This window comes from Homalodisca vitripennis, chromosome 2, assembly GCF_021130785.1.
Source record: "Homalodisca vitripennis isolate AUS2020 chromosome 2, UT_GWSS_2.1, whole genome shotgun sequence".
Classification (NCBI taxonomy): domain Eukaryota; kingdom Metazoa; phylum Arthropoda; class Insecta; order Hemiptera; family Cicadellidae; genus Homalodisca; species Homalodisca vitripennis.
Window position 1 is genome coordinate 200,113,515 of NC_060208.1, and position 72,089 is coordinate 200,185,603.

The 72,089-nt window shown below is 33.3% G+C and overlaps 2 protein-coding genes across 2 annotated transcripts; one reads left to right on the top strand and one right to left on the bottom strand.

The window, feature by feature from the left end:
* The first annotated feature begins 20,288 nt into the window (after positions 1-20,288).
* On the top strand, positions 20,289-25,988 carry LOC124355963. The gene is made up of 3 exons (XM_046807112.1): positions 20,289-20,366; positions 24,361-24,637; positions 25,549-25,988. The coding sequence occupies exons 1-3, from the start codon at positions 20,289-20,291 to the stop codon at positions 25,953-25,955; spliced, it is 762 nt and encodes a 253-aa protein (XP_046663068.1). The 3' UTR covers positions 25,956-25,988.
* A 7,271-nt stretch (positions 25,989-33,259) lies between these two features.
* LOC124353391 (protamine-like) lies at positions 33,260-33,733 on the bottom strand. The gene has a single exon (XM_046803234.1). It carries the CDS (start codon positions 33,659-33,661, stop codon positions 33,347-33,349), a length of 315 nt encoding a protein of 104 aa, XP_046659190.1. The 5' UTR covers positions 33,662-33,733; the 3' UTR covers positions 33,260-33,346.
* Positions 33,734-72,089: the final 38,356 nt, after the last annotated feature.

Here is a 72,089-nt window from a genome sequence, read left to right on the forward strand (position 1 = left end):
GCTGAGCTAGTGGCTCTTTCAACGGTTATTTGACCTATGGTCGTTTTGTCTCTTTATAGATGCCTGTAAAATAGGCAATATATAATTAAATTACCACTTTCCATAAACTTGAGTAACTTTAAATATCAAATTATCTTGTAAAAACCTAGTCATAGCCAAATTTTAAATGGTCTCAGACCATTCATCATAGCGTACCAATGATAGTTTGGCTCATGTAACAAGATGAACAAGGAAATAATCCTTTAGTACCAGATGATTTAATCCTGTCCTGCTGTGTACAGTACTGTGAGCAAATCCTGTTAATGTATCCGGATTTTGTATAAAACATTCCCTTCGTAGGGCAGAAGAAAAAGACTCCTGCCTGAAGATTTACCGCGTTGGCTAATTTTTCATTATATGAACTAATTCAGTACGCTTCGAACTGAGAATTAAATGTTGAACCTTTTAGCGTATTGGTGACCGACCACCTAATAGGAGTTTGACATTTTTGAATATATAAAATATAAAACATTTTATTTCACAGAGCACAGATTTACTTATAAAAAGATATCACTTTTCTTTAATATTTTTAGTACCTTGTATTAACCGTTATCCAGGTTCATTCATGACCGTACTTTGATACCGAAAGGATCGCAGAATATAGTAAAATTGATTATTATACCCAAAGAAGAATTTAAAACAAACGTAAATCCACAAAGAAAGCAAAAGAACAAGGAATGGTTAGACAGATAAAGATAGTCCAGATGAAGGTGGCCTTTTCCGGACATATTCCATTATTCTGTGATTCAAAAACAAAAAAATGTAATACTCATCTATACAAAACTGAGCTACTTTTTATATAATAACAGTAATATTTATCCTTCCATCAAAATGGAAGTGAAAGCCCCCAACAAATTTCCTTTTTGATGTGTACATTAGGAAATAGGTATTATTTAGTTCGAGCCAGTCAATAAGTTAACAATTAGTTTTATTACTTGCATGTTTTATAGTGAGCAGGACACCCAAAATATTTGTTATGATTCCCTATTTGGTTCAACTCTTTGGTATTATATGTTTTTATTGGCGGGTATGTAAAGTTGACTATCCTCCAGAGGAATAAATCAGATTGCGGATCTTGAAATGTATCGTTACTGATTTTTTTTTCCCGAACAATAAAATGTACGGAAAAATCTTGTCTCTTCACAAGCCATCTGTTGTCAAAAATAAGATTTGAACAAAGAATCAAGTTATTAATCCACAGGAATACAAATCAAGCAATATGCCAGATGAAATATAAAATTACATTACTCGTAAAGTAATAATAAAAAAGACAAAGTTAAGAAACATCACATCTCATATCCTTCAGAAGTGTAACAGCAGATTGCTAGCAACAATAATGACACAGTATGAGATATCGATGTTGCTGGTCAGTTATCATCAGGACTTAGACGATCCCGAGGGAGCGGGCGACCCTATAACAGTTATACAATGCAGTAATTCCTTAAGCCTGAGAAACCCTCAACTTACAATCTACAGCATGAGATAACGCTGTTGCCGTTCAGTTATCATCAGGACGGTGTAATTCCCGAGGGAACAACTCAATTACAGTTACACGATGCAGTAATTCCTTAAGCCTGAGAAACCCTCAACTTATAATCTACAGCATGAGATAACGCTGCTGCCATTCAGTTATTATCAGGGCTTAATCGATCCCAAGGGAGCGGGCGGCCCTATAAGAGTTATACAATGCAGTAATTCCTTAAGCCTGAGAAACCCTCAACTTACAATCTACAGCATGAGATAACGCTGTTGCCGTTCAGTTATCATCAGGACGGTGTAATTCCCGAGGGAACAACCCAATTACAGTTACACGCAGTAATTCCTTAAGCCTGAGAAACCCTCAACTTATAATCTACAGCATGAGATAACGCTGCTGCCATTCAGTTATTATCAGGGCTTAATCGATCCCGAGGGAGCGGGCGGCCCTATAACAGTTATACAATGCAGTAATTCCTTAAGCCTGAGAAACCCTCTACTTATAACCTACAGCATGAGATAACGCTGCTGCCGTTCAGTTATCATCAGGACGATGTCATTCCCGAGGGAACAACCCAATTAAAGTTACACGATACAGTAATTCCTTAAAGTCTGAAACCCCCTTATCCTTATACTCTACACTGTGTGTTAACATGTAAATACAAGTTTTATTATGTAATAGGCAAAAACAGCCTATGAGACAACAAAACATTTGATTAAATTTTTAACTATCGTGTATACTTGTAAAATGCCATATAAATTGTTTCATATCGAATAATGTCTAAAGTACCATTAGAAAGAAGTATTACCAAAAAACTACCACGTCCTAAACAACCATTCTTCAATAAACAAGAGGTGTCTTTGAGACATTTACTCCATGAAACTAGATTCGTTGACTCAGAAGTTCAACAGGTTTTTTGGCAAGGAAGCATTGGTCTCCTGATTCAGCAGCAACTGGTCTGGTTTCCATGTAAAATGATTTCCGGATGACATTTTTATTTTTTAATTTTTCATTAAGTGTTACTACCGAAAAACAAGAATTAAAAAGACTATCAAATTTAGGAAGGAATTGGCAAAACAAAGGAATTAGAACATTGAATGAATGTGGACCAGCTCCAGCCTGAGTTTTCGAATAATACAGCGTTGAAGAGACTATATACGTGAAACTCATCTAATAGAAACCGGAGACTTAAAATTAGAAGACATATTGGTCAACTAAAGAGTTGGGAAAGTGCTCTAAGATTTTGATGAAAGACATCGATAATGGAGAAGGGATTGTTATATCTCTTTGGTTTGGCAAATAATAGACTGCTTTGATTTAGAAACTACGATCAGCTGGCGAGGTTTGTCACTATTGGTTATTATTAGTTATTTGAGAATGTTTTATTTTTACTTATACTGTTTTGAAAATATATTGTTTGACTATTTGCCATTATCAGTTTTATAGGGCCACTTACTTCTTCTTTAACAGTAAGCTTATTTATTATTATCTTACCTTTGAAATAAACAACCAATAATGTTGTGGACCAAACAAACGTTTTTGCCAAATTCTTTTCTCTGACTCGAGAGAGTTTGATTGTTAGAAGGTATTGTAATGACGTTTTCTAAATATATATATATATATATATATATATATATATATATATATATATATATATATATATATATATATATAAAACCAAAATATCTCTATTTACAAAAGAAGAATACCAAGTTATTGTTTTCTGAAAGAAAATTACATAAATTATATTTTTAATAGATGATATTTCTCCAAAGCATATTTTAGACAGGTAAGGAGGCTTTTGCAACTTACACCTCACCGAAATTGTTACGTCCTATTCATTTCTAATAACTCGCAGATTTCATTAAAATTTCAAGATATTATCTATATGTACGTGTATACACGATGACTGGCTTTTTAAATTTATTACTATCTATCTATAGTTATTATTACCATATTTTAGCATTATAAGTTTATTATTTCTTGATTATTAGTATTATTTCTTATCCATCACGAGCATTTTTTTCTGAATAACCTAAAAAAAATAAAATTTCTCTGTTTTCCAGCACGTTTTATAGAATTATTGATTGCTTTAAATTAAATTTCAGAACAACATATACTTCAATCTTTATACAACCTCATATTCATTTAGATGACGATTAACTTAGTTGGCAATGTAGATGTCTCTAAAGAATTTGGGATGAGTTGTAAATATTTCTGGCCAATCAGTGGAAGCCACGGGCTCTGAGAGGAACAAAGAAGGCGTACAACATTAATGTTATCATTGTGCGGCTAAAGACCGCCATTATGCGACAATACTACCGCTACACGCCGCGCCCCCAGCCAAGTTGACATTACTAGCAAATGAGTGGAGGAGTACACAAGTCCAAGTTCCCTACAAGATCAATCTGTAGAATTTGCATTATTTAACTGACAACTCAGTTCCAGTAACAGAGGTAGCCATAACTTTTACTACAAAGTATTCCTAGTGTTTCGTTTGCATTGTTTGCAGAATTTATTTTAGCAATGAATTAAAAATATTAAAAACGTTTCATCTTGAGCGATTTCAACAGCATATACAAACACGTAAAGTTTAGGTTAGCATGCTTAATGAGACCAATATTGGCTTGACTACAATGTTAACTTTTGTTCTTTTTTCTAAAGAACTATATGAGCTATAACAATTTTTTTATCTTATAGTGTGTACTAGACGTAACTGGTAATAAAATGGTTGGCTTTTAGTATTTATAAATACTTTGTATATATTTTAAAATTGCACAAAATTGCACAAACTTTTACATATTTTTTCATATTTTCACATAATTTTAGTACCAGTTGTACAAACTAACTACCTTTTCATGCAAGAAAGTCGGGGTGATACCTCTTACAGTTATTAAGAAAAAGGGACTTATGTGTTATAAACGTCTGAAAAAATTGAAAAAAAAAACAAGAATTGTTTCGCACACCTTTATTAATAACTTCCTGAGCCATATGATGGTCCATTAACCTCTTCTTCAAACTAGTTCTGCGGTCTTCTTTTTCTTATGATGTTTTCTGATTTTTTCAGAAGTTTATTGATGGTTCTATCAGCTTCACGGATTCTACGGCAGTCAACTGACTTCCTGCCAGAGTTAACTCCGATTTCTTGTACGAGTTTGGACTTGCCAATATGGCCTTCATTGAGCTTTGTACACAGCGTTATACACCCAAAATGACTTTTAATTTTCGACATCTAGAAGCATTTATTTTACCAGACAAAGCATAAGCACGACTGGGATTACTCAAAAAGATGAACTACACAAATGTTTAACAAGAAACTGTCTGTTATTGTTGAACATAAATGTTACTGTATAAAACTCATAAATGTTACTGAGAAATTGCGTAATCAGTGGATGTATATAAATATTTAAATAATGTTCTTATTGTTGGATATTCACGATTTATGCACCATTTTGACCTCAACATTTTCATCTATCAAAATAAAAAACAAAATTTTTTTATGTTTCATATTTTTAACCAAGTTGTCTCCTTAGCTTGATTAAGCGGCTTTACATTTTCATAAAGTTTGTAGATACATGTGACACTCTTGGATAGTCTTGGATGGTGATAATAAATCCAAAACAGAATATATTAATTTCAACATTTTAATCTTTATTCTGTTTTAAAAATATTCAATCGATTATATTGAAATTTTACCAAATTAAAATATTTATTTTATTGCATAGATTGGTTGTACCACTTTAAATTTTTGGCACAATTTGTATATTTTTAATATCCTGCCTTAATATAATAGACCTTAATTTGCCAGCTTATTAAAAGTCCAAAGATGCAGTTTTGTACCAAAGTATAAACGTTTGGATACAGATAAAATATAAAGTTAGGAAGTCAAAAATGAGTAAATATTTGTAGCGCGATCCGACGGTCAGGGCTAGTACTATGACTGATGCAGCCATAGAGCATCATGTAAATTCTATACGTCTAGTTTAATTGTCTTTCATTACAAGCATCTCGTTGTCTAAACTAAGGAAGACGGTAACAGCCATGTTAGAGTTCAAGGGATTTGAGTTATTTTTCAACATAGCCTTGTCAGAAACCGATTCTCAGAGTAACGTCGCTAATTGTCCGCTATTAACATTTTTTAAGTTCTGTTCCGAACTGATGACAAAGTAGGAGAAACACTTCACGAGATAGTACATATTACATATGTAATAATGTACATATGTAATGTGTTAATCTTATTATCGGATTCTTATGCAGAATTAGCAAATGTACAGCGAGTAATGTCAACATTAAACGCTCTTAACGTCTATAACTGTAATATATTTTCAAAGCCAAATTAAAATTATGAAGTGTAAAAATTTTGTTTTGTTTTGGTCTCCCACTTTGAAGCAATAAAATATGTTTAAAATTAATTTAACAAAAATAATTTTTTTACCAGTGCTTTTACATGATCTAACAAGTATGTCAAAAATGGTAAAAGTAACAGGATTGATTTATATAATCCAGAGAGCTCCTATTAAAATGTTCTATTATTGTTACAGGACTTAATAAATTAAAACATCAAATTATATACAACTCTTCAAGTAACAGCCCTGTTCCTTTCGTAGTTATTTAGATTTGATTCAAAAACAAAAATATGTGCAGACGATGAGATACTTATGAAGCACTATCCTTCCTTGTACAAGATTAACATTAAACGAGCAGCAGGAACTATTACATACCCATTTACATGTTAACTGTGGATTCTCTGTTTAATGTTTTGTTATTGACGATGTATTATTTGAAATGATAATAGAATTTCGAACATTTACTAGGTTATTTTTCAAAATGTATAACATTACGTTTAGAGGATGAAAACTGCCCTCCTCCTCAGATGTAGAAACTTCATACATAAATCTACAACGTCCCGCAATGGACTGATACTAACAAATAGGAATAATAGTAGACAGTAGCTTGAAGTCCAGACAGGAGGAAATGATCCCAGGCGTTGTCACTACAGATCAGTCTAGAGCGCAAACACACATCACACCCTTAAAAGCTTAAGTGGAATACTAACACGAAAATCAATGTCGGCATTTCCTGTGGTATCGCGGCGTGTCATCTGAAACAATAAGAAAAAAGGCAATAGTTTCTAAGGAGGAGGATAAAGTAGTATTCTTTATGTTTAAAACGGCAATTAATTAAAGTATATAAGAAATTAATTTTCTTATATAGCTTGTTGAACATTTTGATGAATATAACTGAACCTACTATCAGTATTAATTCAAGACTCAGCGGTTTATTGTCAACATCTGACTAAAACTATCATGGAAGCGAATTACATAGTGTTAGACCCTACATACTGCTGACTAGGGGTATTAGCGCTGCAGGCTCTTCAAATTCAATTTATTTCGAACAAATTTTACTTTTATTTGAATTAAAGTAGATCAAAATGTCATAAATTGCATGTCGTGTGATTAAAATAACATTACAATTATGAAATACTACGTAATGTTTTAATCTGATCATTGACATAATGTAAATAAAGCAACACTGTTTTTAAAATATATTTTGAAAGCCAATGGGTAAATTATAGTCTTGGTGTTTTAATAAATGCTGTATTTACATAAAAGCCAAAATAAAAATAAAAGTAATGTTAGTGGGTAATCCTTGGCTATCGTGGAACTAATTAAGACACCGCGAAGAGAAATGTAGAAACTAGATGATTATTCAAATTCTAGCTAGTTGAATATAGAGTGGGTTCATTGCAGTATTGGGGAAGCCATTACAGTGGCTATATCCTGGAACTGAAGATATATATGTTCATCTGTGTGGTATATAGAATCATAATTCCTCTCTGTTGGTAAGAAAACTCAACAATACATTTTATGATAATACTGACTTTGAATTAATAAATGTAAAAGAATGCCATACTTTTTTGATTTTTACTATGTGATAATAACCCTGGATGTTCAGTAGAAATCGAAATGGTGTAGGGCACTTTGTATTAAAACTGATCCGTATGTTTTTTATAAATATTACGGAGCAGTGTTCTTGATTCACGACCTAAACAAGGTGGGAGTAAATCCCGCCATCTGTCACATAACATACAGCGGCAAGGCTGCTTGCAAAATTTAACACGTGTTGCTCATTTCATTCTCGAGATTTCGAACAGATAGACAGACAGACAATCTTAGAGAAACGAAATTTCTCCCCGGCCTACTAAGTGACAAGCTTCAATGAAGTTCGTCAAAATTTCATGATTGGTCATTCACAACCATAGAACTCATTCTTTTGTATGAAGCAATTATGTTTCATACAAATGCTACGGAGAGTACCACAACTAAAGCACTGGTGACGATTGCCATTGGCTAGCGCCCTCTGGTCAGTCGTAGGTGGTCAGTAGACAAATGAAGACGTATTGTGACTTGTATTCCGTAGTTCAGTTATGATGATTGGTGTTTTGTATAGTTTTTTATTAAGTGCATGGTTATAGAGTTAGTGAAGTTGACAAACAACATGGTGGTTGTCATTCCTGACCTAGGCGTGCCACAACGCTTTCGTAAGATTTGTTTATTTTAACGTAGTTTGTAATTATGTATTAGGTTAGTTCTTTACCTGAAGAAGAGATCGGATTGCAGATATCGAAACGTAGTGTTACTGATTTCTTGTTTCACTGAACGATGGCAAATGTCCGGAAAAATCCTGTTTCCTTCACAATCCTTCCATCGTCAAAAATAATCTTCAAACAAAGAACCACCTATTTAGTTTGACGTTTCGATATGGTAGGTCCCCTCAGTTAAATCTACCTTTTTTTGATTAAATCGGCAGGAATAGTTATTCCTAAACTGTATTTACGAGTATTTCAAGTAGATCATACTCGTAATGCAGATATGGCATATCCGTAGTGTGCCGCCATTTTTATGTAGTAAGGTTAAAGTCTAAATAATTACATACGTAAGATTGACGTTTTACTCTATTATTGCTCTACTCACAGTTGAGTAATAATGATGCAATGAATACATATGTTACATTTAAAATCTCATATGAGTTGTAGTGAGTGTGTATATAGTGAGTTTGTTTTCGAGATATCGTGACGACAGATATACAGAAATTAATTTTTTTTTGCCAAGTGATAGGCTTTGCTAATGCTAAGCAAATTATTTTCATTGATTGTATATTATTAACATATGTTGACTTGATAAAGTGGCTAGTAGGTAAATTATGCGAGAATTAGTCTTTATATTAACTATAAAGAGGCCTAATATAATTATAGCACTAAACCTATATAATATACAGGACACGGGTATATTAACTAGTAATTTAACAGCAAGTGAACCCATACTTAATGAGCTTGCTCAGCCTTCCGTTCTGCTAACAAATCCTCTTACATTAATCTGCTAATTAACTACTAATATCCTAACTTCGGTTTGGTTAGTGCAAAATGGGCTACGCTTATTAAAAACTCCAACTTTAATTCGAAGACAGTGATTTCTCAATTTTATAACCTGTGGGTCACGATGGCTAGACGAGTAGAATGAAGATGAATATGGATATGAGATTTTGAGATATTGTGCCGACAGACAGACAGATAGACATGCCGGCAGAATATAAATTTTTATTATAATATTGAATCGTATTTATGTATTGCCAACATAGTGAAAACAAGATTATTATATAGTACCAATAATGGCTAATAATAAATACATGTTTTGATTTTGGCAGAATGCAATTTAATTAAAATATTAAAGGATTTAAATTTGTTCATTTAAATAGATGAAATATTTTTAGCTACTAGTATATTTTGTATGAAATATGTAAAATATTTTCGAACTCCTTTGGACATAAAGGCTACTTTTTGACAACTTGTGTTTATTTTTGTCAAATTTACATAGTAATTCCTTTATTGTTGGTAATAAACACTAATTAGTATAAAACTGTTTTAGTATAAATTTACTTAAACATTTTACATTACAATACTTCGCATTCCAAAAGAATAAATAAAATTTTGAACTCAATTTTAAGCATTTTAATTTTTTTTGAAGTAACTTTTGCAATATAACAACACATATTGATTAAATTTAAAAAAAATGTCGCAAGTTTTTGTCCAATATAGCTGAGGGGCTATATTAATTAAATTTAGAAATGAGATGAATTAAATTAAATTTAATTTAATTTAAATGAGATGGGTTTATTGAAATGAGATTCGTGGTAATATAAGTTACATGTATTATTACTTGATTTAGGATTATTTATACAATGAAAAATATTTTGATTTAAATACATCTTTTGATTACCTGTTACATAATTACGGTTGTCCGAATAAACTTATAGTTTGTTACAGAACCCCTAATTATTTAACCCATTAATTAAAATTTCATTTTTCGTGATTTTGAATTGGAACCCTTTTTTATTTTCCATAGTCAATGAATGTTGAGAAATAATGTCTGATTGTTTATGACATGTAATACACTGGATGAAATAGAATGTAGCTAGTGTAGATTCTGCACTATTTATATAAGTAGTTTAGTAGTCTCCGTCTATTCTAAAGTACCTGATTCACAGAAAAATACCTTCATACTATTAAGGTTAGTAGATCTTTATCATTCCACTTTTAATTATATCCAAAAGAAATATCCAAATAAGAAAAAGCAAGAAAATCCAACAAGAAATCTATATTCGCAATATATATTTCTAGTTTTTAAATTTATGTTATATACTTCTTTAAATGTGTTTTCTTGAAATTTAATATTTTATACCAGAGCTCTGTTATGGTTTGTTCATTTTAACCTAGTTTGTAATTATGTGTTAGGTTAGTTATTTACCTGAAGAAGGGAACAGATTGAAGATCCCGAAACATAGTTTTACTGATTTTTTGTATCACTGAACAATGGCAAATGTCCGGAAAAATCATAGATTCTGACAGTGATTTAATTTAGAATCCATTTTTATAATTTAAATACAGGTTTTTCGATGTTTTTACTTTGAATTAGCTTTTCTTCAATTTCTTAGGATAAGTTCTGTGAGTAGTTTTTTCCAAAACAGACCGAACCTAGACCTATCTGAGAACAAAGCCCTCAGTATTTAGACAGTCTGAGCTGAGCACTTTGGTAATTGAACAATCCATCATGACGTCACAGATCCGTCCTCAGCTCGGGCTTGAGGCCCTAGTCTGGTGCTGTTATTATTATTGAAGACTTTCATCGTAATAACAGTTATTCTCATTTTAAGCAATATTGGATAAATAATCACTAGTGGAAATGTTAAATCGTCTATAACAAAACATTATGTTCGTCTGTATAGTAGAATAATAACAAGTAATGTTTACAAAAAAAATACCCATATATAGTTATAAAACACACACACACACACACACACACACACACACACACACACACACACACACACACACACACACACACACACATTTATACATATTTGGAATAGTTATTATATAGTATATATGCAATTAAAATAACTTGGTGCACAAAATATACACATTTCATACTCTTTAAGAAGGAAGTCGGGGAAATATCTCGATTACAATGATAATATGTAAAACAACAATGACCATTCATTTCATTTTCAACAAATAAAAGTACAAAATCAAGGTAAAAATTGTTCTTATGCACAAATATTTCTCCTTGACAAATATCTCACACTATATTTTTCAGTTTATTTATAGTTGTTGTATATATTTGTGTCCTTTTTCTACCTGCAAATACGATAAATTTATTCTAAAATTAATTGTGTGATCTTGTTGTCCTTTTCTTATTGTTTAAATATGAACAATAATAAGTATAACAATTCCAATAACAATATTTACACAATTTTTAATGGTATTTGTTAATTTTTTATATTAAGAGGACCTTATAATCTGATATACGTATGTTAAAAAATTACAAGCAAAAACAAATAAAATAATACATTGTTATGTGTTAAAAAGTATCTTTTAAATACCATGATTAAGCACATACTCCTAAACAGTGGAATTTTTATCATTTATTCAAAGCTCAAGAAGGGGCCAATGAAAGCAATATAATTATTTAAAATTTCTATGTTAACATTTTAAAATTAAGTTCAACTGTATTTAATTTTTGTCATCTAATTCAAACTATTTAGAAGTCTATGAAATAATAATTTAAAAAATCTTTATAAAAAACATTTAGAATAGTCACAAATCCTCATATAGTATTAAGTTACAATGATGTATCTGATATTTGAGATATACAAACGATCCTAAAAACGTGACGCCATGTTATTAAGACTCAGGCTGAGCTTTTTGCTGATTGATCTGCACATAATCAAAGTAGCCAAATATTGGAATAACCACAAAAACTAGTTCAGTCCTGATCGTATACTGATAGACAAATTATATCGTATTTTCGTAAGATCACTTGGTGCGGAATCTGGATATACGTATCAAGGCGCAGAGTTGGAGAGGGATCACTATTAGTATTATTGTATTCCGATATAGGCTTATGAAACTAATATTTGTAGCTGGAACTACAAAAGCTGGTCATTCAGTCCGCTCTCCTAATCCAAATGTAAGATTGGGGTGAATGTAAATGGATTACTATTGTGGGTCTCATAATTCCAGCACTCTCGGCTCATATGTACATGTCGGTAGTAAAACATCATCACCATCAAAAGATTTCGGATATTTGTCATTGTTCGCTGACAAAATCATTAACCCTACGGTAAGAGATCTAAAAACTGCTCTCATAAATAAATAAAATAAGTTAAAATCATACCAAAGCATTGTGACACATCTAATCCAGGAATTACAAAAACCATGATGCGTGTCAACCTCATGCTCACTATGTATAAGTCTCGCACTTACTAAAACAAACGCTAATTATTATCAACTAAAATAAAGGTTTCAGATCACAATAGTCCTGCACGCCTCAAACAACCTCTGAAAGTCGACCTGAAGCTAATAGCAGTCGTTACGGCAGAAACACAACAGTGGCGAATCTGGGAACGAGGATCATGGGATGTTTTACAATAGTTCATTGCTGATAAACTTTGTAAAATCATACAAATTTCTATTTTGATTCTCAAAACTTGGAATGATTAGATTATATTGACATAAATTGCATTTATGTTCTAGGTTAGTTGAGAGAAACATTACTTTGAATCCACATGGATTCATGTAATATATGTACTTTGTTTTATTCTTAAAATTTGGAATGGTTTGTTTATAGGTTATGTGCAAAATTATTTGTACACTTTAGGATGAGCTCGGATGACAGAAATGTCAATACTAGACAGTGTTACTGATTGTTTTTGTGTATCACACAACGATGCCAAATGCCCGAAAAAAAATACTCTGGCTTCACAACTCCTCCATTAAAAAAACTTTAAAGAATGCACTCTCGTGAATACATTTTGGAAACTAATATTATAACAGTCCAATGTTTGACATTCATTCCATGTTTGTACCAGCCACAAAGTCTTTGATATTCTGTTCACAAAGTCTTCCTTCGGGATTTCCCCTGAGGTGCTTCGCCGGGTGCAGACACAATTTTTGGCGATAAACTGTAAAACACGTCTAATCTTTAATATTATGTACTGATATTTAAGACTTAGAAAGCAAATCAAGTACAATAAATGTAACGGTTTTTTGTGTATCGGTCAAAGACAGAATTATGGCAATTGTTATAGTAATAATTTTAGTAGAAATTGTTATTTGTTTGTTTGCGAATTCCATAAATAAAAATCGTCTTCTTATATACGACCACCCTCGAACATTTTTACCCTGTTTAATATGATAGATTTGTACGCGTTTGTTTATGTGCACGCGTGTGTGTTTCAGTGTGTTTATAACAAAGCTTTTATTTACCATTATATTTAGTATCATTGTGTGTAAAAATATTATATTTTGTGGTCTTCAAAATGATTTAGGAGTCAATAAATAGGGTTAACCTTACAAGTCTTAATGATATAGTAGTATAATATATCGCCTTTAATACTATCTTATTTTTCTCAAAATAGTTAGAATCAAAATATAACAAGGAGAAAACTCTACAGAAATTAAACAGAAAAGAATTTTCTAAATGTCCCCGGCAAAACATAAATTGTGTCAGCCTACTGAGAGATAGGCATTGATGGCGCTCAACCATATTCCATTATTGAACAAGCACCTACATAGAACTCATTCTTGTCTATGTGGAAATTATGTTACATGTGAAATTTAAAGTCCAAAGATAAATATCTTTCTCAAGATGTCTTGTTAAATGATGTGTTCACATTTCATAGTAGAGTTTTAATATTAAAATTTTCAACACAACTACAACACAAAAAGGGCCCTGACTTAACCGACTTTAACATTGCCTTTCTACACTATTTTTGTCATTTTACTGTATGGATAAGCATACAGTTTTATATGTCACATATTAAAATCTAATTTGGTTGTACTTTAGCCTGTTTAAAAATTAATTTATTCTTCGATGTTTTTTCGACACCATGGTTACCCAAATATATCAGCTAACTTTCAGCCGAAGCCTATGGAGTAATAATATAGTCTTAGACTCGCCGGTGATTTTATAGAACTGAAGCTACATGAGTTTATAACTATAACTCAGTTCGCTTTCGTAATATTTCATCGTGTGGACGGACGGACAGATAGACAGACATAGAGGCATTAAATTTTTCCTGTCGAATGACAAGGTTTCACTAATGTTCAGCCAAAAGCCAATCGTTTATTAGAAATGAGCGGGTTCTAGATTTAAAAGACAACTGGGAAACTCTAAGGAGAGGGTGGTGTGATACACAATTTACGGATTTTTATTTTTATCCACTAACAGTTACGATGTTGTATTATTTTTATATACATCTTCGTTGTAAAAACCCCACAATATGTCATACGGCCACATACTGTCGTGGGTGTGTTGTGCCCCTTCACATGACTTAATGCAATGTGTCCCATGACCAACGTCTTCTTGAGAATTAGGAATGTCAAGACCTACTTTAATGGAATCTGTAGTGCTTCTAAATGCACTACAGGTAGCACAGCACAGCAAAGGTCCCCAAGGAAATCAAATTTGAGTAACAATAATGTTGGAAGAAATTTTTTGGAAGATATTAGACATCTTTATATTTTGCTCCTTAAAAAGTTTTGAAGACAGACATTTTTATTCTTCTGTTTTTTTAAACTATCTAACACAACCATTATATGAGGTGATTAGCAATAGTAGCACTCTTAGCAATTTCGTCTATGCAGTAATGAATAGACAGATATCACTTTAGAATATATGAATCTATAGAAAATTCTTTCTACTTTGTTCCAACAGTGCAAGATGTAGGGCCTACCTTGTTACATCTATTAATTAAAGAAGTAGAATTAATTCAGCATTGCTAACAGTCTATTAGTTCTGGAAGAGATAGTAGAATATAGTAGAATAGTCGTTGCCGTATTCAAATGTATAACAAGTACAGCACATTGAATGTCCCACAGGAAATCAGTTGAGAGCGATACTGTTGATAGATCGCCACAGCAGCAGCCGCAGTTGACCGCTACCGACTGAGGTACAGTCAGGCATAAAATTACGTTTCCTTTCCGATAAACATTTTATTATCCGCTTGAGCGACAGAAAGGCCGTGATTGGTCAATCCTGGGACAGAATGGTGTTATTGTGTGTTTGATGTGAATCGTACAGGTCAAACGTTCAAAGCGAAGGTTATTCTTAAATAAGGTTAACAAATGTTTATATAATCAATAACGAGTACACACATATTCAACATTACAACTGTTAGTATCACGATATTTCAAAGAGCAACTTTACAATTATGAACTTATTTTTTTTAACTAGCTGCCCACTCCAGGATGTCAGGCTATCCCAATATACGTTCAGTTCACTACATCATGGTTTCTGCTGATGGTCACCTACATTGTTTGCCAATGGACATTTTCATCTGTCTACCTGTAATTCGTCATCAATAACTAATAAAACAATATTCAATCATTTTATGTGTTCCATTCCATTTCACTGTTCCGTTTCGAGTCAACACCAACGTTACTCAACTGTATTATCACTAAAGAGGGGAAGTCCGGACCTGCGAGTTTTTGTTTTCCAATGTCATATGACCGTTTATCGTAACAGCTTACCTGCACTATAAGAAATACTAGGTGTGTGTTCGTGTAGATACAGATTATAGCTGTTCGTTCAACTTTGCCATGTATCGAGTAGCTTCAGATATGTCCTAATCAGTTGGTATTCTTTTTGGTATTCCAAAACTAATACAGGAGTCTCCCTAGAAAACATGATTTGTGTAAGAGCAGTGCTTCATTCCGAAGATGGTGCCCAATGCGAAGGTATAAGTCAGCGCTGATTTCACAGCAAAGGTTGAGACCTAGACTGAGTACCAATTATAAGCAGAAAATCCACTATTAATTAATGAGTTTGTACTGGAACCAGATTGCATTAATCCGAATAGCCAGCCCCTTAAGTTTTTATCTAATCCAATATTGTGGAAAGTACATTCTCAAAGAAATAACCAGCATTTGCCACGCTGTTTATATTTCAACGATTAGTTAAGTATTCACATGCCTTAAAGAATGTCCTAAAACGTAAGAAGTTTAACTCCGAAGAATCCATTTGAAGCAGTAGGTAAGAACTATGCTAGAAGAAAGTTTGCTGGAATGTGTTTTTGAACTAATGTACCATTTCCAGCTCTAAATATCCTAAACTATTAACAATATTTTTCAGTTATAAACAAACAAATGCGTAGTGTCATTGTTAACGTACTTTTAACTGTAAATTTACGGTTTTTAACTGTAGCGAGTACGGCGGTTATCGCAAGATAACCAGATCAAGCAACGTCGAGCGTGGCCGCTGCTTGGATGGGTGACCGCTGAGCGATCCTGTCCTTGCAAGCAGTCCGCCTGCACGACCATTAGTGGTGGTTCGGAAGTCACCTTTAAGCCGTTGGTCCCCAGGTTAAGTGTTAGAAAGGGCTTCTTAGCCCTAACTTCGCCTGGTAAAATAAGACATTCTTTCCTTTTTTTCACTTTTTTTAAATTTTGATCAAATATTAAGTATTAGATCTGAAAGACAATGTTTGATTTCTAACTTTTACAATAAACTTAAAGACTGAGCTAAAACTCATTTGAGTTCACTTTTGACAGAAGTAGGCTTCTCTGATCTGTGATATATATTTTCTTGATCGGGAAACAAGGCAAACACAAGTCTGGAAAAAACATACTAAAAACAAAGCAAATTAAATTGGCCATAAATATAAACTTTTTATTTATTTTCTCGATCCTGATAACAAGGCAAAGTCAATATTATTGGCGTCGGAAATATAATTCACTCGAACCAACAGTGGTCGCCTACTAAGTTGCGTTCAAAGGAGCGGATAACTGCTAGGAGTGCAGATATGAGACAATGTAGTCTAACTTTTTCTTTATATATATTATTGATCGGAAAAGAGGCAAAATAGCTATGGAACGTAAAAATACTAAGATCAAAGTAAATTACAGCGATCATAAATTTACACTTTTTAACATACTTCCTTGATTGTAGGAAGAATGCAAACTCATCATTTGGTGTCGGAAATATAATTCACTCGAACCAGAAGTGCTAATACACGTACAAAACCTATGAAATTGCGTGCGAAGTCACAGGTAACTGCTAGTTCAACAAATATAATTTAATAATACTTTCTAATAATAGTTGTTCTCTGAGTGTATTGGCACAGTGTTCTTTAAGAAGTCAAATTTACAGCTCCGAGCTTTATATTTTTTGTAAAAAATTATCTACTTCACATACAATGAAACAGATGGAAATCATAAAGCAGAATTTAATCACTAAACAAAACCGATGTCACTGCATGTAACAAAACATCTCTATATCTCCAGTAGGTTTCGGAACAGTTCAAAGCTTTGTTTTAATGTATTCCACTTTTCTACAGAATATCAAACCACCAACACGTGTGGTTTGACCGACATGTTCTTTTAATACTGCTTTACGACTAGGTAATGAATGTAAGTGAATGATACTTTTTGATATCATAGCGAATTCTGACCCCACAAAAATGAACCACTTTATTTATTTGGAAAATTGTAACTACATTATATATTTACAAAACCAAATACAATAACCTATTGTGTAGAGCTAAGAAAAATATGGCCTGAGAAAAAGTGTCATTTCATATTTTTAACCCTTTTGATACTCTTCAATTACGGTCTCCAGTAAAAATATCGCGGCTGACGATCGATTTCTATCTTATCGATAAATATCTATCGACTTAATAAAAAACTTTTTGATTTGTGCTTATAAAATGCTAATTGGCTTTCGGCTCTTGCACTATAATACACGTATTAAACTTTCGCAGCCGTTCGTGGTAGGTTAGTGGTTAGCGTTTCGGTTTATCATCGCAGGGACCCGCGTTCGATTCCCAATTCGGACTTATTATTTTTGCACACCATCAAATAATTATCTGAGTCCAGCCAAAAATAACGAAACAAACATTTGAAAACCCGTACCTTCACAGATTAGTTTACAACAAATATTTTATATTCATTATTAATTTTTGTGAATTTCCACAGTTGATAGTTTATTTATACAGAATCGTCTTCAGAATTAAAAACAAATCAGCTATCTTTAATATAGTACACAAAAGCTTGGATATAAAAATTAAGATAATTGTTTACGTTATGAAGATAATGGTATATTTGATTATCTTTCTGATGTCTCCAGTAAAGTGCACTAAAGCAACGATTAGATCAGACTACAAATATACCGGTCCACATATAAAACGGTTTTTAGTTCTACCAGGGACATACGACTATACTGTATATGCCATGAGCAGATACACATATATCTTGCGTCCTGGAATATGGCCGTTGTAATGGGTACTCCAATACTGTAATGATTCACTTTATATTCGACTAAACGTAATATAAAACAACAGCTGGTTCGTGCTTTTCGCCTATCTCCGATTAAAAAGGATGAATGTCTTAGGTTCTGGTTGTTTAAGTCATCTGCGGATAAACGTTTACACGTATATATAAACAGTGCTAATGTATTGTATACTATAATGTTTTTTCTTCATATTTTTATATTTGAAAGTTTACATGGTGTTGAAATATTTTGTAGAAGTAAGAAGCTAGTTTGAAAAATTGTATACTGCAATTTCCCGCAACACAGATATAAACAGTGAGAGGTAATGGAAAGGAAGTAGAACCACAAATAATCACCTCTTTTAAGGTGCCGCAATCGCTTTTTGGTTGGATAAAAAAAAACATTTTAAATACATGGCCATTGTGATAACTTTCCTAAATACAAAAAGACCTTTTTATCCATTCACGTAAGATTGAAGACATTTCGAGCAAGAAATTTAGAACATTTTGTTAGCAAACCAAAATAAACACTGCTAAAGATCAACACGAAGTACAGCAACACGACTCTTAAATTTTTAATTTTCTTCTTAATAAAATATAATTTAAGAATAAGATTTTTTTTAATAACATATTTCTTAAGGGAATTAAACGTTTTATAAATATAAGAATAGCATTCCTTTCAGTCATCTTTGATATAGACCACATATATTAAAAATAGCATATCCTATTCTTCAATCAGTTTTTTGGACTTAATTAGAGGAAGCCGTACATTTTGCATCAACTCCCTATGTAATGATAAAACCATTTATGCTTTCAGAATTGTAACCATAATTTTGTTTTAAAATTTCAAGATTGATTCCAACCGGAAGCCGCTTTCACCTACCTTGATGAACCAACTTCTACATGTTTGGAGTATGGAAGCGATCTTGCGCAGCCCCAGCAGCTCTGGTCGACCATATTTTTCAACAAAATTCACTCGGATTTCTGAGGACTGATCTCAGTATTACAGTGGGGCTATTCAAGCACTCGATATTTGCCCAACGTCGAGTCGTACAACCCACCATCATTCGCCGCATGAATATCAACTCATTGGATGTCACCTCCTTTGCATACGTATTTTATATATTTATTCAAAGTACATGTGAATCGTTAGAATACATCGCTCCCGATGGTTATCCTTGGATAATTACACCTACATGATGTTTATATTTGAATATGATAATAACCCACCAACGCTGAATCGGTCGATCTGTCCTTCGATTTTTTACACAAAAGTGGCTTTTTTGTCTGTAAAAACTGGCGCTTTTTAGTATCTAGTCCTGGAATTATCCTGAAAATTTATTCATATATATATATATATATATATATATATATATATATATATATATATATGTGATTGATTCTCTGAGAATATGTTTTAGGAAAATGTAGGACCTTCTTCTTAACACAAATTTCTAAGATTTTACATTTTCCAAAAATTATAGGTATGTGCTAAGAATTAAAAGCCCAAGTACGATGTAAACAAAATTTGTTCGATACATGCGGTATTTGAATCTGCGTTGTCTCTAATACAAACTAAAATTGACAATATAGACTTTATAGTATCCAGCTGTTAAAAATTGAATATATCTTAATATAATACATATTATATCCTAACTGGTTGTGAAATTTATATATTTTTTAAGTTAATTGTGTGAAAAAGGTATCAAATTTCCTAAATAAAAAGATTTATACTCTAGCCAAATATTATATCTACCTTACAAACACAGAAATATGAGACACTCAGATCAACATCGTAATTCCAAATCGGAAAGTTTTCTGAATAGCTACATTCTGCATAGAAGTGAATGAAACACTTCTTTATGAGATTTTAACTTGTGCAAAATAATGAAGTTGCTTAGCACTTGCAAGAATCATTGTTAAAGCCACAAAATTTTCAAGTTCAAGATGAACAAATTGTACACACTTTTATACCCAACACCGACACCCATAAGACATTTCTCCCTCATAACACACTACATAAAGGTAAGTTTAAATTGTATTGGTGTTCTTTATCTTTATCCCACGCTAAAATCACATGAGAGTATGCGTGACTGTTTCAATAAAAGTTAAAAGTATTGGGTACGATGACTATCATAGGCTTCCGTTTAGTTAATCTCTTTTAATGCTAAACCAATTTATCCGGTTATGAGAACTCACAATGAATTTAACAAATATTCAAATCTTATATTGTAATATAGTTTACATGGTTTTTGTTTGAGATCCATTTTAATTCCGCGAGCTTCTTTTATGCTCTGCTTTCTTATCAACTAGCAGTTATCCGCAGGTTCGCTCTTACACTTTTGAATTTGATAAAGTCTGTCAAAACAATACTTTTATAACAATTTTTATTTTTTTTTTATGTGGTTATTTTCTTACTCTATGCTCAACACTGATTGTTTTAAATAAGAAGTGTTATTACTATCTCGTTCTGTACTTTCAAGAATAAAAATGTAAACAAATTGAAAATAGTGGTTAAATGAACTAAACAAAATGTTTTGCAGGCATAAAAAATGTTTACACAGAATATTTAATTACATTTTATTTAGGAGCCTCCTTCAATATATATACTGTTATATAAAAACCTTTTTTCTTTTTACTACTTTTTCCCGTGAACTATTACGACATTTTAATAGTTACCTATCCGGGTGGAGACGGATCCAACAAATAAGAGACCATTATAATCGGTACAACTATTATTGAGTTTTAAACCGTATAAATAACCTGTTTGTTTATGTAAAAATAATTTGTTTATGTAATGAAATTTCCGAATCACTGTTCCGCCACCAAAAGCCTATCAATTGCGGATATCTCCATAATAGGGTAACTTTGGATTAATACTTTTCTTAGATTAGTTTTTAGCTATACCTAAGGATGCATTCATGATGGCATTGCTTGATTTATGTGTGATTAAGTGTTGGGAGTGATTATGAGTCCTTCTTTGTGTGGAACATATCTGTGAAATGGTTAGAGTTTTTACAATTTCTCAGTTAAAAGAAGGCATTGCATTGTAAAAACGTCTATAAGGTTGGCTGCCATTTCGTTGCTAATTAATAGAGGCCTGAAGATGCTAACGCTGTATGCTTAGTAGATAAATCGACTCTACCTAAAACCATCCTTAATCAAGCACCTTTCAGGATACAGGGATGGTTGCCAAAAAGTAGTGATGGACAGTGTACCGTTGGCAGAGTCATCATTCTGGCACTCATCAGTATGTCGTTTATGTCATGCCAACAGTCATTAATGTGCCATTGGAATCATCCCAGCAATAATCAATAAGCTAATGGTAATCTGGCGACAATATTTAATGTGCCATTGATGTCATTTCGGCAATAACCGATGAGTCTTTAGCGTCATACCCACGGTCATCACTGCGTATTTTGCATCATGCATCCACTCATCAGTATGTCGCTGATGTCATGCCAACACATTAATGTGCCATTAATTATCAATAAGCTAATGAGAATCTACCTAAAATATTCAATGTGCCATTGACGTCATTCCGGCAATAATCAATGAGTCTTTAGCGTAAGGCCATAATCATCAATGTGTATTTTGGATCATGCATCCACTCATCAGCATGCCGATGATGACAGGCTGACAGTCATGAATGTGCCATTGGCAGCATGCCAGTAATAATAAGCCAATGGCAACTAGGCGAAAATTTCTAATATGCCATTAACGTCATTCCGGCAACAATCAATATGACTTTGGCTATCCTCAATGGGCTGCTGGTGATTTTTTAGGAAAGCAATCATAATTTAAAAATGTTTCGTTCTTAAAGAGAGCACCTTCAACCCGAACAATGCACTCATATCAGTAAATTGAGTTAAGTCAAACCTGGAATCAAGTACTACTAATCGCATATGATTTTGTTCGTTATATCTAAAATTGCCCATGTGTAAGGGCGGCGTAGTGTCTCACACAATCTCTGGTGGCTGATGCAGTAAACCCTAGCGCTCGTGATACGGTTAATACCGTCGTTTGGACTGAAAAACGAGCTCAAGAACAAATCGAGATCTCGAATCCTAGATTAGTTCCTTTTAATTCAGTTCACTTTATTACTTGAGTTTCACAGAACGGTGGTGGAAATGTGGAATGTCGAGGATTACGGTAGTAATACAAGTCGAGGGTTGCAGCTTTCGAGTAGCTTTGAAAATGCCGAGAAATGAATGTAAACAGGAGAGGAATTATTAATCGTCTTTGGGGATTGTTTAGTTCATGAACAAAGACACTAATTTGTCGTATTTACAAAATATAAATAGAATATTATAAGTTTCAATAAATGTGCTTATTTGTTTTTATCCTTTACTGTTTTTTCACTTAATGAAGTACTTATGAATACAGTTATGTAATGCACATACACACATAGTTAAATGGTTGGAGAAGAAATTTAGTGAATATGTTGCTGTTCTGTATGTAACCGTGAAATAAAATTAGATGATTCAAAAAGTCTTGTTTATGTGCAGTGACATAACTTTAGTTCATTCTCAGAGTCTGGATTTTATATGCTGTTGTGCTATTTAGTTACATGTTTTATGTATTTTACATACAGCTATTCTGTTGTAAAATTTAGATTAGTATGTTTGAATTTTTGTGCACAATAATTGTTCGAAGAATTATTATCTTCGTGTATCAGGGGGTTTATACAGCTGAGGAATATGGTATATTTCAATCCTCGAAACGAAAAGTTCGAATTTCATAATAAAATCGATGTTAAATTCTAGAAAATGTATTATCCTTTCAATGATCCATCAACAACAACTTAAAAAACTAATTCTTAAATTCCTTCGAATCACCCAACAGTAATAATTTTAAACTAAACATTAATTCGTTAGTTCTGTATTAGTTCAATATCACTTAAAATCAACAATCAATAATAATTTAACCAAAAATGTAAAATGTTACCACATCATATCAGTGAATTCGTTTGTATTGTAACCTGATTGTATTGTGTTACAACTAGTTAGGAAGTGACCTCAACTCACTTGTCAAAAACTATTTTTAACCAAGACTCTAAAGAATCTCATCCAATAAAATTGGCGAAACACACGACGAATTTAAAATCAAGAACAAAAGATTGAAATGAAAAGTAGAGCCGAAGGCGCTCGTCGAATCTCCTCCCCTCCCAACCTTCGCCATTCTGTCTTTTGTTTACCATGCCTTTAACCGGGTCGTCATTACACAGGATTTACCAAAATAAAGATTTGCTGGTTAATCTCCATTTAACTGCTTTGGAATGTGCTTCTGTCTGCATTTCTGTACTTGTAAAGTCTATGTATGGTGTTTGTGCTTCTGCAAGCCTTGCTGAGTTTTTATGTTTTTTAATTCGAGCCTACAATTTTCTGAAGAGTGAAATGTCCGAATTTCCAACGACATCCATTGCACGTATCTGTATTTGACGTATCTGTATCCATATGTTTGTAACAGACCGCACCGAAGAACCTGAAGCTGATAGTGACAGAGGGTGATAGTGCAGATAAAGCTCGCCTGGTAGATTTCTGTAGTCAGACGTATCTGTATCCATATGTTTGTAACAGAGCGCACCGAAGAACCTGAAGCTGATAGTGACAGAGGGTGATAGTGCAGATAAAGCTCGCCTGGTAGATTTCTGTAGTCAGACGTATCTGTATCCATATGTTTGTAACAGAGCGCACCGAAGAACCTGAAGCTGATAGTGACAGAGGGTGATAGTGCAGATAAAGCTCGCCTGGTAGATTTCTGTAGTCAGACGTATCTGTATCCATATGTTTGTAACAGACCGCACCGAAGAACCTGAAGCTGATAGTGACAGAGGGTGATAGTGCAGATAAAGCTCTTCTGGTAGATTTCTACAGTCAGACGTATCTGTATCTATATGTTTGTAACAGAGCGCACCGAAGAACCTGAAGCTGATAGTGACAGAGGGTGATAGTGCAGATAAAGCTCGCCTGGTAGATTTCTGTAGTCAGACGTATCTGTATCCATATGTTTGTAACAGACCGCACCGAAGAACCTGAAGCTGATAGTGACAGAGGGTGATAGTGCAGATAAAGCTCGCCTGGTAGATTTCTACAGTCAGACGTATCTGCGAGATGACCCAGTGGTACGGGCGGCGGGCATAGAAGACCTCGCTGAGCTAAAACAGTTCCTCGACACGAGCCTGAAGTCACTACACAGCGTACTGCTGACGGACCGGGAAGGCACGACTGTGATGGCGGCGGCTAGTGGAGGCCCTGTCACCTACACCACTGCGGCCCAGATGAGGCTGTACGCAGGTCAGTTGTAAACGATTTCTTGAAGGGAGATGAACCATTGCAAACCCCCCATCAAATTAAAGTTTAAACTCGGATTGTGGATTGATCCACATGTGTTATTTTAACGGGATTTTAAATACTCTTCTTTCAAATTTGATGTGTACCCCCTGTTTCTAAAAATTTTTGAAACACTTTTTATCATGACAGGTGGTTTGGGGATATGCGTTAACGAATACTTCAGACTTAGAAAACTGTTTGCATTATTCGGAATATTTTATGCTCACATTAAGAGAGACGGAAAAAATTGTAACTCTTTAAAACTTGGCTTTACTCAAGCGATCTTAAGTATTACTCCGTAAGAATAATTTTAAACCACAAATAATTGTACGTCCATGTAATGTTTTTTTACCTTTACTTTTCAATACTATACTTTTGAATATTTAAGCAACAAAATACAACAGTTGAGCTTTTACAGATTTTAATTCTGAGCAAGCAATAAAATATCATAACAAGTGTAAAAGCTTTCGTTGCATATTAATAATATCTTAAAAATCAGACATATCCCGTACTTAAACGATTCAAAATAAGAGTTCTTTTGGGGTTTAAATCAATATGGCCACCAGGCCCATCAGATGTTAAGCACCTTTATGAAAATAAAAACAGAATTTTAAATGTTTAAAAATTTATTGTAGGTTATATTTTAAAGGAATTGTGGGTATGCCACTGATTTAAAATAAACGACAAATGTTTTAGGAGTAAAAAGAACAGTATTGCAAATAATTGCTTATTTTCCCAGTTCAACCACAAAATGCCCACTTCTTTATTCTGTTCAATAATCAGTATCTTGCCTCAACAAAGTTTTGCTAGTTTGAGCTTATACTATATATCTGTTTAGTTTGTATAAAGTTGTTTGGGAAATGAACATGTTACAGATAGAGACATGAAGGACGACCGGTCCAGGCGGTTGGTGCACCTCTGGGCAAGCATCACCTCCGAGAGTGACATGTTAAACCGACTGCACGTCCCGGCCCTCTGGGACATCTCGTACATCTCCACGGCACCCCAGATGCGGCGGTACGGCCTAGCTCGCTTCCTGCTGGTGCAGCACCGCCGCCTCGCCTCCAAGCTGGGGTACCCCGTACTCTGCCTGGAGTGTACCAACCAGTGTCTGGTCAGGGCCGCCCAGAAGATGGGCTTCCAGGGGATGGAAGGCCGCTCCCTGGACAGCTACCTCAACCCCTCCGGGGAGTCCTGGATCTCCGCACCTCCACACCTCCAGGTTCAGGTCTTCTACCGAATGCTGGGAGGAAAGGTAGAGCCTGATTTCCGTTTGCAGTGATTTTTTGGTGCTTATTAAACACATTTATCTCAATTTTGACTTTCACTTTCCAATAATTCACATAATTTTTCCAACTTTATCAATACATTAACTAACTACTAGGGTATGCTATTAGCGTTTAAACAAATAAGTTAAGTAGTCTCATTGTTAATTGGTCAATTAGTCTCACTGATAAAATATTTATAAGAATATTTATCATATTAAAGTATAGAATCAAAAGAAACCGTAGGCTACATGCAAAGGCCCCTGAGCCCCAACACAATGAGTATAACCATTATAAGAAATACGTATCCCCTAGGCTTCTGTTTCACTGTAGCATCAGCTTCAAACAAAAAATTTGTCACAGGAAAAATGCATTGATTTGTGAGATATAACGTACCTTGAGTGCTCATGCTCAAACTTACAACTTTCTGTTGCATTTACAAGTGTATCTTTGGGAATATATATTTCATATGGTGAGGTATTTCGTAAAATTTAAGTGGTCAATGATGGAAGAACTATTTTCTTTATACTTAAAATTATCTCATAGCGCAAGTCCAGAAGCTCAGTCTCTAATAGAAAAGTTCTGACTAGAATGCGATAAGTTCTCTAGAATAATAATTATCGATAAACATATAATTTGAAGGTCTGTATGGGTTACGAAGGTTACAACCTCATAAATAATGTACCGAGGTTATATATTAGCTTTCCAGTGCATGGGGAACAGGAAGTGCAATTAGTTAATGAGAGCTTTGTCAATGATCCAAACCAGGGAGGAAATCTTCCCTGTTTCTGGGAAAATGGAATGATATTTAAGATCTTATTGGCAAATAAACTAACTTCATCCCAGGAGGATTCACACCTGCCAGTAGACCATTTTTGGATACATAAAAAAATTAGGTGTCACATACATGAAAGACAAGAAACGGCACATCACTAACCGAAAATATTGAGATACTGGGGTAAAATAATAGCTGTTGGTAGGTCTCCCTTTTATTATAGGTTTTATCAATCCTAAATATGAGGGAGTATTGTTCCCGCAGTCTTCCCTACCCACTTTAACTGAAAGGGGCTGGAATAGAGCTGACTGACTTCACCTTCTTCCTAGGCGACATGACTGTAGTCCCTCCTCATGGGATTTTAACAAGAAGAGGTCCCTATCCTCAACCTCACTCATCCTGACTATCCTGTTAGTCCAGAAGCAGTGCAAAGGCCCTTATGGAACTAAGTGTAATGAGGGTTTTCCGCATCTTTTTGTCCTGAGTGAGCAAAACTCTAACCCTAGTATCAAGACTTTAGCTCTGTGTGGGTTTAAAGTAAATAGCTTGTCATTTTATTTAAACGTTTATTAGTTTAAGTGGTTCAAACATGCTTTCAACAATTGTGTCTACATGGACTCTCTCAAACATATGAAAACGCCCACAAGAATTTACTGTAACAACTACATAACTCTAATAATGAGTGAGTCATCATCAAAAATCATCATATTGCATAGGAGGTAGAGACTGTTCACTAGCTTACACATTAGTAACTTAGGGGTTTAAGTGAAAATTAATATTTCAATCCATATTTCCCTTTATTTGGTCTTTTTTATAATATTTCAAAAGTTAAACTTTGTCATTTAAGAATTCCATAAGTTACACGACAAACTATGCATAAAATATGATTTATTTCTAAGAAGTCCGTACTACGATTACTTGAAATTAACTTATACTGTGATGTATGTAAAAAAGAGTTGAGACATGCAAGGGAACAATTCTATTATATACGGGATGATAGAAAGTTATTACACTTCCATAAATGTTTTTTCATTATTTGAGATATTATAATTTTGTAATTTTATGGCATAGCTCAAAATTAAACGGGGCAGCGAAGTGATTTCAAATTTTGCAAGTTCCATGCTTTATTTTTAAGAATGTAAGACAATCAGAACTGTAAAAGAGTGTTTAAATACACTAAAAAAATGTGTTAATGGTTATAAAAGAATTGCTGTATTTGGACCCATTCATAAGACTTTGTATTTTGAGTCTGCCAGTTAGTCACCCAGAAAATTAATCATTCCAGTAATTTAGATGCTAACTAACTAGTTTGCTTCATAGCAATCAATTAAAAGAAATAGATGAACATATTGACAAGATAAAATATTCATAGTATTATTTGGTGTTGGAACACCGTGCTCAATTACTCTGTCAATATGACCAATAGTTGCAGTTTCCCTACAGGAAATCACGCTATTTCCATGTAAACAGTGTTCGTATACATCGCAACACAAATAATACAGTTGGTGTTGGTTTAATTTGGTTTACATCCATACAAATTGTATTTTCGAGTCTGCATGAAAATAAAATTGTAATATACATGAGAAAGACAAAATTATGGGATGAAACATGTTTTGAATGTTGAAATTGGTTTCAGTTCAACTTTGCCCAATTATCATTGCAGCGTCTGGTATCTGACGCTTTCTCAGACATGACTCCTGGAATCTGGAGTCATTTTAGTCTGAAGAGATCCAAAGTAAGTCGACGACGAAGAAGCTTAAAGCGAACCTTTACATTGTTTTGACATCAGAGACACCTAATAATAAATAGGTGAAGTGGTAGTCTCATTGTATCATCATGTGCACTATTCAAATGGAACCAACCGTACATTATGAGGGTACGTTCTGCTACGTTATGTGCAGAAATCTCGGTCCCTCCACCGTGGTTAGAGATCGTGTTAGAAACATCGCAGTGTACTCAACTGTACCAACTAGTTATTCCAGCGATTTTCAGTGAAGAAATCCACTAAGTGAAACGGATTCTCCACCAGATGGTGCTTCAGTCGAATTCTTTTATGATGGACGGATTGTGAAGGGAACAGGATTACCCATCTTTCAGCGATACAGAAAAACTGCAATACTACGTCTCGAGATCTGCGATCTGATCTCTTCCTAGGGTGGATTTTCTAAATGATCAGCGTGCATAGCAGAAATAAATATTAACTATTTAACATTAATAATTAACTATTAAATTGTATTTCCATAATTAAAGTATATATTGTAAATTCTTCCTTTAAAAGAGGTAAAGCATTATTGTTGTATTACTGCCATGTTATCTAAATGGTGCAACCAATGTACACTAGTTTGTATGACAATTATACTTCTTTGTTACACAGGTTCTCAATACTGACTTATTTTTATTAAAATTTTGTGACTTATATACCAAAACACCGGGATTGCAGTTTTTAGATCCCGGGATTTCTAGATTTAACGAACGATCCATGATACCGGTACCCCATTTTGCTATCAGCACTGTCTCTTGCAGTTGTTCCATATATTTCCCTCCTGGTATTTAGCCTCGTATGCTATTCCCACACAAGACGATTCTCAGCGAGAAAACAAACCACCAATAGCTGAGTCCTCAAGAGTTCAAAAAATTATTACTTCATTTGAATGAGAAATCTGTGTGCTGTTCTCGAATAACCTGAATTATGGATAGAAGATACAATATAGCACATTTAAGAACCTGTAGAAATCAATCCACTGTGGTGAAGTTGCTGAAGAACGCGTGCAGAAATCGTCTATAAATCGCGAACTGCCGAATAAACAAATCCTCTGCCCCCAGGACCTATCACTTGATATGAAAATATTGATAATACTGTGTGTGTAATATTACTTGGCTAGTGAATAAAACACCGTTGGTTATTTTTATTTGTATATTAACATATCGTTATGTGACTCAAATAAGTTTTATAAGTGTTTGTACAGAATAGTATAAAAAATGAAAGGGAATAGTGGGACTGACCGACAGAAGTGAATACTTCATATAACAGGCTGTGAATATATTATATCTTGAAAAAAATACGGATTATAATTATTAAAAGATTATTTTTTATATTTTAAAGTAATATGAGAAACTAAATTCTTCAACATAAAACTTTATAATAATTCTATACATATTATTGCAAATCTTTTACATTTCATATATTACAATGATCATTAACTTCTAAATATTAAAGAAATAAATATTTATACATTTTCATTATTATTGTTTACATTAGTTTCTATAATTTTGTAAGTATCATTTTCACTACAAATTTGTATTTCCGAAATAATTTATTGATTTACATTTTCCTTAAATGCTAAAAATGAAATTATGGGTGGGTGTATGTCAACTGAAATAAGAAATAAAAATTCTGGAATAAAAGTTTGCTAAATATCTTGTAAACACAGCATCTAAGGTTGTTTCATATCTCACTGTACTTATGTTTTTACCGCTTGACAATTTTAAATTTAATTCATCTTTTAAAAGGCCAATTAATGGTTTGACGTTTCTTCGGAAAAATTTATATTAAAATTTGTTTTTACGTAATTTATTTTTTAATTGAATGTAAGGTAAGGATCAATGTAATTGATTAAGAGATTAAATTACACTACAGCTTTAATAGCTAGAAAGGTCTAATAAATCTATTTTAATCCTTTTTAAAATCCCGTCAGGACGAAATTAATTGTGAACTGGAATAGGACATGACCAATAACAACCACCAAATATTTGAACCAATCTCAGCTGTATTAACCGTGCTGAAATTCAATTTAACATCCTTTTAAATAAGGCTGTATGAGCCTTAAATACTTCTATTAAATGATGTAGAAGTTAATTAGTTTAACCTTGGGTTCCTTACTAAATAAATTAGTAGTTCGTAGATTTATTCAAACCAGTATTTTACGATATATTTTAGCCTCTTTGCAATGAACTTTTGAAACTTGATAGTGTGTTAAAGTCAACATAGCTACTAATAGCAGAGTATGAATTGATTTTGTAAACGTTGACAGCATTGAAATTGGGGTTTAAGTAACATAACCTGAAAACTTCCATACCCAAAGAAAGTCTGCAGAAGCAGGTATGGATTCAGACGATGCGATATTCGGACAACGTCAAGAATATTATGAGTACACTAATCGAACAGTTAGAAAACAACTCATTGTAAAACACTACTAGTTTATAGAAGTGTTTAATTATTTTCCTCAAAATATATAATGCTGTATGTTATTGTGTTTTCTTTTACGTCAACAGATTTTTTATTAACTTTTGTTAGTTCAGATAAAACGTTTATGTAACGGTTTGTTTACGATTCGTTAAAGCTGTCGTTCTACTAAGAAAGCGTGTGGACATACGTGAATCGAAACGAACGTGTAAAACATACATCCATAGCGCTCCGAAAGAAGTAGCCACTTCAACAAGGACCGACATTAACCTCTTAATAGCACGCTTGGATTGCCACTGAACGGAGAAACGCCCTCCCTGACATCAAAATGGGCGCGATAGTCCCGCCCCTAGCGGATACAGAGCGCACAAGAGTGGCGTTCCGTGGCGTTTAACGAAAGTTTTTCCCATTTAAAACCTACATCAATAGCCCGCCAAAATAATATTCATTTCAAAAATGTATATATTAAATGTTATGTTATGTTTAAAGGTTGTAATTAAGAAAGTAACATTAATCTAAAATTTAAATTAATAGTAAAGAATATTAGTGAACCAATATTTAATAGAAGTTAAGTAGCATTTTACATACATGTATAGACCCCTACAGAGAGAGATAGAGGATATTCAATATTGCCCTGGCTCTCCGAACCTTCTCTCCCTCATCAGCGGAGATTACACTGACATTGACAAAACAGTTGGTCCTGGTTACTGCTATTGTAGATTTTACAGCGTTAATTTACATGAAATCGTATTTTGTGTTTATATTTGCCGTATATTAGCTAACAAAAATAATTGGTTTTCTAATTATTCTCTGATTTTTTAGACTTTATTTTATTATCATATATTTATATTAAAATGTAACCTATACCAGTCATTGAATAGTTGTCACTTTATTTAACCGATGGCAGTGATTATAAAGAGTAACCTTGGTTTCTTTCATTATAAAGATGTGCAATAGAACTGTGTTATTAAGTGATTAACAAAATTTAACACTTAGAGCGATAGCTTTTTGATCTTTAACTTTAAGATCTCATTTTCAAGGAAATTTCATAATCCTGAGTCCATGTGAATACATTGATTTATTATGGGTTACATAGTTGATACACTAGCCAGTTCAAAGGTATTTTCCCCTGTTATATAAGCGTAAATATTTAGGAAGGTTCTGCGCAAACTAAATAGGGCTATTGGGGTTAAAATAGATACACTAGGTAATTTAAAGAGGTTTCCCTCTGTTATATGCACGTAAATATTTATGATGGTTTTGTGTAACCACAATACAATTTTGGAAACAAACAACAAAGTGGTAGTGGCTAAAAATCTCGGTTTGTTTATTAATTGGCCAATACTATATTTATCAAAATACAGAATCAATTAAAAAAAGAAAAAATATTCATTGACATTAAGCTATACGGATTCTGAGTTACAGGCATCTTAACACCACTTTCGATATTATATTAGGTTACGCCTAGAACTATTAAACAAATTTTAGTTAGTCATTAGAGACACCTTTGACGACAACACTAAAAATAGAAAAATTTTTGTCTGTATAAATCCACGATGAACTGAAGGCATTAAAAATAGTAATTGGAGATACATTGAAATCAGATTCACAAAAATTGCTGATGATGTCAATAGGCTACACAAATTTGACAGTACGTATAATATGAAAGGGTGACTCTTACGTTCAAATGTTTCAAATAATTCCATTAGAGATTTTACTTTAAGAATGTATAATTTTCTTAAATTAAATGAAATTTAAAAACTATTAATTAAGAAGTTAAAATCATTAGAAACCTGTCATTCCCTGAAGTCATGACCTTTCCATACTACAGAGAATCACCTTTTTTAAACCTAGCTTGCAGTTATGTGTTAGGTTAGCTGTACATCTGAGGAAGAGATCAGATTGCAGATGTAGATATGCAGGGTTAATGATTTTTTGTGTCATTTCATCATCCTTCGTTTTAGTCGAGTTCGAAATCGTGATGGGATTTACTCTAAAACATTTAGGACCGAATAGTAAATTCAGTTTATATTTTTTTAGTATTCTTTGTTTATTGTCACTTAGCATTTAAATCTACTTGAAAAAGATTCTCACAGTAGTTATGTGAAACAATAAAATTTTTCAAACTCCAATAAAATGATTATTTTCGATTTCTTGTCGGATTAATTAATGCGATTACGATGTTTCAAATTTTATACATGCAAAGATCTAAGAATTGCTTAAAATTGTTCATTGTAAACATTGTTTTTCACTGAGCTTATATTATTATGTTCCATATGAATTGCGAATTAAATCTGTGATAATTAATAAAAGTTCTTCTGAAATGTTAGTATGTGTTGGGTCTAATATTAAGGCAACATAAATACACAACAAATATTTATTTAAAGCGACCAAAACATTTCTTATTGTGAACAACGAATCAGGATAAAGTTAGGGATAATGGCCAACCTTCAGGTGCGGTATCCCCTCTTCTTGGCGCGGCAAGCCTCCATGATGTATTTCCTTTTCTCACTCTTCGACATTTTGCACCATTGCTCCCGGGCTCTCCTGACCAACTTGGTAATGGGCCAGCCGTACTTGCCCTTGCGGTACTGGCGCAGGAAGTTCACGAAGGGCTTCACGGAGATTCGCCTCCAGTTCCGGTTGCAGATCGTGACTTTAGAGCGAATCCCACCTCGGCAGCACCTGCGAGTCGTGGCTTTACGCTTCCTCGCACAGAGATACTTCCTCAAGCGGCCGCCGCACTTCCACTTTCTTCTCGCCATTTCGGGAAAGGAGTACCGGCACTGATAATTTTGAGTCAATCCAGACAATTTTTAGATTTCAGTTACTGAACTATTGCTATGCAACAATGTTGATTGTTGGAAATCTTTTGAGAGAGATGCTACTCGTAGTTGGCCTCCCGCCGCGCATCTGAGGCTCCGCCTCCAACACGGAGTTATAGTTTAAAACTGGATTATAAAAGAACTGGGTCCAACTCAAATCCATAAATATTTCTCTTCATAAGTTTATATTTTATTGCTCAATGGATGACTAATTAATTGTTGTAATTTAATTATCTATTAATAATAATGAGTTTTTTAAATAAAATTTCTATGTGAAACCCTATACAGATAACTGCATTTGAACGATACGTTTTGACTTTTGAAATTTAGTGAAGTTATTGATTTCCAAATTTATTCTAGCGATAATATTCATCGTCAATTCATATATTTATATGTTAAAATTATAACCTTTGTAATATAAAACTTAATTTATTTGTAAAATGTTTATTCTTCATACAACTCTAATTAAAGTAATTCATAAAAATATCAATAGTAAATAAATAACGAAAAAAATAAGAAACACCAAAATTCACGAAATAAAGAAAATGTTTTTGAGTATTTTACATATAATCCACATAATTGCTCAGAGTTTTGCGTACTACTCTTGAAGTCAAATGTACGTTTTCTTTGATGAATAAGAAAAGCTTTTGAACGTGGTATTATTGAAGTTTGAGTGCCATCATTCTTGAAAGTACAAACATTTTCGGAAACTCAGAGTTGAAGATAATTGCAAAGGGGATTTTAAGGAAATTTCTCTAGAAAAACACGAAGACAGCCGAATATGAAATAAGCATGTTCTTACTGTGGCGGAAGGGACATTCTTTATACTATCAAAAGCAAGGAAGACGTTCCCACATATTTCAGAGATTACAGAAAAAGAGAATAAGCTCGGATACAGAGGAGAGAGAACAGTAAAGACTGGCACAGTTTACTCCCGGACTCGAGGCCACAGCTCAGCCTTATCTCGCTGTAAATAACTGCTGTCTTACAGGGAGCAAGTTTTATCATCAAGTTGATGTGTTTTGTAATGTTATCTCTAGGTTAGTAAACCCTAGTAAACTCCAGTGTTATATTCCCAAAAAGACGTTCCCACATATTTCAGAGATTACAGAAAAAGAGAATAAGCTCGGATACAGAGGAGAGAGAACAGTAAAGACTGGCACAGTTTACTCCCGGACTCGAGGCCACAGCTCAGCCTTATCTCGCTGTAAATAACTGCTGTCTTACAGGGAGCAAGTTTTATCATCAAGTTGATGTGTTTTGTAATGTTTTCTCTAGGTTAGTAAACCCTAGTAAACTCCAGTGTTATATTCCCAAAAAGACGTTCCCACATATTTCAGAGATTACAGAGAAAGAGCATAAGCTCGGATACAGAGGAGAGAGAACAGTAAAGACTGGCACAGTTTAGTCCCGGACTCGAGGCCACAGCTCAGTCTTATCTCGCTGTAAATAACTGCTGTCTTACAGGGAGTAAGTTTAATCATCAAGTTGATGTGTTTTGTAATGTTATCTCTAGGTTAGTAAACCCTAGTAAACTCCGGTGTTATATTGTTCCCACATATTTCAGAGATTACAGAGAAAGAGCATAAGCTCGGATACAGAGGAGAGAGAACAGTAAAGACTGGCACAGTTTAGTCCGGACTCGAGGCCACAGCTCAGTCTTATCTCGCTGTAAATAACTGCTGTCTTACAGGGAGTAAGTTTAATCATCAAGTTGATGTGTTTTGTAATGTTATCTCTAGGTTAGTAAACCCTAGTAAACTCCGGTGTTATATTCCCAGAAAGACGTTCCCACATATTTCAGAGATTACAGAAAAAGAGAATAAGCTCGGATACAGAGGAGAGAGAACAGTAAAGACTGGCACAGTTTAGTCCCGGACTCGAGGCCACAGCTCAGCCTTATCTCGCTGTAAATAACTGCTGTCTTACAGGGAGCAAGTTTTATCATCAAGTTGATGTGTTTTGTAATGTTATCTCTAGGTTAGTAAACCCTAGTAAACTCCAGTGTTATATTCCCATGGAGGCGTACTAACTTTCACACGCGTATGACTCAAATTAAAACTTTTATCTTGTTAATGTAAACTATTAACTTGTTATAAGTTAATCTAATTAAATTAAAATTACATTTGGAGCAGATTGTAATATCTAAAATTAAATTTTGGGACGTCAATTATTAACTTTTACACACAAAACCCAAAGTCTTGAGTGATAACATTTATAACCAATTATTATTTGATAGCATAATGGTATGCATGGCAGTTGCCATCTTTATTTGTCTACCTTTGAAATCTACCCTCTTTCACAGGTGAAAACATAACCGGGCACTTAAACCCTAAAAAATGGAATACTACTCAAAGATGTAGACAAAGACCTCTTATATATTTTAAATGAAGATTTTCGATAAAATACCTAAAATTGAGCTTCACTCAGAGATAATTAATTATTGACATACTAAACAAAAATTAGGTGCCGGTTTTCATTAGAAGAGTTAATCTTTGGACTACAATCGCTGAAATTGCTCTGTAATTCTAAACTGTTTGTACGAAATGAATGTTCATTATGAAGATATTTTGAAGTCATTTCATATTATTACAGTCATCTGAGTCCGTCTGAATTCGATTTTTATAGTATAAGAATTTAATTTGCTGAACTTTGTGATTAGACATTGCATTTAGTGTTTCTAACCATTCTTCATTAAAAGTCTTTTGTATATCATTTTAAGAATTATTAAACAGTCCAACTGAAATTATTGGCATTCAGCTCAAAATTTATATATTTTTGGTAAAATAACGTTTTCTATTAAAGGTTTAGCAGCAAATTATAATATTTGACTTTTAATATTAAAAATCAAGGTTCTGTCATAAAATAAGTTTCATTTAACCTATTGTTGTACAAGAGTTTCATACTTAAAAACTGTAATATTTTACAACTATTTAGAAAAGGAATGCTTAGTATTATAATTACACGCTTTGATTGTATTAGTTACACAACAGATAACTCATCCAGTGCTATAAGTTGAGACAAGGAGAAGTGAGCGCTCGCACTGATCTCTGTGGAGTCTGGTAGTAAATATTTGAATGGTAACAATCAGTGCGCCACAGCGCAGCCTAGCGTCAGGCTTCGGAAGTAACGGAATCAATCACCCGGACTTCAGCACACCTAATCCGTATGAATGATTTATCTCCTGTGTAACTAATACAAAGCTAAATATCACAAGCGAGAATGCCTATAACTATCGGTATATCAAATACTGTTTCAATCGCTCAGCATTTAAGTAATTAATTTTCTCATTGAACATTTAGATAATAATAAGCTCTTCCAAGAACGGGTTCATTTTGGCAGATTTATCCTGGTTGTTTCATTAGATGCGTTTTCCTCATAAGCTGTAACGAGCTCAAGTTATCCTTAGCACAAGTTTTCCCTAAATAAATATAGCTCCAGTAAAGAGGATCCACTAATCTGGTCACTTAATACCACATAAAAGTGTTGTAAACATTATTTTGCTTTGTATTTTTAACCTTTTTAATCGTATTTTGTGAGAAATACTAAACGCAGTCTCACAAAACGTGAAAATCTCATGTTTTCATAAAACGGTGATGTACGAAAAATGCACGTAAATATGGAATACAGTGAAAAAGTTTGAAAGTGGTTTTTAGAGTTATTTACGTGCACACATTTTATATATTTATATGCCTATTTATTTTTATTTACCTTTATTTTACATTTAGTTCGTGTATTATAGAGTACAATTTTAAAATTTTTATGTTACATTTTTGTAATTTTTCCGGGTTCAGGAGAAAGTATTTTTCATTTTATTATTCTTCACATTTACTATAATGAACTCACTAGCAAGACAAACAGAACAAGTATTTGTGAACAAGAATTTCAAATATCAGTCATCAACTCATAGTATAATTTGTTTATTAGTTTATTGCTTTCTTTGAGACAAAGTACATTGTATTTGATGATAAATAAATTATAATACAAACTGGTGTATACAAATTCATATATTATAAATGGTTGTAATGAGTAATAAAATTAAAGAAAACAGATGAACATTTAAAAATCAATCCTAATGATCCAAACTGCGAAGTTCGACACTAAATGGGCTGAAATTTTAATTGGGAAACAAATGCAATCTTCTCAGAAAACATAATTGTTTTTTTTTACCTTCAAACACTTGTAAACTCATGTATTTTCAAGTTTCCTTTAAAATTCAATAAAATATACATATTTGGAGTAAATAAAAAATTTAGTTTTGTGTCGTCCTGTTTTTATTAGGTCTACTTGAACACTCCTTTTACAGAAAAAATATTATTTTATATCAAATATAATGAGTTTCAGAATCAGGAGTACACATTAAAGAAAATATTACAAAAAAAATTATGGTTGCCTGTAAAGTCGGTTTTACGGGCGAAGATTTTACGTGACAACGTCTTTTTCTCGGTAGAATATTTATTGATATGAATATTATTAAATTGCACAATAGGAACAAGGAATTGAATGCGTGGAACATCAAAACACTCAATATTATATTATTTTTCAGCTAATTTTCGATTTTATCTAGCAATAACGTTTCAAAAACTTATTCTGAAACACAAATATGAGCTCGATTTATCTAAGAAAAAGTGTCATATCGGTCCAGAGTCAGGCTTTCATCGGCCTTCCTCATATATCATCAATAGGTAATGTACACTATAACCTCAATACACTGTTTAATATGTAAAAATAATCTAAAAGAGAACTAACTGAATTTAGACAGACGTTATCGTATATTTAATTTGTTAAGAACACTATTTTTGTTTAGTTCTTTTTATCTCTATGGAACCAATCACCTAGTCTTAAAAAGAAGATAAAAATGGATTTTACTTATACTGTGTGAATAATGGCAGTAAAGGGAACTTGCAGATCACATAGTTTAACCAAATTACTTGTTTACTCTGGCCATTCAAAACGTGTTGAAGTACGTAAATAAAATAACTTCCCCTGCTTTGAAGCTCCATGAAGAGAAGAAAAAAATTATGGTTGCCTGTAAAGTCGGTTTTACGGGCGAAGATTTTACGTGACAACGTCTTTTTCTCGGTAGAATATTTATTGATATGAATATTATTAAATTGCACAATAGGAACAAGGAATTGAATGAAAATAAGAATTGCACAAATTTTAACTATAGAAATATATTTTGTTTACTAAAACATTGTACATAATTTGAAATTAATTAAAATTTGTTATTGTAAATGGTAAAGTTGAATAAAACATTTACTAAAATTGGAATTTGAAATTCTTGCTAAACACAGTTAAATTCTAACTCCGCGCGTGGTGATTGGTCGGTTTAGTTCGTTTGTTTGGTCGCACTGTTATGACAGGTTAGAGGTTATAATTTGTTGTTTTAAATGTTTGACTAGCAATACGCGCTGTTTCTTCTCAATCGACTGAATTACGATTGATTGCAGAGTGATTTAAACTAATAATTTACTTAACACTATCAACATTTGTCAATAGTATGACATAACCTATAAACTCAGTTTCTCAACTTTTGTGTCAATCTAACAATTAATCAATCAATCATAGTTTACGATAATGAAATATCAGTGTAAAATTATTTACCTTTATTGTTGTAGTTGTTGTAAATGACGAATCTAAGCACTCCACATTTTCACGAATAAACATAGTTATCCCGTGCGGCGGACCCACAGTTATCTGCTTTATCCCGTGCGGATCCCGTGCGGCGGACCTACTGGACGGGCATCGTAACGTTACCGGGCGTTACACTTTTTCATGAGTGACTCCGAGCCGCAACCTAATTTAAGACGTTGTCACGTCAAAATAAAATGTATTGACTCAAACCTTTGAAAGACTGGCGTTGATCCGTGATCAGGCATGCTCTCCTGAATCAGGATGCCCCATTGATCCAGAATGCTCCATTGATCCAGAATGCTCCATTGATTCAGGATGCTCCAACCCCAGTGAACTGACTGGTAGATATCTATTAACATCTAAGTCTTTCTGTTCCTCACCCCGTTGAAACATCACTAACACAATTGAATGTTGAGTTTTCACTTCACTTTTCAACTACGAATTAACATCTTGTTCAATGAAGCTCTCCACTGCGAGGTAAAAATATTTCAAGAATGTAATTGTAATTGTAATTTTAACTTCTTACTATTTAGACAAGTAACATTTTTTTTGACTTTAGTTTTTAATTTATTATGTTTCTTTAACCTTACAACCTTATTAGCAGCACCTAATGAAGATGATCGATCGAAACTCTCGAGACGCAATATGCTATTTTTGTGACATATAACGACGGTAAATGTTAAAAATCCAGTTTCCTTTTCAATTTAATTATTTTTACCTATAATATCTACAGCGTATTATTGGAAACGCTTATTTAAAGAGTTTTATGATATTCGGTAAAGTAGTGCTTTTTCAAAATGCATAGTTCTGTAAGAGCTGAATGGACTGTTTATGTATATCTCGTATTTTGTTTACATGTAATATTTATTAAAATTTTAGTGTTAAAATCACATTATACACCTTTATTTTGTTTCACATAATCGTTGTAAATAAAAAATATAATCAGAAATACACCTATTAAAACGTATGAATGGTTAATCCAGTAAAAATCTACACTTTTCTGAAGAGGTTTCCTCGGAACTCCTGTTCCTACAAAACTTTGTAGTACGCTATGTAGGTTTGGATTCATGTTGAAACATTGCTGACATAGCAGTTCTGATTGTAACAGGAGAGCATGGTAAATACGTAACTTTAGCGGTGAAAACTTGCACAATCTTCACAGTAGAGCGATGGAACCGTTTTGTTTGTGTTTCGTACTGCTTGTGGTGTAAAGTCTGCAATGACACACACCGTATCGTCTACATACTGATTTATCTCGCTAAAATGTAAACTCAGTCATTGCACTGCTGGAAATTTCAGAAGTACATATTTTACTTACTTCTAAAAAAGTAAAGTAAGTAAGTAGTATAGTAAAGTAAGTAAAGTGTGGTATTAATAACACACAAGAGAGCATTGTTTGGAAATTTGGAATTTAATAGTGTTTTGACAGTAAATATTAGTTATATTTACCATTAAAATAAAGTAAAAAAAAGTGGATCCAGAGCGCGAAAGCTAGCAATTGACCTTGGTTTGAAAGTATAAATTTGTTTTAGCAAATTATGGAACAAATAAACGACCCTTTCCCCCTCACAATTAGACTAATAAATTCTTTCAATATTGAATATAAATACTTCAACTAAAAAAAGTAAAAGCCTTGATGATACACAGAGATGTAGTTTAGATAAATATTTTATTAACAACCAATGTAACATTTCTCGAGATGATCGGTCACCTACGTGATTTGTTTAGATAAAGCCCAACTCGATGCATCAAAGTAAAAAGAAAATCCAAATATGAAAATAGAAAATATTCCAAATGGAACTTCTGTAAACAATAATTTTGATAGTAAAGTCACCTGCTTTACATTTCTGTTGTTCATATGTTTCATAATATTATATCTAGTCTCTAGGTTTATTATATTTACTAAATAATTTCAGTTTGCAATCCAAAAACTATCACGCTGACGTGTTTCGATTTTATAACACCATTGTTAAATAGTTACTATAATTGAATTGTTATATTTACTAGACATTGTCTTTATCAATAAATAAAAAAAAACAAACAAACGTAAAATAGTTTCTTTCGTGAATAATAATTTTAAAGATTTGGCAAAGATTGGCTGAAAAACCTTGGAAAGGGCTGTTTTTACCCTTATTAGTCATTGCAAAAGTTTAAGAAATATAAAATTCACACTTTACATTTTCAATGGAATTGTGGTATCTCAGGGAATTAGCTTCACATGGAATTAGTTTCACATGGAATGAACACACTAATTTTCAGCTTCTAGTGAAGTGAGTTATTGTTACCATTGCCCATTGTTATGCTGTACAGTCTTCAACAATAAAAATCTTAAATCTTGAGTATTTTGAAATCGATAGTTACTTTTTCTGAATTTTGCCAGCTTATAAAGATTTACCAGCTTTTGCAGTATTTAGATTTCTCATGAACAAAGTAACTGGTACAACTTTTTATTAGAGAATTTGCTTTGATAACCATTTATATACTTTTTAAAATCTATGTTGCAGACACCTAATATGTGTCTATACTATCTTAAATCTATAATTATCTCTATTCTTTTATAAAATCCTCGATAGCCTAGACAACACAGATTGATTCGTTAAATCAGAACACAATTTTTCGATGCAATAGATCCTCAACTTTTATTACCCTGTCTAAAATACTTTCCTCAACATCAGAGTAGGTACAGTCTATAAGTGACTATATGGGCAAAGAAGCTTTATCAACTTCCAGCAGGCATATTGCATAGTACTCTTCTCCATCATTGACAAATACGTGTGTTTATAAATTTAGTGATGTTGTTTTTTTTGACTATGTATAGTCATTCATCCCGCACACTCCTTCCACCAAACTCGTTCATTATATTGGATAATTCCTTTAAATAATGTTTAATTTAGTAGTCTTAATGATTAAAAAATTTATGCACACATCCATTAATACCACCCCACACTTAGTCTTACTTACATACCAAGTCCCATCATACAAACAAGCAAAAGCACACACGTGTTCATTATTATATAGAACCATACGCGTATACAAATCCAACATACTTACACAAATACGCCCTATTTAATTGAAATTAAGTGTGTGAAATACTTGATTTTAGATTACTGTAACATTTTATTGAAAGAAAAGACAAATTTTAATGCCAAACTTAGATTATGGGTATTTAATTTATTAATTTTTAATTTTAACTTGGCATAATTTTAAAATTCCGAGAAGTATATAATTTACGACTACTTTTATTAAACATTAGTAACACAATTAATACATACATACTGTGACTTCTTAACAATATACATATTATTAAATTAAGTTTATCATAGAATTATAACTAAGTAAAACCAGTGATACAGAGATAGAGGATACAAAAAGGAAGGTCACAACATGAAAGTAGTATCAACAAGAAATAAATAACTTCCAGTCAATATACAAAAAAAATATATACGTATGTATACTCAATTAACCTACAAACATACCTACCAATATACAGGTCACAAATTAATACCTTTAAGTAGTTATAGAATTATGATTCGATTATTAATAACATAATTATTTAAATAAAAAAAAATAACACTTCTTCCTTAATGCGATGACACTTTGATACATTAATTTAAAGTACGGTAATATAATAACATTAAAAATCTTTTAATTGGAACTAAAACCGCTTACCTACTCAAACTTGGACAAAATAAGGATGTAGTTTTAATGTAATACATTAAAATAAATTACAACACTTTAAGAAATTATACATACATACTTCAATGTATATATATATACAATTACAAGTCATATATGTAATTTAGAAACTTAATACTTAATTTAAACCCACTAAAGCACGATTAAAGATAATTTTATAACTGAAATCTGTTACGATTTATAAATGTAGTTTAAAATACTGCCAGCTCTAGGAAAGCAACATTAGTTAGTTCAAAGCATGTGTGTGAATAGAAATAAAACAATGAAAGTTTAAATCTAGTTGGATTGTCAACATTTTCCTAAAACTGATACAATTTGGTTTAATTACTATTCGTGATGATTAAATATGGTTTTAACCCTTCTCTGGATTAATTAACAAAACCATCTAACTAATATACTCGCTATATAGGTAAAATAGAGCCAAAAATACTTAATTAAATTTAAACGTAGTTGATTCATTTACATGTAAAACACGTCTATATTAAACCTTAAATGGTTATTTGTGTAGAAATTTAGTTGAAGGTGAAACAAATATTAAGTATACAAAAATAATATAAATAATACTAATAATTAAAGTTTATAAAATAGTACAAAAATAATAAATAAGGAAAGACTATTATATAATTAATTATTGAGAAACTTAAAAAAATTCTTTGTTTATTACAATTAATTAATGGAACTGACGAATTATTTAATCCCTACATTATACTCACACAACTAATTGAAGTAAACCATTGGTGTAGTAGATTTGCACCATATCCCGTGTACGAGTGTCCTGTTAAGGTGATGCTCCCGCTCTCTCATGTCCTCAAACGATGAGACTCTCTGGGCTGGAGAATAAGCCGTCTTCCTCAACAGATCCTTCCCTCTTTGTACCAACCATTAGCAAGCTTCCCTAATTTGACGAACGCCTTGGCACATCACATCACAGATGCTCACTGATTAAGACGGGCGCTCGAGAAAGTGAAGGTGCTGCCTCTAGTCTCAATGTGATTTTTTCTCGCGGCAGTCAGCCATTCGACTCGAATAGATCTAGAGACAAACTGGACCACGATTCTGGGATAAAATCTCCTGTCTCTGGGAGCCGGGAGCCTGTGAGCGATGGAGATTCCTCCCCTGTTGAACACAACTCCGATCGCCTTCGCAATCGACTAGACTACGGCTTAAATGTCCTCCCCCCTTGTTACAGACACACCCCTAATTTCAATATTGTTACATATTGACCTTCGTTGCAGTTCGTCGATCTCCGTTTTAGCTCACAAATATTCTCAGCCAAGCGTTTGGTTTACCACAGTCTTCTTTGAGCGTCGAATTATCTTTCTCAACGGCGGAGAGTTTATTCTTTTCTTCTCCTAACGACTCACGAACAGAAATCATAGTCTTTTCTAAAGATGAAAAACTTTCGCTGTTGCATTTTAAATTTCCTATTTCATGTTTTTTAACAAGTCCATAATTTATTATAGGAACGTCACTCTTTGTAGAGAAAGCACCATCAACGTCACACTCGTCAGCGTGAAGTAGTTAGCGCCTTCGCGGACATCTTCGACAGTTTAAGCGACGGTTCGGATCCGGCAACAAGTAGCATGAAACTCCATACTGCATAACGAACACTTGGCTACTTCTTTGGCGTTAGAAGTATTTAACTGAAATTTATCACACACCGTAGTCACGCACTTGTGATAAATTTCAAAATAAAATACCAATAACGATATAGCGTATCCGTATCACCAGTATTCAGGAGGGTAAAGTATAAATAAAAAAAATCAATAAAGCGAAGTTAGTTAGAAATCAACATCGATTAACATGGACTTAACAATCAAGGCAAGAACTGAGCAGGCAGGTCCGAACAGACCGGCAAACTAAAAGAGGCTTATCTGAACGACCTTTCGCATCGGCGGACTGATAACGACTGAGTAAGATTAAGTTGGGAATGTCAAAGTTACAGGATAGATAAATCTGTCCATATTATGATTTGGTGTCGCAGAAGTTGGGGCTACTTCTAGAAAGCTCTATCAGCGGACAAAAATGATTAATTCCGATCCTGATTTCACGTTACATAATTTCTATAAATATTTTTATTGTAAAATAATCATCCCACCCCCCCCCCCCCCCACCCCCCCCCCCCCCCACCCCCCCCCCCCCCCACCCCCCCCCCCCCCCACCCCCCCCCCCCCCCACCCCCCCCCCCCCCCAAATAACAGAATGATAATAGTTATAGTATTGCGTATTTTATCAAACTCATTATATTAGGCAGACTGCAAACTACAAATCACTATCTAAATACCATATAGCAGTATTATAACAAGAATTACATAAAAATAATTGTGGATAACTTAGTACGAAAAATAGTATAATGCAATAATAAGATTAATAAATCTAAAATCAAGTCATGTTTATATCAAACTTTTAATTAAAATTAATTCTATTCGAGGTAGCAGGTTCTGCATTATAGTAAGTTTAGTATAATACTGATTATAAAATAATTAGTGATTCAACTTCATTACAGTACGGTTGTTTCAAAACGTTAGTGTCCATATTAACACGTAAATATGGTATTGTAAAATTCTGTACTTAGCTTTAATACAAAGATTTGCGATGGTTATTAACTTTAAAGGCAAGCTATATTGTTATTTCAATTAGTGTGAAAAAAACTAAATATATTTTTCATAAAATTATCGAGCCCAAGCAAGCTGACCATCTGAATATACTAATTACATAACCAACACTTTAACTATAACGTAACTGTCCAAAATAACTTTTTCTCCAGAGGTTCGAGTTGGGCGTTAACTACTAACAGCATAACTATCGTAAATCCCATATTGAAGTTGTAGGGGAGTGGTTACATTAATAAAAGAAAATGTTAGCTTTACAGGGCTTTACAGTAATAATTTATTACAATACACTGAATTATATGAAATATACTATTCCAGTTATTGGCTGATTTTTCAGATCTCTTTAAATAACTGTTTCTAATTTCTTCTTCAACATAGTCCCTTAACTCTGAATCCGTATTTTAGCCATAAAAAAGTACCCTATATAGAGCCAGGCAAGGTGTACCCAAATCCCCCAGCAATAATTTTAAAGAGAAAATACTTCCCCTATAACTGTATAAACCAAATGTGAGGGTTGTGACTTTATGAACAGTCAACCAGAGAATACATGTTGGCTCTATGAAGGTCGTCATCACTAAAGTTAATAGCTTCATGAGCCCGCCTAAAACAGACAATAAATTAATTAGCTTTAAGCATAGACCAGCTTTAATAGTGAATCTTATGACAATGATAAACATCTCCATCTTACCTAGTCCGTCATGGAGAATACAAAGTCATTTTGGGGACCTGGCAGCACCTGACCTTTTGAAAAAAATGATATCTTGTGGCACCAAAAAGCCCAATGAATCTCTTAACATTGTAATACGATCTCGTTGCTCTTAAGTCCTCATTCACCATTCAAACATGACTAGGACTTAGTGAATATGAAGGTGTTGCTCAATTTAACAAAGAAAGCATATGGGTGTCACCAGAAATAGCTTGGTAAGAATAATTTAACATTTGGATAAAGCAGAATTTGCAAAGCTGAGAAACTCATCGATAAACTGGAAAAAAGTGTCGGGTAAGACCAGTTTGGCTAAGATCAGGTTTAAAAGATAATTTATCAGTAAAAGGAAGAAATTAGACTAAATAAAAAGAACTCTTCACATGGAGCTAGAATGGGCTTTGGTAAGGGTCAAATTTATTTATTACTTTATTCGCGATCATATAAAAACTAAATTTTTTAATACAAAAGGTAAATTTTCTCAGGAACAAAAAGTGATATGGCCTACAGTTTTATTGTTGATTGTTTCATTAAACTATAATATATTAAAAGTGTATAAATTTTCATGATGATAACAATTTATCTTTTATGCTCTTATAATTAAGTGAAGTGAAATAATAAGAGAACAAAATTAGGATATTTGAAACTTACATTGTTGAGACAGTTTGTTTTTCAGACAAATATCTTATTTCTAACATGTATGGGTTCTGAGAAAAATGTACCTAGATATGTAAAAATTAACAAGCGCCGTATAGGGTCATCTGATTGCTCTTAATATTATTTCTTCAATTAACACGAATAAGCATTGTGTAGAATGGACTGTATGTTGGTTCTCTACATACGGAGAGGGAGGCTTTTCTCAGCGATAAGGATATTACTGCATCGTCTAACTGTAATTGGGTTGCTCCCTCGGGAATGACAACTTCCTGATGATAACTGGACGGCAGCAATTACAGGACTCATAGCGTGCTGTTATTGAGGTTCAGTAGACGGCTGTCGTGATCCTGCAGTGCGCGGGACGTGTTATTTCTTTGTCTTCCGTTGTCCATCTCTATTGACTCAATAGTCACACTTTTCCACTTTTACTCAATGATCACTGTTTCAACCCTGCTCATTACGATCCATTCCGACAAACAGTGTTAGGTCATCTACGAATAACTTTTCTCACGGGTAAAAAACAATGACTTGTAGAAAGTCGACCACCAAACATAAAGGTATCTAAATTTTTACAATGTACAAACAGGAGCAACTGAATGAAATATAATGCAATATTGTACCACCTCCACAGCATCTGTAACAGTGTTTGTGTATTTATAGAACTTAATTTTAACATTGTTTACTGACATGACTTTCTTTGGTTTGAAGTTTGTTCTTGACGATGGAAGGATTGTAAAGAAAACATGATTTTTCGGACATTTTCCTTCGTTCCGTGATAACAATTATGAGTATCACTACAATTATAACCAATAATAAAAAATACTCACTCCTGTTCCCTCCTTTTTTGCTGTTATCTTGTTTCTGCTGTGACGATTGCCATTTACTATTCACCTATAGTCAGTCGTAGGTGGTTGGTCGGCAAATGCAGACCTATTGTGACCTGTATTCTCTAGTTCAGTTTTAATAACTAGTGTTGTGTTTTGTTTATCATTAAGTACATGTTTTAGAACTAGTGAAGTTGTCACACAACATGGTGGTTGTGATTCCTGATTTATGCGTGTCACAACGGTCTGGTATGGTTTGTTCATCTTTACCTTAGTTTGTAATTATGAGTCAGGTTAGTTATTTACCTGAAGAAGATATCAGATTGCAGATCTCGAAACGTAGTGTTACTGACTTTTTTGCATCACTGAACGTTAGCAAATGTCTGGAAAAATCATTTTTCCTTCACAATCTTTCCGTCGTCAAAGACAAACTTTAAGCAAAGAATTGATTCTCGGTACGAACCCGGAAACAGTAAAACAAATCAATGTTCTCAGGGCTTGCATCTTAACAACACACTAAACAATCAAGCAAGTTTTGCAAATTAACTAAACACACTGGTCATTTAACTTTTTTTGCATAAATTTAAGGTTAAAAACTGTATATCTATAGGGATAAATCTAAAAACTCCTTTTCATAGTAGGAAAAACAGTAAAATTTTGTTTCTGGCTTCTAAATCTTTACTTAAAGAAAGAATTGCATATCATAATCGTGAAAGATGCCTCCTCCAAAATAATATTGAATTTTTTTAAATGAATAAAAACCACTGATCGGTACAAAATTCAACAAAGTTCACGAAAGCATCCAAAATATATGTCAAAAATGTTTCTTGAATAAACAAATCTCAAACCTTTAAAAAAGTACGCCCAAACAATGTAATTTGCTTAGATGATCTCAAGGTGAATTCGGAATGCAAATAATATAAATTTAATCATTTGTTTATTTGTACTTAGTTTTGAACTATAGGTTAGTTATTTACCTGAATAAAACGAAGTGTTATATATTTTTATGTATCACTAAACGTTGGAAAATGTCCGGAACAATTAGTTTTCCTTCATAACTTTGAACATTTTCATTTTTATATTTAAAAGGTGTTATTTCTATTATAAAATTGGGCCTACACTTGATAGACACACGAACATTTTGTTATTCCTGTAAAAAATATGAACAATCACGATCAATAAATCGATAACGATTCGAATTTTCTAAACCAACACACACAGAAAGGACATAGCTTAAGCTCAACCAATAATTGTAGCTCATTATAAAGTCCTGCACTATATTTTATTAATCTAAAGAAAACGTTTTTGTGAACTTTATGCATTATCCAATGGTAGAAAATGTTGAAAGATAGGTTTGCAGACCATCTTTTGGTAAACATGGCATTTGTTGTACATACAGATAAATACGTTACTATCGAGCAATATGTGCGAACTAAAGTGAGGTCGCCAATTAATGTTGAGTTCAAACTTGATTGGGAGATTCGATACTGAAACCGATCTAGTGTAGTATTACCAATTACTCCTGGCCGAAACTAATTATACCTGTGTTTTTATTTTTTACTTGCAGTTCTATTGTCAAATACTGGTCAAGCTGAAACCTTTTCTAATATATCGTATTGTTTAAATGATTTCTTATGTTAACAATTAATTAGCATCGTTTTGCTTGGACATATTTAGGATGTATTATTATATATCACTTAGTTGTAAAAGAAAGTTCTAAAATTTATTATACTAATTGGTAACGTTCAAAATAATGTTAAAAGTACAATAAATAAATGAATTATTATATTATACAAAATCTGTATACGCCTGTTTTTTTGTAATATAAATATTTCGAAGTACGCCTGCGCTCATATGGTGCAGCACAATCCTAAGAATTACATGGACATAGAAAGAAAGAAAGAAAGAAACACTTCTTTATTGAGGCGAAATTAGGACCATATGGTCCTTTCTTACATTTAACCTCTTAAAACAAATTAATTTTAATAATGTAAATTAAGGCTTATTAACTAAAACGTACACTTACGGTATTTCTATTCACTCTTCCATTAACACAGTCACGATTCAAAGAGTAGCCCTCGCCGCCCGCCACGATCATCCCGGTCCAGGTATCTTCGTCTCAGCTCCGCCACAAACCGTTCCCGGCTCTCAATTTGTTTGACAGGATCTGGTAAGGAGTTCCATAATCTACAAGCGGTAACGGTGAAGGATCGGTTATAGGTTTTGGTACTGTGTATTGGAATTCTGAGACTTAGTGCTCCAGACCGAGTTTCTCTTTCGCCACCTCCCCGCCAAAAACTGAAAGTTTTCAGATAAATATTTTGGTGAATCGGTATTAATAATAGAGTACAGCAAAGACAAAACTCGAATAGATCTTGATCAGCTAATTTTAGAATTGATGATTGAATAAAATATGACGTAACATGATCCGTTCGACGTAAATCAAACAAAAAGCGAATGCAGTAATTTTGTGCTCTTGGCAGCTTAGTGCTAAGGGGTTCTAATTTGTTGTTTTGAACTTGGCGGTAACCGTATCATTAAGTTGAACATATAGATAGAAGGTAATTTTTTCAGATAATTTGATAAAGGGCTTTCGCTGTAGCCAAATCATATGGAGGAGGAGGATACTTACCACAACCGAACTAAAACCTTTCTAAGAACAAATGTTTTATGAAAAATTTAGCCTGCCAAAAGGCAGGCAGAAAATATATGGTTCCAGACTGTTATTGATAGGCTTCTCTAAGGGTCCTCAGTTATTAATGGTAATATATTTTATTAAATGGCTAGTAACATAGAGTACCGGCCTATGTGGACAGGCCACTCTTATATCTTGATTTTGAAGAAACAGATAATTAAATCTTTACGTAACTGGAAGTAATATAATTCCATTTGTTTCGAATTCAAAGTTAATATTTAGTACTTCCATCAGTCATCAAATAAAATGAGTTCGAGGAAAAAATTAAACTTGATCTCTGCATGCATGGAGGATCTAAGCTACACTATAAACAACGGAGAATAATAATACATGATAATTGTTACATTTATATTTTGTCAACACAGATATTCAGAGCTGACTAATTCCGCCGTTAACTAATTAACTTTTAGAAATTCACACCGATAATTCAACCTATCCATTACTAGCGTGCCACCTACTGATGTATTGGGCTGAGGCATCCATCTTCATCCTTGGACAACCCGCTGATTAGAATCCTCATCCAGTGACAGTCTCGTCTGGGGAAATCCGTTTATTATTTTCAACTCACTTCCTAGGCCCACTTGTTGAATTTTAAACTAACTCTGTTGAAAAATAAGTCATGAAATTATTTTACTTCTTCTTGTGTTTAAGATGACATGCTTAATGTTACCTAGGAATATGGCTGCAGCTCTATAACAGAGAGGTTACAGGTTCAATATCCGGGGAGTTAAATACAAATTTTCAAACATTTTCGGACCGTTTTCCTTTAAAAAATGTTTGGCATGATAATATATAAAATTTAGTTCCACTTCACCTAATTGATTCGTATTGTTTCCAAAAAGGTTTTTGAGGAAAGTTTAGTTGGATGGAATGATATATGTGTAAAATATGACCGCCTCTACTCTCTCATGCCGACTCGCTATTACTGCTATATCAGGCCGACACCAATGGGGCAGTAGTATAATTTTGTCTGTTTTATACAAGTATTTAGTAACTCTCCACTATAATTAATCGTTAACGCAACCCACACGTTTTAACAACATATTTAAAAAAGATGTTTCCTCACCGTGCGACATCCACATTTCGAAGTATTATGCCTCCAATTCCCACTTACTATTAGGCGGAATGACATTAAGAGCTATAGCGCTATTGTATAATTATTTAGAGGCTAGGGCCAAATCTGTCCCATATTAGATACTGTAACATTAGGTACTATAAGAATCGACATTATTGAACAGCTGGATTTTACGTGCTTTAACACAAATGCGTGATTAGATGGAGCGGGATTAGATTTTGTGAAACCCAATTATCCTGCTACAGTATCAATGATTTTTTGCCTAAACAATGATTTTTTTACAATAAAAATATTTATAGAAATAATTATGTAACGTGAAATCAGGATCGGAATTAATCATTTTTGTCCGCTGATAGAGCTTTCTAGAAGTAGCCCCAACTTCTGCGACACCAAATCATAATATGGACAGATTTATCTATCCTGTAACTTTGACATTCCCAACTTAATCTTACTCAGTCGTTATCAGTCCGCCGATGCGAAAGGTCGTTCAGATAAGCCTCTTTTAGATTGCCGGTCTGTTCGGACCTGCCTGCTCAGTTCTTGCCTTGATTGTTAAGTCCATGTTAATCGATGTTGATTTCTAACTAACTTCGCTTTATTATTTTTTTTATTTATACTTTACCCTCCTGAATACTGGTGATACGGATACGCTATATCGTTATTGGTATTTTATTTTGAAATTTATCACAAGTGCGTGACTACGGTGTGTGATAAATTTCAGTTAAATACTTCTAACGCCAAAGAAGTAGCCAATTGTTCGTTATGCAGTATGGAGTTTCATGCTACTTGTTGCCGGATCCCGAACCGTCGCTAAACTGTCGAAGATGTCCGCCGAAGGCGCTAACTACTTCACGCTGACGAGTGTGACGTTGATGGTGCTTCCTCTACAAAAGAGTGACGTTCCTATAATAAATTATGGACTTGTTAAAAAACATGAAATAGGAAATGTAAAATGCAACAGCGAAAGTTTTTCATCTTTAGAAAAGACTATGATTTCTGTTCGTGAGTCGTTAGGAGAAGAAAAGAATAAACTCTCCGCCGTTGAGAAAGATAATTCGACGCTCAAAGAAGACTGTGGTAAACCAACGCTTGGCTGAGAATATTTGTGAGCTAAAACGGAGATCGACGAACTGCAACGAAGGTCAATATGTAACAATATTGAAATTAGGGGTGTGTCTGTAAACAAGGGGGGGAGGACATTTAAGCCGTAGTCTATTCGATTGCGAAGGCGATCGGAGTTGTGTTTCAAACAGGGGAGGAATCTCCATTCGCTCACAGGCTCCCGGCTCCCAGAGGACAGGAGATTTTATCCCAGAATCGTGGTCCAGTTTGTCTCTAGATCTATTCGAGTCGAATGGCCTGACTGCCGCGGAGAAAAAATCACATTGAGACTAGAGGCAGCATCTTCACTTTCTCGAGCGCCCGTCTTAATCAGTGAGCATCTGTGATGTGATGTGCCAAGGCGTTCGTCAAATTAGGGAAGCTTTGCTAATGGTTGGTACAAAGAGGGAAGGATCTGTTGAGGAAGACGGCTTATTCTCCAGCCCAGAGAGTCTCATCGTTTGAGGACATGAGAGAGCGGGAGCATCACCTTAACAGGACACTCGTACACGGGATATGGTGCAAATCTACTACACCAATGGTTTTACTTCAATTAGTTGTGTGAGTATAATGTAGGGATTAAATAATTCGTCAGTTCCATTAATTGTAATAAACAAAGAATTTTTTTAAGTTTCTCAATAATTAATTATATAATAGTCTTTCCTTATTTATTATTTTTTGTACTATTTTATAAACTTTAATTATTAGTATTATTTATATTATTTTTGTATACTTAATATTTGTTTCACCTTCAACTAAATTTCTACACAAATAACCATTTAAGGTTTAATATAGAAGTGTTTTACATGTAAATGAATCAACTACGTTTAAATTTAATTAAGTATTTTTGGCTCTATTTTACCTATATAGCGAGTATATTAGTTAGATGGTTTTTGTTAATTAATCCAGAGAAGGGTTAAAACCATATTTAATCATCACGAAATAGTAATTAAACCAAATTGTATCAGTTTTAGGAAAATGTTGACAATCCAAACTAGATTTAAACTTTCATTGTTTTATTTCTATTCACAACTTATGCTTTGAACTAACTAATGTTGCTTTCCTAGAGCTGGCAGTATTTTAAACTACATTTATAAATCGTGACAGATTTCAGTTATAAAATTATCTTTAATCGTGCTTTAGTGGGTTTAAATTAAGTATTAAGTTTCTAAATTACATATATGACTTGTAATTGTATATATATACATTGAAGTATGTATGTATAATTTTCTTAAAGTGTTGTAATTTATTTTAATGTATTACATTAAAACTACATCCTTATTTTGTCCAAGTTTGAGTAGGTAAGCGGTTTTAGTTCCAATTAAAAGATGTTTAATGTTATTATATTACCGTACTTTAAATTAATGTATCTAAGTGTCATCGCATTAAGGAAGAAGTGTTATTTTTTTTATTTAAATAATTATGTTATTAATAATCGAATCATAATTCTATAACTACTTAAATGTATTAATTTATGACCTGTATATTGGTAGGTATGTTTGTAGGTTAATTGAGTATACATACGTATATATTTTTTGTATATTGACTGGAAGTTATTTATTTTCTTGTTGATACTACTTTCATGTTGTTGACCTTCCTTTTGTATCCTCTATCTCTGTATCACTGGTTTTACTTAGTTATAATTCTATGATAGACTTAATTTAATAATATGTATATTGTTAAGAAGTCACAGTATGTATGTATTAATTGTGTTACTAATGTTTAATAAAAGTAGTCGTAAATTATATACTTCTCGGAATTTTAAAATTATGCCAAGTTAAATTAAAAATTAATCATAAATTAATACATACCCATAATCTAAGTTTGGCATTAAAAATTTGTCTTTTCTTTCAATAAAATGTTACAGTAATCTAAAATCAAGTATTTCACATACTTAATTTCAATTAAATAGGGCGTATTTGTGTAAGTATGTTGGATTTGTATACGCGTATGGTTCCTATATAATAATGAACAAGTGTGTGCTTTTGCTTGTTTGTATGAATGGGACTTGGTATGTAAGTAAGACTAAGTGTGGGGTGGTATTAATGGATGTGTGCATACATTTTTTAAATCATTAAGACTACTAAAATTAAACATTATTTAAAGGAATTATCCAATATAATGAACGAGTTTGGTGGAAGGAGTGTGCGGGATGAATGACTATACATAGTCAAAAAAAAACAACATCACTAAAATTTATAAACACACGTATTTGTCAATGATGGAGAGAGTACTATGCAATATGCCTGCTGGAAGTTGATTAAAGCTTCTTTGCCCATATAGTCACTTATAGACTTTACCTACTCTGATGTTGAGGAAAGTATTTTAGACAGGGTAATAAAAGTTGAGGATATTATTGCATCGAAAAATTGTGTTCTGATTTAACGAATCAATCTGTGTTGTCTAGGCTATCGAGGATTTTATAAAGAATAGAGATAATTATAGATTTAAGATAGTATAGACACATATTAGGTGTCTGCAACATAGATTTTAAAAAGTATATAAATGGTTATCAAAGCAAATTCTCTAATAAAGTTGTACTAGTTACTTTGTTCATGAGAAATCTAAATACTGCAAAAGCTGGTAAATCTTTATAAGCTGGCAAAATTCAGAAAAAGTAACTATCGATTTCAAAATACTTAATATTTAAGATTTTTATTGTTGAAGACTGTACAGCATAACAATGGGCAATGGTAACAATAACTCACTTCACTAGAAGCTGAAAATTAGTGTGTTCATTCCATGTGAAAAACTAATTCCATGTGAAGCTAATTCCCTGAGGATACCACAATTCCATTGAAAATGTAAAGTGTGAATTTTATATTTCTTAAACTTTTGCAATGACTAATAAGGGTAAACAGCCCTTTCCAAGGTTTTCAGCCAATCCTTGCCAAATCTTTAAAATTATTATTCATGAAAGAAACTATTTTACGTTTGTTTGTTTTTTTTTATTTGTTGATAAAGTCAATGTCTAGTAAATATAACAATTCAATTATAGTAACTATTTAACAATGGTGTTATAAAATCTAAACACGTCAGCGTGATAGTTTTTGGATTGCAAACTGAAATTATTTAGTAAATATATAAACCTAGAGACTAGATATAATTATGAAAACAAACTAGCTGTTTTCCCGCGGCTTCGCACGCGTCTCATAAGCATTGCCCGTATATTCTTTGCCATTCAAATAGTGTTTGGATATTTTAATATACGTAACTACTGTGTTTTGTAATTGCAGTTTATAATGGGCAGGCGCTTTGATAACTTTAATATCTTTGCAGTACAGCCTGTGGTTAGTTACATCAAAGGGCCATTGCGTATAAACGCCTTCTACATAGAAAAATACAAATTTTCATATGATCGGTCCAATAGTTTCTGAGTCTAATAAGGACAAGTAAACACACAAACATTCCATTTTATATATTATGATTGCAGAAAAAACAGTTTTAAACAAAAATTGTCGTTTCTCTAGCTTACTCATGCCTTTATAACTATAAGTGTAAAGAAATTTATATATAAATATATTTTTTGTCGCATTATTATATGTTGTACAAAGAACAGCTGATTACAAAAATTTGTAAAAGACTCTTTCACTTAATAACATATTGTTTGCTGCAATGCATTTCTTACGCGGTATTTCTGTAACCATGGGCGAATCCTGAATCGGGAAATTAAAAAAAAAATTAGGCGAAAATCCGTCCACCCGTTTGTGAGTGATGCTGTTTACACACGAACATTTCATATTTATATATATAGATAGATGATGAAACAACAGAAATGTAAAGCAGGTGACTTTACTATCACAAATTATTGTTTACAGAAGTTCCAATTTGGGAATATTTTCTATTTTCATATTTGGATTTTCTTTTTACTTTGATGCATCGAGTTGGGCTTTATCTCATAAACTAAATCACGTAGGTGACCGATCATCTCGAGAAATGTTACATTGGTTGTTAATAAAAGTATTTAATCTAGAAACTACATCTCTGTGTATCATCAAGGCTTTTTTAACTTTGTTTTTAGTTGAAAGTATTTATATTTCAAATATTGAAAGAATTTATTAGTCTAATTGTGAGGGGGAAAAGGGTCGTTTATTTGTTCCATAATTTGCTAAAACAAATTTATACTTTCAAACCAAAGGTCAATTGCTAGCTTTCGCGGCTCCCTGGATCCACTAGTTTGTTTTTACTTTATTTTAATGGTAAATATAACTTAATATTTTACTGTCAAAACACTATTAAATTCCAAATTTCCAAACAATGCTCTCTTGTGTGTTATTTATACCACACTTTAACTTACTTTACTATACTACTTTACTTACTTTACCGTGTTTTTTACCTCTACGTTTCTAGAAGTTAAAAATATGTTACTTCTGAAATTTCCAAGCAGTGCAATGACATGAGTTTACATTTTAGCGAGATAAATCAGTATGTAGAACGATACGGTGTGTGTTCATTGCAGACTTTACACCACCTAAGCAGTACGAAACACATAACAAACAACGGTTTCCATCGCATCTACTGTGAAGATTGTGCAAGTTTTCACCGCTACCAAGTTACGTATTTACCATGCTCCACTTCCGTGTTAACAATCAGAACTGCTATGTCAGCAATAGTTTTCAACATGAATCCCCAAACCTACATAGCCCCGGTACTACAAAGTTTTGTAGGGAACAGAGAGGTTTCCGAGGAAACCTCTTCAGAAAAGTGGTAGATTTTTACTGGATTAACCATTCATGAAGTTTTAATAGGTGTATTTCTGATATATTTTTATTTACAACGATTATGTGAAACAAAATAAAGGTGTTATAATGTGATTTTAACACTTAAAATTTAAATAAATATTACATGAAAAAACAAAATACGAGATATACATAAAAACAGTCCAATTCAGCTCTTACAGAACTATGCATTTTTGGAAAAAGCACTACTTTACCGAATATCATAAAACTCTCTTAAATAAGCGTTTCCAATAATACGCTGTAGATATTATAGGTAAAAATAATTAAATTGAAAAGGAACTGGATTTTTTTATAACATATTACCGTCGTTATAATGTCACAAAAATAGCCATATTGCGTCTCGAGAGTTTTCTCGATCCGATCATCTTCATTAGGTGCTATAGATAAAACTATAGGTCTGTTAAGGTTAAAGGATAACATAATTAAATTAAAAAGACTAAAGTCAAAAAAAATGTTACCTTGGTCTAAATAGTATAGAAGTTAAATTAAAATGTACAATTACATTCTTGAAATATTTTTTTACCTTCGCAGTGGAGAGCTTCATTGAACAAGATGTTAAAGTTCGTAGTTGAAAAAAGTGAAGTGAAAACTCGCAACAATTCAATTGTGTTAGTGATGTTTTCAACGGGGTGGAGGAACAGGAAACAGAAAGACTTAGGATGTTCAATAGATACTCTACCAGTCCAGTTCTACTGGGGGTTGGGAGCATCCTGAATCAATGGAGCGATTCTGGATCAATGGAGCATTCTGGAATCAATGGGGCATCCTGATTCAGGAGAGCATGGCTCCTGTATCACGGATCAATCGCCCAGTCTTTTCAAAGGTTTGTAGTCCAATACATTTTTATTTTGACGTGACAACGTCTTAAAATTAGGGTTGCGGCTTCGGAGTCACTCATGAAAAAGTGTAACGCCCGGTAACGTTTAACGATGCCCGTCCAGTAGGTCCGCCGCCACGGGATCCGCTACGGGGATAACGCAGATAACTGTGGTGTCACGCCGCACCGGGATAACATATGTTTATTCGCTGAAAATGTGGAGTGCTTAGATTCGTCATTTTACAACAAACTACAACAATGAGAAAAGGTAAATAATTTGTACTACTGATATTTCATTTATCGTAAACTATGATTGATTGATGTAATTGTTAGATTGACACAAAAGTTGAGAAACTGAGTTTATAGGGTTATGTTCATACTATTGACAAATGTTGATAGTGGTATAGTAATATTTATTAGTTTAAATCTACTCATTGCAATCAATTCGTTCATTCAGTCGATTGAGAAGAAACAGCGCGTTATTGCTAGTCAAACATTTAAAACAACAAATTTTAACCTCTAACCTTGTCATAACAGTGCGACCAAACAAACGAACTAAACCGACCAATCACCTCGGCGCGGAGTTAGAATTTAACTGTGTGTAGCAAGAATTTTCAAATTCCAATTTCTAGAAATTGTTTTATTCAACTTTACCTTTTACAATAAAACAAATTTTAATTACATTTTCAAATTACTGTACAAAGTTTTAGTAATATACATAAAATATATTTCTATAGTTAAAATTTGTTGCATTTCTTTTTTTCATTCAATTCCTTGTTCCTTTAGTGCAATTTAATAATATTCATAATCAATAAATATTCTACCGAGAAAAAAAGAAGTTTGGTCACGTAAAAATCTTCGCCCCGTAAATCCGTCTTGTATAGGCAACCAAATTTTTTTTCTTCTCCTTCATGGAGCTTCAAAGCTGGGGAAAGTTATTTTATATACGTACTTCAACACGTTATGACATGGCCAGAGTAAACAAGTAATTTGGTTAAACTATGTGATCTGCAAGTTCCCTTTACTGCCATTATTCACACAGTATAAGTAATAATCCATTTTTATCTTCTTTTTAAGGGTCTAGGAGATTGGATTCCATAGAGATATTAAAAAAGAAACTATAACAAAAAAATAGTGTTCTTAACAAATTAAATATACGATAACGTCTGTCTAAATTCAGTTGTAGTTCATCTTTTAGGATTTATTTTTAATATATATAAACAGTGTATTGAGGGTTTATAGTGATACATGACTTATTGATGATATATGAGGCAAAGGCCGATGAAAGCACCAGACTTGCGGTCCGATACTGACACTTTTTCTTAGATATATCGAGCTCATATTTGTGTTTCAGAATAAGATGTTGAAACGTTATTGCTAGATAAAATCGAAAATTAGCTGAAATATAATATAATATTGAGTGTATGGATTGTTCCACGCATCTCACTTTCCTTGTTCCTATTGTGTCATTTAATAATATTCATATCAATAAAAATATTCTACCGAGAAAAAGACGTTGGTCATAGTTAAAAATCTTCGCCCGTAAAACCGACTTAACAGGCAACCATAGTTTTTTTTTTGTTAATATTTCTTTAATGTGTACTCCTGGATTCTGAAACTCATTATATTTGATATAAAATAAATTTTTTTCTGTAAAAGAAAGGTGTTCAAGTAGGAACCTAATAAAAAACAGGACGACACAAAACTAAATTTTTTATTTACTCCACCAACTATGTATATATTATTGAATTTTAAAGGAAACTTGAAAATACATGAGTTTACACGTGTTTTGAAGGTAAAAAAAAAAACAATTATGTTTTTCTGAGAAGATTGCATTTGTTTTTCCCAATTAAAAATTTAAGCCCATTTAGTGTCGTCGTAACTTCGCAGTTTGGATCATTAGGATTGATTTTTAAATGGTTCATCTGTTTTCTTTAATTTTATTACTCATTACAACCATTTATAATATATGAATTTGTATCCCCCCACCCCCCCCCCCCCCCACCCCCCCCCCCCCCCACCCCCCCCCCCCCCCACCCCCCCCCCCCCCCACCCCCCCCCCCCCCCACCCCCCCCCCCCAAAAAGAACGATTGTATTTTTTTCCCAAATAAAATTTGCAACATTAACAAGAAACAATAAAGTCCTTACTTGCTCATAATTACAGTGTGCAAATATAACCGGGTTTAAGCAAGTTCTATGTAAGGTTTATAAAATTAGTTGATTCTACTAAATGACATACCTTAGGAGTTTCATAAACTAAAATAGTGATGATTATTTTATAGGTTTTTAAGCAAAATGTTAATATTTTATAGGTTATTCTTGTTTATATTGCAAGCATATACATAAAACTTTCAGGTGGCTACGTTACTCTACATTGAGTGTAAACATGTTACCAACAATTTGAGTGTGTTAATTCTGACACATTGATTCAGTAAAATAAGGGAACCGAATTTAAAGATTTTCAATAAATATGCTCTTAGATATAAGATAGGAAATTTAAAAATAGGGTACATTTTTAGGGCACAAATTGAAATACATGTTTTATATTAAAATTAAATACATCGATCTTTGTGACGTTTAATATATTTTAATGTTATGGTCTATAAAGATCCTTAATTATTATATTTTGAAAACGAATATATGTTGTATAAATAATCCAAAATAAAACAAACAAAGGCTATTAAAAAACTATAACTAATTATCATTTATATACTAAAATTAATCAAGGATTTCTTTGAAATGCTTAATTAGGAAACTTACACGAGAAATGTAGAACATAATGCAGTGGGTACATAAAATAGCAAGAACTCTAATGCTTCTTAGTACATTCCTAAAGGCGAAAGTAAAGTTTTCAAAAATTAGGAGGTAATTTTAGGTGTATTTCTGTAAAAGTCGCGCCATTGCTTCAGATTGGACGAGTGATGGTACTAAGGGTATAAGAATTTTGTTATTAGATAATATAATGATCAAGATGGATTCTTCACGTGAGCAATATGAACATGAGTACCATCCATCGATCTGACGTGTAAGATTTACGTGAACTACAGGAGGTCACTACTTTGGGCACAACCTGTACGCCACTCGCACATTTCCTATTTACACGTATTACTCCGTTTGTTGGATTTTTATTGCTGCTAATGAATAAATTATGATTAGTTAGTGATATGCTGCGTCAACAAATATGTTTCATACATCAAAATTAACTAACACTTCAGTTATACAACTTTTATTTATTTGTATCTGCGAGCGATTTAAACTCGTTGAGCATCAGTTACATACAACTCAACCGTGTGAATCGTGCAACGAATAAACGGTTGATTGTTTTACTGAATTGATGAGTTATTCTGTCGTTTGCTAGCACTCAACTAGTACTATCAACTGGCGTTTACTACTTGTCTGAGCACGCCTGTAGCTCTCTACTTGCATGAACTGCCTTTGTTCAGTGACATCAATGACCTAGCTATTGTTTTATCAGAAATGTATCTTCTGAAATACAACATCATATTGGCTACCATTTTTGCCATTTTTGGATATTCAGTGATTGTACTGGTTTAAACTTTTATAATAACTAGCTGAAATAAACTTACTACTAAAGAAAAATAGGGTCGGCGCTTTTAAGTGATACAACTATTCATAGATCGGGCAAATCTAGAATATCTTCATCAGGTAAAATTTTCGACAATCAACTTTTACTATCTAATATCCAAACGATCATATATTTCTTCTATATGTTGGGTCTTGATCGTTTAATGTTAATGTGATCTGGGAATAATGGCTTTCCAAAAACTGGTAGCAACGAAACGGGCACAATATTGTTTTACCACACTCAATTACTCACTGAGGACATTATATAGTCACAACCATACAGGAATTACGTAATCTCCGTGTGCAGATACAACGCAGTACTCGGTGGATAAGTGTATATGGCTCAAATAAATCAACAATTTGATGGTTCTTTCATTGGCCTCTCATTCTCGAAGCTGGAAAAATGTTCTTTAGGACTTAATTTCTAAATAGGCAACATCGAGTTCGATGATGGTGCATGTCACTACATGGAAAGCTAAATGCGTTAGCGAACATTTTTACGTTGATTTTAATAATATAAATTATGGTATCGAAAAAAAGAAGAATAAATACATTTGTGAACTAACTGAGTACAATCATATGACTTTAAACATATGGCATAGTCACACAGTCATGTAGCCTAATGCAATGAGCTATATACCTGAAGTTACAAGTTTACATGTAGCTTCACCGAGACTTTTAATTAATACCTATACAGTATTACACATGGGATGGCTATATTTGTAATTCAGTAGGGTATTACTTGTTTTACTTACTGGGCTGATAGAGGGTTTTCAAAGTTACCGTTTCAAAAGTTTTAAATTTTAAACGATTTTTATCAGATTTTTGTTAAAGGTAAATAAATAAAAACGAACTCTTTACGAATATTTGAACTATTTTCATATTCTTCTTCTGGATAGGTTATTAATATTATTTTAGGACTTCTTACCAGTTAGAAACAATAAATTACGTTTAGTTGAGATCAAAATTTCCTGTAACCAGTTTTTAAATCCAAGGATTGTAGACATTTTAATTTATTTTATTTCTCAGAATTTTGTTGATTTAAGTTTCCTGGAGAAAATTTAAAGTGGTTACCTAGAATCATTCATGTCATGGAAGTCATATAGTGACAAAAACGGTTTTGTATGATAATTCAGTTGCACGTTTCCAGTCGCGCCTAACCACCTCCCCTGGACCACGAGGTTGTCGTTTGGCGTGGGCCACGTCTTGAATGACGTCTGCTGCTCCATGTGGTTCACGTACATTCTTATCTTCTTCAACAAGGTGATCCTATTCTCCAGTGCTCTCTCTGGAGCCATCATCCTGATCGGACAAATTACTGACGGCTTCTGTACCCCGTTCATTGGCTACTTCTCCGACCGCTTGTGTCACTGCTGGGTTGGTCCGGTCTATCTGAGGAGGAGGTCTTGGTACCTGGCTGGTATGTATTGACAAGGGGTTTTGGTCTTATTAACCAAAATTTAAATACAAAAGTACATTCCATCCTGCATTCATTCACTCTTCCTCTTACTAACCAGCAGAAGTAAATATTCCTTAGTGATGTATTACATGAAAATTAAAAAGATAAATACACTCTTCATTCACTACTCTTCTTATTAAGATGCAAATTAAAAGTTCCTTAGTGTTGTAATAAATAAAAATAAAAATACACCCCATCCTCAATTCGATAAATACTCTTGCTAAACAGAATTAAACGTCTCTTAGTGTTGTATCAAATGTATAAAATAGCAATTACAAATTCTTCAGAAAAACCAGCAACGCTGTTTATTTTTCGCTTAAAATGCTTCGTGATGTGAACATCATTTAGATTACTCAGGAGATATGAAAAACCACATCTGCTTTTTCTGTACGCAGAGTAGGTTTTACTGGTATTAGAATGGAATTATTAAAAGCATTCTATATTTTTGTATTCAAACCAACAGTTTACATTATTGTAAGTATAATGCGTATTTGTGAATACACATTGATATGGTGATTTCGTAGGTTAAATCTCATACTGAAAAGTGGAGATTTTATTGTAAACAAATACGGTTAAATTTAAAGTAGAGACCTTTTTTGATCAATCATATTTACAGAGCTTGTTCCTAAAACTAGGTATAATTATAATAATAACTGTACCGTTGGTAAAACAAATTACCCATTGTAAGCAATAGCTTAAAATTCGAATACTCTGTTATTTATTTATTTCTTTTACAAGCACTGTTTTAAAAAGATAAAAAATAGCCTAAATTCAAACAACAATTTATTACTAATAAAATGAAAATATGTTTATTCCTTCTAAAACATTACACTTCATGCATCATATAAAATAATAAGAATATACTCGACCATCCTACACAGTTTTGATGGCCGGCAGTAAAATATTGCTTTACTTCCTTCAGCACAATAATCTAAGCATTTACTAAAAAAAGCCATTCAAATTACATAGAATAATAATCGAAATGTCTAGAAAAGCCTACTAGATCTTGAAACTACTCATAACTATTAGTCTAATTCAATATTATATGCGATGCTATATAATAGTTGCATGATATTTTAAGAATCAAATAATTCCCTCAAATATTTTATGGAGGTTCCTTAATGCAAATAACATTAATAACTGAGGTCCAGATTCATTTACTGAAAAATGCAAAATTTATTCGACTTCTCCAGGAATTGAACTTGGCAACCTTACATATACACAGAGCACTAAAGCATTACTCCTAGGCTGTGGTGACGGTCGTCGTCTTGTTATTACGTACATTTAAATATATTCTATCAGCAAATTATTCACGTTTTCGGTTAATAGTTATATTGAATAACAATTTAACTACTTACTTGGCAGCATAAAGTGATTATGCCACACTGTTGAATTAGACACAATCAAATAATGATGTACTTATATGATTAAATGTTAATTTGCAATTGTTTCGATATGTTTATCACTCAAAATAATGTGGAACTATTATGAGTGAAACAAAATAATTTTCAACGTACTCTGTGCAAAAGGATTGATGCTGAAGGATTAACGTAGAAAAAGAAGAAGGATTTTAAAATTTCAATTGGTTTGCCAACGCTGGGCACAATTTACAAGTTTCCATAATTTAACGATTACAGAATCACACGTTGGTTTGGTTTTGCCAAGGTACTCTCTGTGCGTTGATGACTTTCCCATTCATCTTCACGCCGTGTATCGGGTGCAGCCACAGTCCCTCCTGGGTGCAGATGATCTACTACTCCGCCTTCGTCATGGTCTTCCAGCTCGGCTGGGCGACCATCCAGGTCTCCAACCTCTCGCTGGTCCCGGACCTGACTCCTGACGACAACGAAAGGACCTGTCTGCTCGCCATCAGGTGATCCTTTCGCACACAAAACTCTGACATAAACAATTGGAAGATATCGTTTTTGCATCACATCTGTATCCTAAGTTTTTAGGAAGAGCTGTCCGAAATAAAGATCATTTAATGCTTCACCTTTATAATAATCTGTTTTTTTTTTTTTTTTTTATTTTTTTTATTTTTTTTTTAACATTGCATATAGTGCATAAATGTTCCCCATCATAAAGCGAACTGTTCTTAATTAATTTATTCTTTTTCTTATAGCTTCGTATTTTACAAATGGATTCCAAGAAATTTTTTGCTGTCCTTTTCTTTGCGTGTATTTTCTCTCCTTAACTCCTAATTTCCTAATAATATTAAAATAATGTTTTTTATGACAATAAATTGATTAAAAAATAAATAAATACATGTTATTTCCAAAAAGTTTTCAAAAGTTTGTAGATTTGCAATCTAAATTAGTGCAAAATAATAAAAGAACACAGAAGTGAAATAAATAATATAAAGTGAAGGTAAATAAAGAGTTAAGGATATATGTAAATAATGTGACAATAGTAAATCTCCAATATTTATTTTTCATTAGTTTTCATTATATTAATAGTTCAACCAATCCTGAGATAATCGAGTGTTGTTTTTAATTTTCCCCTTGATTTTATTGAAATTCAAAATATATTTTTTAGTGATCATAATACTGAATCCAGTAATAGTTTATTTCTATTTTCACTGCCGAAAACATGAAATATTAATACGAGTATGCAAATATCACAAGAAACAACTACAAAGAAATAATAAATACAACGTACGGATTGAATAACAAGAAAATATTTAATTTAAAATAACTAAAAACGATTGCCTCATAGACAGTTCTTATGAAGAAAAGCTGCAGATTGCTTCAAAACATGCAGTTTAACTAAGATGTCAGTACTAAGAATAATATAAAAGTCTAACTTGTTGGCAGGTACGGATTTACGGTATTGTCGAACATGCTGGTCTATGTAACCATGCTGGTTGTGCTTCATACTCGCAATGATGACCTTAATGCCCCGGTTACACCTAGCGATACTTTGGTTTTTCAGGTATGCTATGGGAAACTAGTTTATCGATTATTTAAGTTATGTAGAGTATTGTTTGTCTAGTAAAATTCCTTAGTATGAGGAAACTCAGTTAGATGGATCCATATAAGAACTATATTGACATCAATATTAATTCTCTTATGATCAGATGTATTCAATTCCCATAAATCTTCTACATAAATTATGAAAAATGGTGAGCCAAGTTTTTACACGAATTAAAAATGTATTATTTTAAAACTAATTTTATATTTCTTGTTTGTTCTGTCCATTTAAATATATTTACTAAACTATGGATCTAATAATTAAAATTAAAACAATAAAACCCCTTCTTAAACATCTATTGTAAGAAAAATGTTTTATATGAAAAATATTTGAATTCAATAAAAAAGCCTACTGTAAGGCTAAAAATGGTCGACTTTTAAATAAGAAAAAAAATATTTTGGAAAAGAAATAGAGAATTAACAAATTCTAAAGACATTTGGACAAAGATAAGGACCAGCGCTGTTGGCGATTCGTGTAAACGAGCTATTCCACATTCCTGAACGATTTGGAAGCAATCAAAAGTATTTCGTAGTAAGGGGGTATTACGCTTTAAGCTCATTGTGTAGAGATTTATAAAAACGAATAAATCTGAGACCATAATTGGCGATTTCAACTTCCGCAGGGTGACAGAGAGAGAAGTACAGGAAGCTTTATATAGTATTACATCAGGGGCAGTGGATCTCATATGTAACAATCATAAAATTGATAAGCCTTTGTTGTATCGATGGATTCACACACTTAATAAACCGATAGTTAACTAAACTAAATAAATAAAATACCACATAAATAAATTGCATTGGTAGATTTCTTTACTTATCGAAAGAAGCAACTGTTTTACCCCTTTTTAACATGAAAACACTTTCTATTTTTGATCTGCGTCCAATTTGCACTGGCAAAGGTTCTGAAAAGGTTTTAGTTTCCCAGATGGTGAGATTTTTTGGAATTGGAGAGTGTTACTCCAGCACTGAAGTCTGGTTTTAGTGCACTTTTTATTCTTTGTACGATTTTTACCATAAAATGAATAGAAAGAAAATAATGGTTTTGGCGTTGCTGGACCTTTTCCAGCCTAGTTAAATAGGTCATGAGATCTTTTTGTGATTATGCATTTTCTAATTTTCGCCTTGAGGTGGTGTATTGTTTTCATTCTATTTCGTGAATAACAGACAAAGAGTAAACATTGGGACGGACCTCTCATCGCATTTAAGCAAGGTTTACTCGTGCAAGGTGTTGTTTCGAGCCTATTCGTTTCACCCAATTTTCCGCTACTTCAAGCCTAAACTTACTAAATAGTTGCCTGAATCCATATACCAACGACGCACAACTAGATGTATCGTATGAAATTGGAAGAGCTACCACAACCTTTACACATTTTAAATCCTTAGTTGAATACTGTTTTCTGAAAACCATGAGAGTAAACTTGATAAAGAAAAATGAGCACTGCTACATACATTCTAACCCCATACATTCTAACCGAGTATTAGGGTCGTACATCTGTACTTGAAAAGGTGACACTGAAGGATTTTGGGCCCTCAAGACTGTTAGGACTCTTATTCGATGGTCGCGTGACATTCTCTAGTCACGTAGGTGTTGTTTTTTTCTCAAGGACACTAAGCCTTGTGTTGTCCAGGTGCAGGTACTATGTGTGATTGAGAACTTTCTCCCTGGTTATAGAAATATAAATTAAATCTATGGGAGATTTTGAAAGGTAAAGAGTACAAAGTACGAGATGCGCCAGGTATGTCTGTGGGCTGAGGAAGTTTGAACATGTCTGGGTTTGCTGTCTGTTGCTGATACGTTTACAGACGACAGACTAAAGATGCGGTCTCAGGTTCGATCTCGCAGCACTACACAGAAGCATATCATGGAGTTGCATCACAGTCGCCGCGAGCGCGGGAAAGGACGATTTTCATATTTTGTTCCTAAAACACTTCATACCCTCACCCTGTAACGTAGCAGAGGAGCATTTACTTAATGATCCACAAGTACACAAGTATCTGATGGGATACGAGACTTGGCGTAAAATTGTTTTATAGATAAAGATATAGTTTTGATTGATCAATAAGAATACCTAAATACTATCTAACTGTGTTGCCGTTAGTTCTTTGAGATTTTATGAATTGCTTGACCTGAGTTGATTTGTTACTTGCTGAAAACCGATCCAAAATTATTTATAAGCTTATTTATCTAAGATGCAATTTCTTGTAGAGGGTTGCGTACTTTGTTGTCGCCGTGGGCGCAGTGACCTCTGCTATTTTCCTTCTTGGAGTGAAAGAACGCCCCCAAAAGTCGGAAATCGTCGGAGATGAAAGAAAGAAGGACGGTTCGTCTTCTTTTGCAATATTCAAGCATATGCAAGTATATCAGGTATGCAATATAAAATTTAAAAAAATAGGTATACTTACTTGTACGTCTAGAGTTACTATATGTAACATCCGGGAGTAATATATGCTTGCGCCCTAAATCGTCCCTATCTATATACAGCCATTATATGTAATACATATTTCATTGTGTGTTCATTCTGACATCGATGTGGACATCCTTAAAATCAAGAATATCCTTAGGTATGGTCACCCTGGACTCTGTTTCTGTCTTGAAAGCATCACAAAAAATGATATAGTATTAAGTTTTTATTTTATAATTTTACTATAATTTGAAATTTTTTTGAGATAGAATAAAACCAAAATGATATATTTTGTACGATTATATAATAAAATTTAAATAGTATAAAGAACTCATTTTCCCTATTTTCCCCTCAATTTAACTGCATTTTCATTAAACCTTAAACCTCTCTAACTGGTACCAGGTTTTGTGTAAGCCGAGGTAAGAGCACATTAAACCACCTAGTTACATGCTTTGCTGCACAAGCTCAGCCAAGTTCCATGAATTCACAAGCACTAGCTTAATTTTTGTCCATGTACAAAGAAAAATTTCGTCTACATATAAAGTCTTTCTCGTGATATCTTGTGAAAATTGTTTGGCAACATTTCATATGATTGTATTTATTGTGTTTACAGATCTGTTAGTTAAGCGATTTTATTTTTGCCATTATAATTATCCAAAAGAATGTTCATTAACGCTCAGCCAAATCCCATGGAGTAACATGTAAATTTTCTCACTCAATGTTTCTTAAATAAAAATAAACCTATATACGAAAAATGTCGTCAGTTCGGTCTCGAGATAGCGTGAGATATACAGAGACAGAAATGACTTTTTCAGTCTTTCGAGTGGATAAATGATCTTTTTTCAGTTAGTTCTTGATTTTTATATTTTCAGAATTAAATTTAATGTATATCTCTCATAATGATACGACATTTGTTTGGCTGAGCTTAAGCGAAGCTACTCGTGGGGCTGGGCAGTCTTTTATTTGTGTGTGTCTGTCTATTTTTCTGATAATGTTGAACATCCCATTGAACATTAATGTGCATGTATCATGTGGTAAGACATATCTATAACATTTATCTATAGATTTAAAATGTTGCATGAAAATTCATTTCTACATGTACAAGAATGAGTATTATGATTGTGCAAGGCTAACTATGAAATTTGGCCGACCGTCATTGAAGCCTATCACTTAGTAGGCTGATACAATTTCAGTTTTGTCTCCCGGGTAGATGTAAAAATTTCTATTATTTTTAGTGTCCGCCTATATATATTTGACAGCAGAGCATCTCAAGAATGAAATGATCTATAGGTTTGAGATTTTTTTATGCAACCTTAGCGAAGCCTGTGACGCGATACGTAGTGTGGTGTACTCATACCTTGTTATTTGTAGTATCAATATGATAGACATCTGCCTGTTTAATGAAAACAATAAGAAACTAAATTCCAATGTACACCAGATTTGCTTTATACAGTTCATGTACTGTAAAATGAAGCTAAGCATTGTTTTCTTGGTGAGAATTAGCTTTTTTGTTTCTACATTGAAAATAAAAAATGGGGTTTCCTTGAAGTTGAAGATATTTATGGCTTCCAAAGAATGTTTATGGTTACGGCTTCCATGTTCATTCTATTTCAAAACTGAATTTCAGATTATCATGCAGGAATCCCTTAAAATGTTTATTGCTGATTATTCATCACCAGTCTGCAGTGTTGCATACGGCACCACGGTGTTTGTAAACGTCAGCCAGACGATATCCCCTATGTACCGGTATTCTAAAGGATGGCCTTTCACCTAGGTGCCTGAAAAAAGACCATCCTTCCACTTCAACATGTAGACTGTAATTTCCAATCATTACCAGGTGGCAGTGGTGTACACGTGCATCATGGTGTTTGCCAACGGTCAGTCAGACGATATTACCTATGTACTATGTACCTTTTCACCCTAGGTACCTCAAAGAATGTCCATCCTTACCCTTCAACATGTTCCCTGTAATATCAATTCATTACCAGAGTGGCAGTGGTGTACACGGCATCATGGTGTTTGCCAACGTCAGTCAGACGATAATTTTTTTCACCCCCCCTATGTTACTATGTCCACCTTTCACCTAAGTACCTCAAAGAAGGTCCATCCTTCCCTTAAACACATGTTCACTGTAATTTCAATTCATTACCAGGTGACAGTGGTGTACCACAATACATCATGGTGTTTGCCAACGTCAGTCAGACGATAGGGGGGGGGTTATTCCCTATGTACTATGTACCTTTACACCTAGGTACCTCAAAGAAGTCCATCCTGCCTTCATAACATGTTCACTGTAATATAAATCATTACCAGGTGGCAGAGGGTGTACACGGGCATCATGGTGTTTGCCAAACGTCAGCAGACGACATTCCCTATGTACAATGGTACCTTTCACCTAGGTACCTCAAAGAAGTCCATCCTGCCCTTCAACATTTTCACTGTAATTTCAATCATTACCAGGGTGGGCAGTGGTGTACACGGCATCATGGTGTTTGCAAAACGTCAGTCAGACGATATTCCCTATGTACTATGTACCTTTCACCTAGGTACCTCAAAGAAGTCCATCCTAGCCCTTCAACATGTGCACTGTAATATCAATCATTACCAGGTGGCTGTGGTGTACACGGCATCATGGTGTTTGCAAACGTCAGTCAGACGATATCTATTCCCTATGTACCTTTCACCTAAGTACCTCAGAAGTCCATCCTTCCCTTCAACAATGTTCACTGTAATTTCAATCATTACCAGGTGGCAGTGGTGTACACGGCACATCATGGTGCTTTGCCAACGTCAGTCTGACGATATTCCCATTTACTGTATATGTACCTGTTCACCTTAAGTACCTCAAATAGTCCATCCTTCCTTCAACATGTTCACTGTAATTTCAATCATTACCAGGTGGCAGTGGTGTACACTACCAACAGGGTGTTTGCCACGTCAGTCAGACGATATTCCTAATTGTACTATGTACCTTTCACCTAGGTACCCTCAAGAGTCCATCCTGATGTTCACTGTAATATAAATCATTACCAGGTCAACTTGGTGTCAATCAATACATCTGGTGTTTGCCAACCAGGTCAGTCAGACGGCATTCATGGTGTTTGCCTATGTAATTCTACTATGTTCACTAAGTACAAGGTCACATCACTTCCCTTCACTGTTCACGGTTCATGTACATACCAGCATGAGGTGGTAGTGGTGTTGGCCATCTATGGTGTTTGCAGTTCAGCCAGTCAGACAGACTCTATGTTACTACCTCACAAGGTCTATACCTCAAAGAAGTCCATCCTGCCCTTCAACATTTTCACTGTAATTTCAATCATTACCAGGTGGCAGTGGTGTACACGGCATCATGGTGTTTGCAAACGTCAGCCAGACGATATTCCCTATGTACTT

Excerpts from the sequence above, each read along its gene's own strand:
- LOC124353391 (XM_046803234.1), bottom strand. The coding sequence starts at position 33,661 with ATGGCGAGAAGAAAGTGGAAGTGCGGCGGCCGCTTGAGGAAGTATCTC.
- LOC124355963 (XM_046807112.1), top strand. The coding sequence starts at position 20,289 with ATGAACAAATTGTACACACTTTTATACCCAACACCGACACCCATAAGA. Across the intron at positions 20,367-24,360 it reads TCATAACACACTACATAAAG|ACCGCACCGAAGAACCTGAA; the intron begins GTAAGTTTAAAT and ends TGTTTGTAACAG. Across the intron at positions 24,638-25,548 it reads CCAGATGAGGCTGTACGCAG|ATAGAGACATGAAGGACGAC; the intron begins GTCAGTTGTAAA and ends AACATGTTACAG.